The sequence below is a fragment of the Arvicola amphibius genome, chromosome 4, assembly GCF_903992535.2.
Source record: "Arvicola amphibius chromosome 4, mArvAmp1.2, whole genome shotgun sequence".
In the NCBI taxonomy this organism is placed as follows: Eukaryota; Metazoa; Chordata; class Mammalia; order Rodentia; family Cricetidae; genus Arvicola; species Arvicola amphibius.
Genome location: NC_052050.1, coordinates 25815786 through 25881132, shown reverse-complemented (window position 1 = coordinate 25881132; position 65347 = coordinate 25815786). Strand labels below are relative to the sequence as shown.

At 46.5% G+C, this 65347-nt stretch overlaps 2 protein-coding genes across 3 annotated transcripts in view; both read left to right on the top strand.

The window, feature by feature from the left end:
* The first annotated feature begins 4872 nt into the window (after positions 1-4872).
* Znf652 (zinc finger protein 652) lies at positions 4873-14124 on the top strand. Its single transcript, XM_038326400.2, has 5 exons — positions 4873-6020; positions 8744-8891; positions 9197-9312; positions 9760-9904; positions 11600-14124. Exons 1-5 carry the CDS (start codon positions 5127-5129, stop codon positions 12118-12120), a joined length of 1824 nt encoding a protein of 607 aa, XP_038182328.1. The 5' UTR covers positions 4873-5126; the 3' UTR covers positions 12121-14124.
* Positions 14125-65074: 50950 nt separating this feature from the next.
* The window catches only part of Phospho1 (phosphoethanolamine/phosphocholine phosphatase 1), a 7382-nt gene continuing 7109 nt past the window's right edge, over positions 65075-65347 (top strand). Inside the window, exon 1 of one of the 2 annotated variants that reach the window (XM_038327225.1) lies at positions 65075-65276. The gene's annotated coding sequence lies outside the window, so the exon portion shown is untranslated. The remainder of the gene's footprint in view (positions 65277-65347) is intronic. The other variant, XM_038327224.1, reaches the window with a different exon arrangement.

The following is a 65347-nucleotide window of genomic DNA, read 5'->3' as shown; positions in this document are numbered from 1 at the left end:
CTGGGTAGGTAATATATTGGGGTACATAATAAGCTCTTGAACCTGTACCTTGCTTCCTGCCTGACATCTGTAAGCCATGCTAACCTTTCTGTATACAACTTCAAACTTGGTCTCCTTTTATGCTGTTGTTAATTTATTTATTTAATAATTTATTTAAATTTATCTTATGTGCATTGGTGTGAAGGTGTCACATCCTCTGGAACTGGAGATACAGACAGTTGTGGACTGTTATGTGGGTACTGGGAATTGAACCTGGGTCCTCTAGAAGAGCAGCCAGTGATCTTAACCACTGAGCCATCTCTCCAGCCCGTTAATCCATTTCTGACCAATATATGTGCTGTAGAAATAAGAAGAAAAGTTGGTAGGGAGCTAAGTGGGAAAGGCAGAGAAAAATTCAGTTTATATGCTTTGTCTAAATATACACTACAGATAAGAAAGAATAAAATCTGCTTTTTCCTTATCTTGGAGCTTGGGGCCCTGGGAACGCATTGGTAGGTTTTAAGAAATGGGTAGCAACCTGGAAACTGCATGTGAAATTGTCTGTACTCATTTTTTAGGGGTGTAGAGAAGATTCTTAATTTTTAAGAGACTTTTAACAGTGTTAAGAGCTTCTAAGAAGAGATGTGTTCAGGCTTGCTGGGAGCAAAAGACAGGTGGTGTATTAGCAATCCATCTTTCCCTTTGCTGTATTATGGTTAGGACTAACCATTTCTATCTGTTGAAATATTTTTTGTTTTAGACTATTTATACCTGTTGGTCTAAGATTTGATATTTTTTCCCCAAAAAGTGTTACTTTTTGAGATGCCAAAAAATTTTACTAGTAAGAAAATAACAGCCTTTCCTGACACTATTCCACACATCTAAAGTAGGGGTGTGTGTGTGTGTGTGTCTGTGTGTCTGTGTGTGTGTAAGCCATGTGGTATGCACCTGCAATCCTATCATTTAGGAGGCAGAGGCAGAACGGAACCCAAGATTGAGGCCACTCTGGGCTACATAGTGAGAGTGTTTGGGTAGCACATACGAAAACTTGAATCTGTTCCCAGCACCACATAAAACGGCACGGTGGCACCACTGGTAATCCCAGCTCAGGAAATGGGGAGGGGGCAGAAGATCAAGGTGGGATCTGGAGAGATGACTGGGGGTGGGGTGGGGAAGAGCACTGGCTACTCTTCCAGAGGACCCAGGTTCAATTTCCTTCACCCATCTGTAACTCCAGTTCCAGAGGATCCCATGCCCTTTTCTGGCTTCCTCGGGCACCAGCTGTACCCATAGTATAGAGATAGACAGATTAAGACCACCCATGCACATAAAATTAATAGTAATTTAAAACAGAAGTTCAAGGTCATTCTAAGTTACATAGTTTGAAGCCAGCTTGGAGAATATGAGACCCTATCTCAAAAAAGGAAAACAAAGTAATAAAGTGTTTGTGACTTTTAATTTTTGTGAAATAAAAAAATTGTAGGGTCAGGCATGGTGGTATATACTTTTAATCCTAACACTCATGAGGTCGAGGCAGGCAGATCTCTGTTAGTTCCAAACCACTCTGGTCTGTATAGAGAATTTCAGGTCAGCCAAGGCTACATAGTGAGATCCTGCTTTTTTGTTTTGTCTTATTTATGTTTTTTTAAGTAAAGAAAATATTTATATTTATTTTCATTCTTTACATAAGTTTTTCTTTTTTTCTTTTGGTTAGCCATCTTTATTTCATGCACGTTGGTGTTGTGTTTGCATGTATATCTATGTGATCCTCTCAAACTGAAGTCACAGACAGTTGTGGGTGCTGGAAATTGAACCTTGGACCTCTGGAAGAGCAGTCAGTGCTCTTAACCGCTGAGCCATCTCTCCAGCCCCTTGTTAGCCATCTTAAAGACTACTATATTAAAAATTGTATCCTACAGAACTACCCTTGGTCATGGTTAGACTGAGCCCTTCCAGTGCCCCAGCATCAAACTTGATATATAGGTAAAAATGACTTTGACTTTGGGCTTGTCTTCCCGCCCCTTCCTGCTGGGCGCAGAGGTGGGCAGAGTCGGCAGAGTCACACCACATTTTCTTCTGGTTCTTGTGAGGTGTTGAATTTTAATAGAGCCTTGACTTTGTCAGATTTGGATAAAAACTATCTCAGTAATGCACATAAAACTTCTTTCCTTAAAAAATAAATAGTTCCTTTTGTTTAAAACATATTTCTGCCTAGAGATGATGTTTGTGGATAGAACTGAATAATGGAAAATGCTTTGAACACTCATTGGGATTCCGTAGATCTTTCAGTGTAGCTTACTTAGTATTTGATTGCATCTTTGGCCCTAGGGGGTTATTTGGTGAAAGTTAAAATTGCTTAAGCTGGCTGTGTGATGAGTAATACATACTTGGTTTTGTTCTTGTGTGGAAATGTGGAGACTGTTGATGCTTGCAAGTCATTAGGTAGTCACTGGAAGCAACCCTGCTTTGTCCTCTTCCAACCAGCCTGTTACAACTCCTCAAGTACCTAGCAGATGGGAAGCACTTAAGTGTTCAACAAGTATGTGACAAAGTGCTTTGCCTAAATACAAATCCTTATGATTATTTTTCTTCCAACCTTTTTTATTTTTATTTTTTATTTTATTGATTTTTACTGAGCTCTACATTTTTCTCCGCTCCCCTCTCTTCCTCTCCCCTCCCCTCCAACCCTCCCCCATGGTCCCCATGCTCCCAATTACTCAGGCGATCTTGTCTTTTCCTACTTTCTTTGTAGATTAGACTTATGTATGTCTCTCTTAGTGTCCTCATTGTTGTTTAAATTCTCTGGGATTGTGATTTGTGGGCTGATTTTCTTTGCTTTATGTTTAAAAACCACTTATGAGTGAGTACATGTGATACTTGTCTTTCTGTGTCTGGGTTACCTCATTCAAAATGATGTTTTCTAGATCCATCCATTTTCCTGCAAAATTCAAGATGTTGGTTTTTTTTTTTTTGTTTGTTTGTTTTTTTCTTTCTGCTGTGTAGTACTCCATTGTGTAAATGTACCACATTTTTCTTATCCGTTCTTCAGTCGAGGACCATTTAGGTTGTTTCCAGGTTCTAGCTATGACAAACAAAGCTGCTACGAACATAGTTGAGCACATGTCCTTGTGGCACAGTTGAGCATCCTTTGGATATTATACCCAAAAGTAGTATTACTGGGTCTTGAGGAAGATTGTTTCCTAATTTTCTGAGAAATTGCCACACTGACATCCAAAGGGGCTGTACCAGCTTGCATTCCCACCAGCGTATTCCTTATGATTATTTTATAAACCAGAGAATTGGCTTTACAGTTTTGCAGTGTGCTGCTTGGCTCCCATGTTTTGTTTGGTAGACTACTAAGATATAGATTGTTGGCACAGTGTAGGATTGACAGTAACAAAATCAGGTTAGAAATTAACTCTGCTTTTTGTTCCCTTTATGAACATAGTTGTTCATACCTTCTCTTCCTTAATATTATGGTTTTGTTTTATGCAGAACAGGCCAGAGAGGCCGAAGTGACTCCCATTACAATTGTTAAAGTTATATCATTAAGTGTACCGAACAGTTTCTTATTAAGGTTATTTTAAAAAAAAAAAAAAAAAAAAAGACAACATAGCAAGATTTCATTTATTTAAGGCAAGTAGAACCCGTTTTATGAAGAAAAAGCCAGGAATGGTGGCCATACATTTAATCCCAGCACTTGAGCCCAAAGTGGCCTAGTCTGCATAATGAGTTTCAGGACAGCCAGGGCTATGTAGTGAGACTCTTGTCTCAATTAAAATAAGGAAAAAGTAAGCTTTACTTATTTTTAACTAATTAAAAATCAACCCCAAAGTTTTACACTAGGTATGAAGTAGATTAATAACAATATTTTTGACCAGGTGGTGGTGGCACATACCTTTAATCCCAGTACTTGGGAGGCAGAGGAATGCTCTGTGAGTTCGAGGCCAGCCTGGTGTACAAAAGTTTCAGGACAGGCTCCAAGCTACAGAGAAACCCTGTCTCGAAAACAAAACAAACAAACAAAAATAATAATATATCTCAAGTGCCTATCACATGAAGGCGTTCAGCAAACACTGGCTTCCTGCCTTCTGTCAGCTAGACAGAACTGTTCCTTCAGTGTTACTCATTTGACTCAGCTGTTAGGTGCTTGACCACACAGCAATACATGGCATGTTACAAACATTGTATGCCCTTCTGATTTTTTTTTTAATGGATGGTTTTAGTTTTCTTAGAACCACATCGACCTGGTGGTTACTAATTCTCAGAATTTTGATTTCTCCGCAACTGACACATGAAAAATCACCCAGTTGTAGAGAGGATCTAGTGACTCCGTCGACCTGAAGGCAGTTCTAGTTACACTTCGTTTATAATACTGAAGACCAGGACATTTTTCTTCTGTGATCATGCCACTTAGCTGCCTTATTTTCATGGCCCACAGTACTCACGTTGCCTCCATTATTTGTGGGTTCTCACTCTGGTGTGGTGGCTGCTGCTGAAGGAAGCTGCCTGCGTGGGTCTCTTGAGTGCTCCATGGCCTCTTGTGTCCCTAGACTGATATCAGCAGGTCCTGCAGCCTCCAGCATGGCAGACATCGTGCACTGTAGGTATTTATCTCTCTAATACATGTTATATACTGGCACTGTTGTAAGCTCTAAAGGCAGCTTGGTGAATTTAACAGATGTGGCTCTTGGCTGATAGCATTTACATTCTGATTGGAAATAGGAACTCACACAGCCTGTAAAACAATAACCATCCCAAACCATTTGAGGAGTATAACACATCATGGTGTATGGAGTTTGATTTTAAATTTTGTATGTTGTGAGAAACATGTGACCTAAGAAGGAAATGGTGGTATAATTTTTCCCCCGTTTTCTTTCTCTTTGTAGGTAAGATGCTCCAAGTCCCTTGTAGCTCTCTTCGGAAGAAAATCAGGAGAGTTCTCTTCTCTTGCCATAAGAACAGCCCTGTTTGACTGGCACGTTGGTTCTGGGCCGCTGGAAGAATTGCAAGCAGGCTCCAGGAGTTTCTTGCTTTCACTTGAGTGGTTAGTTCTCTGTAGATGGAGAACGATTTCAGTCTTAACTGCCCTGTTTTCAAGGTGTTCTCTATAGTCTGAGCTGCTTTATAAACTGGGCCACTTCCCAATGAGCTACCCAGCCAGTCCTTGCCAGGAGCTGGCCGAGAACTGTGCAGTGCGTGCAGCAGGAATGGCACAGGAAGACAGCCGTCGCGGTCAGGCACCACCCGCCTTCTACCATGGTGCCAGCCAGGAGCTCGACCTGTCCACCAAAGTGTACAAAAGGGAATCTGGAAGCCCTTACTCTGTGCTAGTGGACACCAAGATGAGCAAACCACATCTCCACGAGACCGAGGAGCAGCCATATTTCAGGGAGGCAAGGGCAGTGTCTGATGTGCACACTGTCAAGGAAGACCGGGAGAATTCTGATGACACGGAAGAGGAGGAAGAAGTCTCTTACAAAAGGGAGCAGATCATAGTGGAGGTAAACCTTAATAATCAAACATTAAATGTATCTAAAGGGGAAAAGGGTGTCTCTTCTCAGTCCAAAGAGACTCCTGTTCTTAAGACAAGCAGCGAGGAAGGAGAGGAGGAGAGTGAGGAGGCCACAGATGACAGCAATGATTACGGAGAGAACGAGCGGCAGAAGAAAAAGGAGAAGCGAGTGGAGAAAGTCAGGGTTACACAAAGGCGAACCCGAAGAGCTGCCTCTGTTGCTGCAGCTGCCACTTCCCCTGCACCTCGCACAACTCGAGGCCGTAGGAAGAGTGCAGAGCTACCCAAGCGGAAGAAGCGGGCTGCCAAGGAGCCCAAAGCTCCTGTCCAGAAAGCTAAGTGTGAAGAGAGAGAGACTCTGACCTGTGAGAAGTGCCCCAGGGTCTTTAATACTCGCTGGTACCTGGAGAAGCACATGAACGTTACTCACAGGCGCATGCAGATCTGTGATAAGTGTGGCAAGAAGTTTGTCCTGGAAAGTGAGCTGTCCCTTCACCAGCAAACAGACTGTGAAAAAAACATTCAGGTAGGTCTCATCACCGAGAGGGCAAACTTTCCAGGATAGAACCTGGCTGTTCAGAGTCATCTGGTGTCTGCCCAAGAGAATAAATGCAATAGAGGCTGAAGGGACCGATTTCACCAATTTATCGTTTAGACGCTGCTGCTTGGGTCTTTTCAAAACCAAGGCTTAATCCTGTCTTTCAAAAGCATTACGCTTTCCTGACGCTGGACTAGTGGGAACCCAGGTACACTGGAAGGGGGATCTGTTGTAGATCATTGACTGGGATGCAAAGTCAGCGCCGACTTTGCACTGAGAGTCACTGTTGTAGGACCTGGGCAATAATTCATTCTGGCATCTTCTGTCAAGGTGGGAGATATTGAGTGAAGGTCAGGAGTAGAGAAAGGTTCCTTGCTGTTTAAAAGGATGCCAGAGTCTAGTGCAGCTGATGGGGACAGAAACCCCGACTCAGACCTGTGGAAACGGAAGATCTGCAGTGAGTTCCCTTTCACCCGTGGAGAGATGGCAACACTAAGTGTGTCAAGAGGCAAGCCCATGGGAATATGCAAACTTTAAACAGAGGCTGAGCTGTTTGAAAATGTTGCTTACCTGGCAGTAGGTTATATAATGGTGCTGTACAGTATGGTTGCTGTGACAAACACGGTATTCAAACCAGGCTGGCGTCTGGGAAAGACTGTATATAACAGGTTAAGAGGTGCTGAAGGCATTGCAGCTCTATTGGTTTGTGCTTATGTTTGGTGTATATATATTCATACAAGGTAAGTCTCTTATGTTTCCATGTGTATAATAATCTACATTTTGAAGTTAACTTTTTAAAAGATAAACTGTTTTACTTTTGGGAACTGCTAATATTGGTCACCACCTTTAATTTTCTTTTTGACAATTGTTTTTAATCAATGACTGAGATCAGTGGCTTCCTTTAAAGAGATTTTTTTTTTTAATCTGCTGATTTGACTTGTATATCATGACTTGATTGAGATATTCTGGGTAAATAAAAGAAGACTCCTCAGGGTTCTCCAGCAGTTGTCAGGGCAGGCAGTTGTTGCCGGGTCAATCCAATGGAGCGTAGTACAGTGCTGCCCCCTAGAGGTCAAATGTGAATTTCATATTGGCTCCTTACTGAAAAGGCGGTCCTCATTTCTGTCTCTAGGAGCTGCTTATTTTGTAGGTACTTTTTCTTTTCTTTTCACTTGAATTGCTTAAGTTTACAGAAAATAGCAGTTCTTTTCTATGAGTTCCTGTGCTTTTCCTCATTACGACATGTTCACTTTTGTGCTTACATTGTGTGGGTTCTGATGGATGAAAACCTTTCACATTCCTCGATTGGAGAGATGGCTCAACAGTTAGGAGGCACTGTCTGCTCTTTCAGAGGACCTGAGTTTGTACCCAGCACCCATGTGGCAGCTCATAACCATTTTAAACTCCAGTTCCAGGGGATCCAACACGCTCTTCTTGGGCACCAGGCACTCATGCAGTGTACATGCATACAGCAGGCAAAACACTCATATACATAAATAAAAAAAGAATTTTTTAGAAAGGAAACCCTTCACATTCCTAAAGAATTTTGCACTCTGTTTCTTCATACAGTGCCTCATAATCCTGGCAACCTCATAATAAGGGAAAATTAACCCTTGCAGAAGAGGAGGTCACAGGGTAGCCTGCCCTTTTCCAGGGCAGTGTCCAGCCAGCACCTTGTCTCTGAGCTCTTGGGTTCTTCTCTCCTGCAGTGGCAGTGGTGCTCAAGAGGCTGTGGTGACTGAGTTCCCTGTGCTCATTCCTCAGAGCCTGGCAGTTGTCATGAACTTTGTGATATTGTTTTGTTGATTTAGTCATACTTTCTGCTTGATAGTGCAGGGTGCTAAAGAGCCATAGTCTAAGGAACCAGGCATTGTGGCGGAAGGAGGTCTGGGATTGGGTGAGGGGAGCAGGAGAATCACCAGTGGTTTAGAGGTTGTATTAGCTTCTGTCAGAGGGAAATGGCAACAGAGTAAATTAGATTTAGGGAAAGTTAGTAAACCTTGAGCATTTGTTATAGGACTTTTCAAAATGTGTTCTCTAATGCAGAAGGATTTTGCTGTAGTCTTCAGATCTGTAATGCTTATATATCTTGCCTTTACTATTTGTGCTAATTTCAAACTTATTTCTCTGGTAAACACCTCTTAACTGCATGGCACCCTGGGTAGGAGACAACTGTGTTTGCTGATCTATGCCATAAACGAGCATGAAGGTCTAACAGGTATGCTGGCATATACTTATGCTCCCTGTACCTGAGACATAGAGGCAGAATCATGATTTGAGGCTGGCCTTGGCCAGATAGTAAGTTTGAGGCCACTGTGGGCTATACAGTAAGACACTCTACCTCAAAATAAACAGCAAGTGTGTGTGTGTGTGTGTGTGTGTGTGTGTGTGTGTGTGTAAAAACACCAAACAATTATAAGTGTAACACTGAAGTGGTAATAACAGTTAGTTCTTTGTCATTAGTGGAACTTTCTACTTCTTACCTTAGATTCTGCCATTTTTTGCATTCTCCCAAGGTATATAAGAATAGATCTTGGAAAATAGAACATACAGTTGTTGGTGTTGGAATATGGACTTCATGGAGGAATAGGTTTTGTCAAGATTCTGACCTTGTGCTATGAATTTAAAGTAGATCCATTTCATCTGCCAGGAGGCAGAATGGCCTCCTGAAGTCTTGATAAATGAAGACTCTTTCTGTTTATCCTGCTCAGTGTGTTTCCTGTAACAAGTCCTTCAAGAAACTCTGGTCCCTTCATGAACATATCAAGATTGTCCATGGATATGCAGAAAAAAAATTTGCCTGTGAGATTTGTGAGAAGAAGTTCTATACCATGGCTCATGTGCGGAAACACATGGTCGGTAAGTCTGTCTGCCCTTCTGCTCTCTGCCTGTGGCGGTCTCTGGGGTTCTGTCTGCTCTACATTGGGCAGACTGAGTAGAACCACCATCCTGCAATCAGTTTTAACGTGTTGAGACTAAATACAGTGTGTCTTCAGCATCACCGAGTTGGATAGTGCAGTCTTCCCACCAGATTCTCTCCAGCGTCGCTGTTGACTTTCCCTCTGGAGCACTGCTGCTAACGTGCCGTGCCTGTGACAGCTGTCTCTTCCAGGCTGGGTCTTCTGGTAGAACTGTTTTGAGTTTAAATGCTTTCTGTGTTACAGCACACACAAAAGACATGCCATTTACATGTGAAACCTGTGGAAAGTCTTTCAAGCGCAGCATGTCACTCAAGGTGCACTCCTTGCAGCATTCTGGAGAGAAGCCCTTCCGATGTGAGGTGAGGAACAATCCACACACAGGCCAGATCCAAAGCTAGGGTTGTGTTGATGATGCAGCAGTGAGAATGGAGTGTGGGGTGCAAAGCATAAGGCTGTGTGCACTGAAGCTTCGGATGTGCACCAGGTTTCTGTTGTTCTCACTGCTAGGAAGAGAAATGTCACTTTAGCACACAGCTGAGTTTGTTAGGTTAGCTTGGGAGGAATATGCAGTCACTGACTTTTCTTTCTCAGTGATTCAGAGAAGTAGAGTATGAGCCAGTGATAATTACATGAAAAAAATTTCCCTTGTATTCATAACTCAGCTACGGGAACATAGCAAATCCAGCCAGCTGCCATAAGCAGCTTGTGTTTTGAGTATGAAAATAAACCTATATAAGCCTGTGAGGGTAGGCTGGAGTGATGCCTCTGTGCTTGGCATCCAGCGCCATCCCCTGTGTCCAATGCAGAACTGCGACGAGAGGTTCCAGTATAAGTACCAGCTCCGCTCGCACATGAGCATCCACATTGGGCACAAACAGTTCATGTGCCAGTGGTGCGGCAAGGACTTCAACATGAAGCAGTACTTTGACGAACACATGAAGACACACACTGGTAAGGATCTCTTGGCGAAGGTACAGATAGTCCCTAGTACTTGTTGGTAGTCATTTTCGGATCTGTCTTTAAACCCAAACCATAAATTTGTGTTACTTTCCCGTTTTGTTTTGTCTTAAGGAAAAGTCTTGCTGTGCAGTCCAGGCTGGTCTCAGACTCAAAGCAATCCTCCTGCCTTGGTCTTGTAGGTGCTGAGGTCAGAGGCATGCTCCACCATGTCTGGGACAGACTTGCTTTGTAAATGAAAGTCTCACTTTAAGAAAGCCTGAGATAGACCAGCCTGGTCTACAAGAGCTAGTTCCAGGACAGGCTCCAAAGCTACAGAGAAACCCTGTCTCGAAAAACCAAAAAAAAAAAAAAAAAAAAAAGCCTGAGATATAAAAATTCATCTATAGCCAGACGGTGGTGACACACACTTTAAACCCAGCACTAGGGAAGCAGAGGCAGGTGGATCTTTGTGAGTTTGAAGCCTGCCTGGTCTACAGAGTAAATTCTAGGACAGCCAAAGATACACAAAGAAACCTTGTCTCAAAAATTAATCTATAATACTGAAATTTTTCTTTTATAACTATTTTTAAAAGAGTTATTTATGTGAGTGCCTTTTGAGTTCTTTTGTTTGTTTTTTTGTGACAGACTGTCATACTGAAGCACAGGTTATTCTGGAACCCATGACAATCCTCCTGCCTTTGGCTCCCGTGTACTAGGATTACAGACAGGGGTGTGCCCACCATGTCCAACCATAAATGACCTGTTTGTTTTGTCTTTTTTGAGACAGGGTCTCTCTGTCGACCAGGCTGGCCTTGTCTCAGAGTACTGGGATTAAAGGCATGGGATTACACACCCAGCCCTTTCAGAATTCTTAGGGTTGATTGGATTTGATTTACCAAAATTCAGTATCTTTCAAGAAAACATCCACTAAAATGAATTTAAGTACATTTTAACCCTCTCTGTGTATGTAAGGATATATGCACCATAGCATTGATAAGAATGTTACAATATTCTAGCCGGGCGGTGGTGGCGCACGCCTTTAATCCCAGCACTTGAGAGGCAGAGGCAGGCGGATCTCTGCGAGTTCGAGGCCAGCCTGGTCTACAGAGCTAGTTCCAGGACAGGCTCTAAAACTACAGTGAAACCCTGTCTCGAAAAAACAAACAAACAAAAAACAACAACAACAACAAAAAAAAGAATGTTATGATATTCTTATCAAACCCTATAGGTAAGATAGGGTTTCTCTGTAGCCCTGGCTGTCCTGGATCGCTCTGTAGACCAGGCTGGCCTCAAACTCACAGAGATCCACGTGCCTCCACCAGGGGATAAGAATTTTACAAACCTTTAACTCATGTTGCTGTAAGAAGGAAAGCTACCATATGTAGTGATTGGAGTAGAGCCAGGTTCCCTGAATACGACTTAATACACAGCAGCATGAGCACCTGCTGCAAGGAAAAGGGGGTGGTAGTGAAGTGACCGTGAGCTGGCACAGCGGTAGATAATGGAGAGAGACACGGTGTCCATAGGCCCCACCTGCACCATCCACCACTACCTCCCATTTTCCTCCTCTTCCCTTCCAGCATGGTAGGCTATAAGTTGTATTTGTGCCTGCTATGACCTGTTACGTCTCAGTTTGGGGAACAAAATGCTGTGGGTGAAAGCACGAGCGGCAGGTACATCAGCCCTGTTTGTCTGTGCTCATCCCAGGAGAGAAACCTTTTATCTGTGAAATCTGTGGCAAAAGCTTCACCAGTCGCCCCAACATGAAGAGGCACCGCAGAACTCACACAGGCGAGAAGCCTTACCCCTGTGACGTGTGTGGCCAGCGGTTCCGTTTCTCCAATATGCTGAAGGCCCACAAGGAGAAGTGCTTCCGAGTGACCAGCCCAGTGAACGTACCGCCAGCTGTCCAGATCCCTCTGTCCACGGCGCCAGCTGCTCCCGCTCCAGCTGTGGCCAACACTCCTACGAGCCCAGCCCCTGCAGTCAGTATGAACCCCGTGGGTGGCGCGCTTCCCTCAAGGCCGGTCCCGCATCCTTTCTCGCACCTGCACATCCACACACATCCACACCACGCACATCACCTCCCCATCCCACCTGTGCCTCACCTGCCCCCACCTCCGGCCCTCTTCAAGAGTGAGCCTCTAAACCACAGAGGCCAGAGTGAGGACACCTTCCTGAGGCATCTGACAGAGAAGAACAGCGCGCCCCAGGCCCAGCATCATTAGCGCCAGCCGGAGTGCCATCCCCATGGTGAGTTGGCAGAAGGGGTGCAGCTATGCCTCTCTGGGGTCTCCCTGTCTCCATGGCCTCCTACAGGACTTTGACCATTGTCCTGGTGAGCGATCAGACTGACCCAAAGGAGTGAACAAGAAGACTGCCCTCACAACCAGGGGAACCACTGAACTAAAGCCCAATTTGCTTGCATTTTCTGATGACTTTTATAAATTTCAGATACTCAGACTGTGGGATTTTATAATTTCATATCAGCGGATGAGGTATGCTTGCTTTTATATCCTGGTCTTCTCCTCAAAGAGGGGACAGGCCTGGTTTCCTTTATACTAATCGGGAAGGCTGTGAGATTAATCCAGAGCATTAACTGTATCACTGTGTATTGTAATGAGTTCTTTTCAGCTTTTGGTGCTGACTGCAGTCGAGCTGGCCACAATTCACACAATATCAAGCATTATAGAGAAGACGGGAGTTTTCTTCTTTGTGTAGCTCTTTTAACACACTCTTTATTTTACTACAGAAATTATTTTAGAGTTTTTGTATAGACTTTAGTAGTCTGTTTCTAAAATGAAATGTATTTCAATAAGCTGTGTAATTTTTTCAGTGTAGCTAAACCCATGTTGTAAAATAGATAAATTTTTATAATCATCAAAATGTGATTCTTAAAGATGCATATAATAACTTCTATTTCAAATTTATTCTAACATCCATACAACACAAAGGTGCTTCTGGGACTGGGTGAGGGTCACCAGACCAGGTTACTGCAAGAGCAAGGTTCATAAGTACTCAGGAACTTGACCATCTTTGCTGGGCACTCCGTCCATCAGCTCACTGACACGCTCCATCCCTGGTGTCCCTTTGAGCCCCTCTGTGGATTCAGTGGGGTGGTGCATTGGAATAGGGTCACCAAAAGCTTGTCTGATTTGAAAATCTGAGTAACATTGTGAATACCTTCAGAAGGAAGTGGCAGAGGTTTCCTTTCGGTCACGTCTGTTTCTCACTTCTCTTAGGAACTTTGTCACACTCAGCTGTTAGGGGAAGATAAATTGGAATCTCTAATTTTGAGGTTGCTGTGTTTCCCAGAACCATTAGGAGAAGCTGAATGGTGAACTGAAATCATAAGTGTAATTGCTGATAGAGGCTGAGAAATGCGAATGAGAAGACAAATTGGCTTCTAAGTTTTAAAATGTTTGCAGTGTCTAAAATGTGGGTGTCACTCTGATTGCATCTGCCATTTAAATTGTAGTGAGAGGAAACCCCAGGTACTGCTGCCTCGTCCTCCGCAGTTAGGCGAGGAAGGAGCAACAAAACACCCTGCCTCTGGGCAACTTCCACAGGGCATGGTCACCCTGGAGCGGATTATATAGGAAGCTGAAGAGAAGGACCGACATAGTGGTTCAGTCAGCTGGCAAATGTGGACCACGAAGCTACACGTTTTCTACTTCTTCACCTTAGAGACTGAGTTCCAAGAGTGGCCACTTCCACTTCTCTTCCTCATTTCTCTTTCCTCAGGCTCGTAAATCAGAACTTTAGCTGTTATTTATTTATCTTTGATATGAAATGTGCAGATATGCGTCACGCACTTTTTTTTCTGGCCACTTAACTCTGGATGGGGACAATGGACTCTGGATTGAAGTTAGGTTCCTGCTTCTACGTATCATACTCTACATTTGCTTTTTGGTTTAATATTTCTAGATTTACTAGTTTTACCTTCATCTTCTGTAATGCATGGGAAAAAATGTGTGCCGAGTCAGGAAAGTATCTCAGGACACACTTTTCCTCCAGTTCTAGGCATAAATTTTAACAAATGGTAGTTTTAATATCTGCGTACATTCTTGGAGCCCCCATATACCCAAGCCAAATAGGAAGCCAGTTCCTTCTCCGCTTACTTCCACACTCTCCTTTGCATCCCATGGAAAGTCTGCAGATCTACACTTTCATGTAGACATCAATATTTCATGGTCAACCTATAATATTAAAATATTTTTATCAAAAAAGTATGTTATAGCTTAGTTAATTGGTTTTATCTTATTTTGTGCTAAATACAGTATTGGACAGAGATTCTAAATTATAGACTTGAGGCTGTTGAATCAACCATTTTTATGGATGTACTATGAATACTCATTGAAAAATTCAGGTAGTCAGATCTGATTTTTTTTTATTCAAATGACTATAGCCATAAGAAAGTGTCTGCTACATAGGAAATCCAGTAGTAACTCAATAACCACCAGTCTCCTTAACAGAAGCAGAAAGTAAGGAATTAAGAAAGTGAATTAGCACTGTCACACTGTGTAATACATTCTTACTGAAATGTATTGTGGAACAATCTAGAAATGCCAATTTTTTTTTTCTGGATAAGTATATCTTCCCTGACTTGGGATTTGTAAGAAACCTGTTCTTTAAAAAATGGCTCTCATCAGTGTCATGTATGAATAATGAACATACGCATAGTGAAATTCACACCGAGATGCTTCTGAGCCCAGGGCCACAGGGTTGAGCCTGAAACATGCAGGTGCATTGGGTTTAACGTGCTGAAGACTCAAACTCAGGGTTGAAAATGTGCTTGGGGTCCGCTACTAAGATAAAAGTTGCATCGTGTGTGTGCTCTCCATGTGTGCTGCGGTACCCCAAGGTTCTGCAGAACCTGTTCAGTTCTTGTTATCTGTTCATGGAAAAAGATCGTGGAGGAGTTTGAGTTCTAGGCCCATATCTGTACTTTTGTAAAGACATAGACCTCATTTCAAAATAACAGATATTAAATTGAGGCTTTCTTGTTGCCATTTTATACTATCTTCAAAGGCATGTATTGTCACAAGGATTACTTATCTTCAAATGGTTTTTATTGTTACCAATTTCCTTGTATGTAGACCAGGCTAGCCTCAAACTCACAGCTTGAGGACCGGGTCTAAAGGAGTGAGCTACAACAGCCAGCTCCCTAGAACTTGTTGTTGTTGTTGTTGTTTTGAGAAATGGTCTCACAAAGCTGGCCTTGAACTCCCTATGTGGATTACGTAGCCTCCAACTAATGACTCCCCCCACCTCAGCTGCCCAAGTGCTGGGATTATGGGCGCCTTCGTCACCCCGCCTGGCTTCCACAAGGGCGTTTTTGAGTTGGCATTACATTTTTAGAGGTTGGGTTGTACATCTTTCATTCTTTTCTTGTATATTTATCATTTGGATACACACTTTTTTAGCCTAATGAAAGGCTGCTTCTCTCAAATTGAGTCAGGTAGGCTCATACTGGGTTAGATTTTAAAACTGAATGAAGAGAAGATGAACCACTTAAAGGCATGTAGCTTCATTTTTCTGTATATTTTTTACTTGATTCTTATTTTTAGCAAGTGCAGAAGCCTCCATATAAAACTTTAATAAAGTTCAGAAAACCCTTTGAAAGTCATTTCCATGTACTGTCTTAGTCCTTCAGTACGGGCCTTTCCAGAGTTGCCTCTCGGCTTCTGAGCGTGACCCCACACACACTGCTAAGCAGACGCAAACTCTCTGAAGCTTTGAATTTTTAACTTCTTGAATTTTTTTCAGTTTTTACTATTGTTGAATAGATATTATTTAGTTTCATTTTTATCTCACTGGAAGATTTAAAATTTGAGAATATGAAGTAGAGAACTCCATTGCAGAGTGTGTGTGTGTGTGTGTGTGTGTGTGTGTGTGTGTGAAGTAGAGAACTCCATTGCAGAGTGTGTGTGTGTGTATGAAGTAGAGAACACCATTGCAGAGAGAGAGAGAGAGAGAGAGAGAGAGAGAGAGAGAGAGAGGATTTATTCCCCTCTTGCAGATTTTGGTTAGGAAAATACACTATGGTAGTGAGTTTTTATGGTAAAGAGAGAAAAACTAAAACATCTATCAGAAGAACCCATTTCAATTAAAGCTTCTGTTTAAGCTGCTGTATGGAAATACCACTTTTGTTGCCTTGATGGTCCACGTGATATAGATTTTAATGCTGTTCCAGACTATATGTGGAACACATCATGAAAAGAGGTGTGTTAGATCTAACCATTTTATCAACTTAAAAAAAAAGGATCAGTTGGAATTCTTCAAACTCTAAAGTGAAGTAAAGAATTACCAGTTTTTAAGTTTTTTCTTTACTTAAACTAAGTTAGAAAAATTCCCAAGAATTCTCTCTCTCCATCTTTTTCTTTCTTTTTCAGGAATAAAAGGTCATTGGCCATTAGAAATAATGGCATTGTTACGCAGTAGCAACTCACTAGCTAGTCTGCTTGTCATCCGTAGCATTCATGAGAAGTAACGCTGACCTTCCAACCCTGGAACTACCTCGATAAAGCAACCCAGAGATCCTCGCTACACTCTATGGAAGCCATAAACGTCAATCTGGCCACCTTCACAGTTCTATACTTTTGTACTCGCTAGACTTTTTTATAGACTTACATTCAGACCTTTTCATCTTAGAGGATAGCTTTTTCAAGACTCCAAGGAAAATAAAATTCCTTAAATTCCCAACCTTGAAATTTTAGTTTCAGTAAATTTGTTTAAAGAATCAGATGCCATACTATTAAAAAAAAAAATCACATTAAAATCAGAACTGCTTTGCAGACCTACATGTTCCGCAAACAAGTTCCTCTTTGTTGTTTCCTCGCTGGAGGCTGTGATAAGTGGATCTTACCACTCTGCTCACTCAGTGACATCTTCCTGGAGTTGCCTCTCTTCCTGTCGCACAGGAGCGAGTACTTGCTGTCCGTCTGACCCTCTGCTGTCCCTCACTCTGCTCTCGAGTGCCTTCAACAAGCCCGTGTCCTGGAGCCTTCTCTCCCTGGTCTGGACCCTACCTCTGATTGTTTCATTCTCCATGAGTATTGGAATTCACCTTTATTCCAAAGGGCTTAGCTACAAACTCCCTAGAACCTGGCTGAGGACTGTGAACACATCTGTGTTTTGTTCCTCCATATTGCTGCTGGGTTACCCTTGTAGCGTCTCTGCTTGTCTTACTCCCCACATACGACACCTCTAGTACTAGAGCTGTTCTTGTCCTTTGCCACCTTTCTATTCTTTCACGGCAGGCTGGGTGTTCCTGTAAGTCGAAGGTGATCCAGTGTCTCTCTGGGCCATCTTTTTCTCATCTGAAGTCTTCCTGAATGCCTACCCTTTCAAATTAAAGGAATACTGAATGCTGCTATTGCTGCACATCCTGTCTTTCATAAATGTTTTACAGGTTCCTCCCGTGATCTTATTTTAGTCATAGGAATTTAAAAGTGCTCTCGGGGTTGAACAGAAGTCCTTTATTGATTTTTTTTGATCAGCCCCTCTCATCCAGCCACCTGTCCTCCCTGCAAAACCCAGTTTATTTTCTTTTCTAGTCGTCTTCTTACAAGTCAGTTAAAAAGTGTAATTGGTGTATGAATATATGAATGATGTAATAAAAAGGAAACCGACGTGTGTTCTGTGTGTAGTATGTGCACTTCATTGATAAGAATTCCTTTAGCAACTGGCTGGTCTTGCTCATCCCAGATTCAAGTTTGTGCTGTGTAATGGGTTCATTGTCTCCTCCTAAAGTGGAAACAGATGAGCTCCTTCAGAGAGGAAGTTGGAATTATTTTTTGTAGGTGAGTGAACACTAATGAGCATTTGACCTTGTCTTTGCTTTCTGACTTACAAGCTCTTGCCTCGATCCTTAAAGTTATTGGTACTGAGGCATCCAGGACTGATAGCTGCATGAGGCAGGCATCTCAAAAGGCAGCTGTTGATAAATTTGTAATACTTTTTGTCTGGGAACAGACAGGATGTTAACTGGTGGGGCACTACCAAATTGTGAGAATCAGTTCGATAATATAGAGGTCAAGTCGTTTGACTGTTTCGCTGGCTGTTAGAATGAGAGCAGTGTGCAGACTGTCAGAGGTGATTCTGTACCGTAGAAGTCATTAACTAGCTTCAGCCTTGCTGTTTTCCATCCATGGTCTAGACAGTCACTTCTGGAGTACTGGATGCCTAACAGTACCTGCTTTTAAACCGCTTAGTTTTCTCTCCAGAGTCCCAGGCTTTCGGGTAGTGGAGAGCCATACTTACCTATCACTGGGAGGAGCTACATCCCTTGAAAAGGATGGCCACTTGTTTTGTGTGTTATTAGGATGCCTTTGGCCAGGAATCAGAGGTGTTCCGTTGCTTAACTCCAGGTTACTGTCGTCCTATTTGAGCATCTGCTGAGATGGGGAATGTGACAAATTACTTGAAAATGATTTTCATAGGAAATGGAGATGCTCAAAAGGATCTGGAAGCTGGGTTTTGCTTAACATCAAAAGGAAATCTGATGCTTGTGTTGGCTGGTTTCAGTGGAGTCAAGAGCCTGCCTGTCCGGGTCTGAGAAGGAAGCAGCTTGTTTCTGCATCCCTGGCTCTCCTGGATGAACACAGCCTCTCCAGTCTGCCTTGTAGGTGAACGGGGCCATGTAGCCAGAAGCAGGGTCTCGCTCACACCCTGCATAGGACCTGAGACTGCTTGGCAGCATTGGAAAGTATCTTCCCATGTATGATTGCTCACTTCAGCTAAGTTGAAAAGAAACAGTGTGGTGAAACATGTGTTTACTTCTCAAGTTCTATCGCCAGATACTTCAGAAAATCAAAATCAATTATCTTCCACAAATTTGAATATAAATTTTTTTCATTCCTTGAGCTAATTCTATTCCATCTGCAGTACTTGTTTTGACCATAAGGGAGCGCTAAAGTACTTTCCTCTCAGCTTTTAAAGCTCACTGATTGAATTTGATGAAAACATTTTCACATATCTCTAAGTTCAGTAGTTGCTCAGGTCTCATGATGGGAGCAGAGATTCCTGGGTCTGAGATCTGTGTGGGTCAGGCAGCATAATCATCCAGCCTTTGTTAATATTGGTGACATGAGATTGGAAGCGAGGCTCTTGTCACGAAGGATCCAGTGTTTCCTAACTAAATGCAGAGCTGAAAGGCACCCCCCTTCGCTATTTCCTCCTCCGTGGCCCATTGCAGCCCAGCACCGTCCCATCTGTGACAGCAATGGGGACTGCTCCAAGTAGTAGGTATCGGTTATACCAGGTCTTCCAGTTGAGTGGGGAGGCCTCCCACAGCATGTACCCCTTCAGGCCAGAATTTCCTTGTCTTTGGGCTCCTGGCCCTCATCAGCTCTCTGGGAATTTTGACTGTGCTCATTGCTCATCTTCAGATGAAAAGTTGGGTATCCACTAGGGGTGTAGCCTGTGAACACTTACCCTGTAGGATCAGGAAATGTTTACCCGTGGAAGGGCATCCCTTACTGATTTCTGTCTTCCTGGTCCCTTTTCCCCAGCAAGACCCAAGAACCTGATCAATGCAGAAGCAGAATGGAAGCTGTGACCAGGTTAGATAGCAGGTGGGTGTCCCCATAATGCTGAGGTCACTTGTACTTTCTCTTTTCTTAAAGGAAGTCCAATTTGCTTGCCGAGAATCTTTGGCCTTAGGTTTACAAAGCTTGCTGTTGAATGTTTGTCCAAATGAGTGAGAGAAGAGAGAAGCTACTTGCTTCCGGTCCTGCCTGCAAAGTCAAAAGATTGACTGTATAGGCTGAGGCAGTGTCTCCCTCGTGTCTCTGTAGAGGCGCAGTTGAAGGTCAAGTCAAGGTGGGACTTAGTGAAGGATGTATGTATCTGTCATGCTGTAAAGAAGCTTAGAGGACCTTGGGGGGTTGGCAGGTGGGTAGGGCAGGATCTCGTGGGACGGGAAGCATGGCGGAAGAGGAGGGCTGCTTGGCCCGGGAGCTGTGTGATGGATGGGGTTAGGCGGCCTCTGAGCTGGCCCACAATGCCTGGCGTCCGAGTCATCCTTTTTCCTAGCATCCTGTCCAGTCCCCCGCGGTGATAAGTTTCTTCCTTGTGTTAAGTATACCAATATTTTTTTTAGCAATGAAATGCACTTTTTTATTTCAACTCAATCATGATTTTAAGTATAAAAAATTTATAGATTGTTAAAACTACTTTTTTGTGTATTTTTAACCACTCAATGTAGCATTGTATATTTTATTCTTATTAAGACTCTGGTACAGGGTGTACCATATAATGATTTTTTTTCCCCAACATGCTGGGCCTTTGGATGTGTACGGTAACCAACTTCATGCTAATGTTCAAAGTAAAAGAGAAGAAAAAGTAGCCATATTCCTATGTGTCTTTCTTCATTTCTTCCTTAAGCTCAGATGACATTCTGAGGGTGCCTTGGTTAATGACTGCTCATTTTATATAAAATAATCCTGCAAGCCACACCTGGATTATTGGTTGGTATCTCTGGTTGGTAGCACCTATCACAGCCCCAAATCCTGCCTGAACTTTTATGAATAGCGTATTTCCTGTCACCTGCCCGCTCAGTCCTGGTGATTGCATCCCCAGCTTGTGCCGCTGCTACCTCCTCAGCCCTCGTCTCACTTTGGATTTTGACCCAGGGTCTTATTAAGTTGCCCAGGCTAGCCCTGAACTCACTCCAGAACTCAGGCAGGTCTTCAACGTGCCATCCTCCTGTCTCAGCCTCCTGAATTTCTGGGCTCACAGGTCTGCACCCCCAGGTTCAGCTGAGTGACATGCCTCCCAGGCTGGCGACCACAGTTAACCTGATGTCCCCTCTGCAGTGTTGCTGCCTTGCTGCTCCTCGGCTGCAGTAACACTGCCCTGACCAACTGAGCAGGAATCACAGAACTTCCGAGGGGGTGTTTGGGAAAGGATCAGGATCGGCTATGACCCAGCTAAACACAGGGCAGACAGCTTATCAAGTGTAGTTAGTGAACGGTAGCAATGGGAAATTCAGTACTCGATGCCGCTCCTTTCCTCACCCTCAGCTAGTCACACCACATGTGTCCATTGAGTGCTTGGATCTAGAACCCAGAGAGTCAGCAGTGGGCAAGGGAGGGAGCATGCTTTCCAGTGGAGACAACCTGACAAGTATTTGTGTCAACTGAGTTTGGAACCAAAGCCTATAATTTAGCCACTTGGGAGGCCAAGGCAAGAGGATCACAAAGTCAAAGGTTGCCTGGAAAACTTAGCGAGACCCTGTTTCAAACAGAAAAACAAGAAGAGCTCTAGAGTTGGTGTTGGGTGATTAGAGTATTTACCTGGCATGAGTAAGATCATGGGTCCTATGCTTAGCACTGGGGGAGGGGGCTGAATGAGTACATGTATATATTTAAAATTATGTAATGTGGTTTCAGGTGACGTGGGTCCCTGCAACCTGACGCTTGCCCTCTTGAGATGGGGCTGTGCCAACTGGAAGATAAGCCAGCTTTGTCACAAGCCTTCCCAGCTCACATCCACCCTGTTTGTTCCTTTTCCAGGATTCCAATTAGGGACTCCAGTGTCTCGGAAGGAAACCTTATTGTTCACATTTCCCTCTGTTTGAAACCTCTTAGAATGGAACAGAGCTGAGCAGACCACAGAATTGCCATTTTTATTCTCTACTTTTTTAAAGGTTTTGTGTGTGTGTGTGTGTGTGTGTGTGTGTGAAGATGCCCTAGGAGGCCAGAAAGAGGGTGTCAGTTTCCCAGACTTGGAGTTACTGGTGGTTGTGAGCTACCTGTTGTGGGCACTGAGGGTTCTTAACTGCTGAGTCACCTCTCTAGCCCTCTTGTATCTGACAGATATTAACACAGTTTTGTTTTTTTTTTTTAAGATTTATTATGTATACAGAGTTCTGTTCGTATGCATGCCTGCAAGGCAGAAGAGGCACCAGATCTCACTATAGATGGTTGTGAGCCAGCATGTGGTTGCTGGTAATTGAACTCAGGACCTCTGAAAGAGCAGCCAGTGCTCTTAACCTCTGAGCCATCTCTCCAGCCCCTCATTTTGCTTTTGAGATAAGGTCTCACAGTAACCATGGTTGGCGTGAAGTTTCCTGTAGTGATCTGCTTACCTCTGCTTTTTCAATGCTGGTATTAAAGGGTGTACCACAACACCCAGCTGGTTTTGTTTTTGAGATAGATGTATGTAGTCATGGCTACATACTTCTTGTTATGTGTTTGAGGGTGACGTTGAACTTCTGTTAGTTCTGTTTCCAGCTCCCAAGTCCTAGGATTGTAGATGTGTGCCACTGTGCCCAGCAACACGTTTTTTCTTATTAGTACATGCTATAGCTACCTCTACCCCAGCACATATTACATCAGTGGCTCTTAGACATTGACTGCAACTTTAGTAAGTAATATATCTATAGCTGGCTGGTGATGGCATACACCTTTGATCCCAGCCCCTGGGAGGCAGAGGCAGCTGAATTTTTTAGTTCAAAGCCAGCCTAATCAACAGAGCGAGTTCCAGGACACTGTGCTCTTATTTATATATTTATTTGAGACGGTCCACTATGTGCCTCTGGCTGACCTGGAGCTCACAATACAGTAAAGGCTGGCCTGGAGCTTATACTTCTCCAACCTCAGCCTGCCAAATTCTAGGATGACTACTGTGTGCTACCAGGCCCATCTTTATCTCTATTTATCTGCCTGTTGATGCTTGTGTGTGCCTGCTCATTCATGAGAGCGTGTGTGTGTGTACTTATGTGTGTGTTGGTCTATTTGTGTGTGTGTGTTTGTGTGTTTATGTCAGTAGGCCAGAGGATAGCCACAGCTGTCACCCCCAGGAATGTAATCTGCCTCCTTTGAGAAAGGGTCTCTCACTGAACCTTGAGCCCACCAGTTAGGCTAGACTGGCTGTCCAGCAAGCCCCAGTGGTCTTCCTGTCTCTGCAGCACTGGGACTATAATAAAGTGCCACCAGTGCCTGGCCTTTAGTGTTGATTCTCAGATGAACTCTGGCAAGCCCTTTACAGACTGAACTGTCCTCAGCCCCTAGCCTTATTACTTTTTTTTAAATGTGAATCATGAGCCCCTAAATTAATTTTGAGACTCATTAGTGAGTCCTGTTTGGAGTACAAAACCCTGTCCCACAGCAGCGTATGTGCACAGCTTGGTTCCGTCCCTTCGCAGCAGCAGCCTGAATTTGATTTCACAGACAGTCAGGCTGTTTTAACTGGATTCCCAATGTCTCAGCAGTGTCTTTTTCTGACTGCATCCAAACTACAGGCCCCTTTACACAGACTGGCCATCGTTGGTCCCTGTCTCCTGCATTGCAGAGCTTCACTCCCAGACACTTGCAGTCCCTTCTCACTGGAGACCATACCCTATTACTAGCACCGTAATAGGTGGCTAAGTACTAGCACTTCTTTGCGATTCACACATAGGCCTCCTCTTGGGAAATGGGTGCTGGGCAAGCAAGTGCCCTCAACTTAGCTACCTTCCAGGCCCTTCATAACCCATCCTTTCTAGGTTATTGTGACATTAAAAAAAAGTTTCCTTGTGCTGGGCACGGTGCACACCTTTAATCCTAGCACTTAGGAGGCAAAAGTGGGTGGATCTCTGTGATTTCCAAATCAGTCTGGTCTTCAGAGTGAGTTCCAGGTGAACCAGGGATACACAGTGAGACCCTGTCTCAATAAAACAAAGCAAAAACCTCCTTTGTCCACAACCTTTATAGTGTGTCAGATTTCATCAAATGCCCCATGTACGGAGCCATCGGGCAGCTTCTGCCTTTATTTCCTTGGAACATGACTCCCGATACAGACAACAGACTTGGAAGGTGGTGCAGCAGATGAAGCGTTTGCCCCACAAGCCTGAGGACCAGCGTCGAGATTCTCCCAAACCCACAGGCATGCTGAGTGCAGAGACGGGATCCCTAGAGCAAGCTGACTAGCAAGACTAGCCATACTGGTGAGCTCTGGGTTTGGCTTAGAGGACATGCCTCAGTCAATAAGTGAAGGAGCAGTGGGAGATGGTTCCTGACGTCAGCCTCAGGCCTCCATGCGCGTGTGCACATGTGTGTACACACGGAGAGACGTGAAGAGGGAAGGGGAAGCCCAGGCTATGATCGGGTATGGTGGCGGCGCACACCTCTGCCCCCAGCACTTCCACAGTGGAGGCCGGAGGATAGAAGACACGCAATGCTCCAGGTCAGCTGACCCAACAGCTGATTGCTCAGAGCCCCAGTGAGCAGCGTGACCTCCCAACCCACCTTCAGAATCTGGGACATCAGATGTGAGACGGGCAACAGCAGTGCAGCAGTAGGTAACTTGAGACCAGCCGCAGATTTTGGTCTACACAGCCGTACCCCCTCCTCCGCTGCACCCCCTTTTCCCCTGCACCCCTGTACAAGAAGCGAAATACTCTTGATTGCAATTGTCAGCGCTTAGATTCGTTTCTAGACCTCTGCTTCCTCTATTCTGTCCTGTAGGAAGGAGGAGGGATTTTACCTATACAACCATTTCAAGATTCCCCTCGGGCATGCGCCCCACGTTCTGTTGCCAGCCCCGTTCCTGCACTCTGCAGTCGGGACATGCCAGGTTTTCCAGCCCTCTGGCGGGCCCCAGTTCAGCTATTCTCATCTGCACGACCGACCTGGATTCTTCCCGAGGTCTGCAGAAGGGGATCTTAGAGCAGAGGAAGCAGGAACGCATGTGACCCTTTAATACGGATCATGTTGTGATCTCCAACCATAAAATTGCTTTATTGCTACTTGGTAGCTGTAACTTTGATACTGTTATGAATCACAATGTAAATCTCTGATAGGTGACCCTGTGGGAGCCCTGAGACACAGGCTGAGAACCCCTGAATCATAGTCCGTGGCTGTGAGTCAGCAATCTAGCCACTTGGAGCTTATTGCCATGTCTGCAAGTGCTGGCATTCCTAACCACTGCCATCAGGTCACCATGAGGATTCAATGAAGCTGTGCAGGGGAAAGACTCAGCTCAATGTTTGCCAGGTGTCCCTGGTGTGGTCACACCCTTAAACGACCCCCTCGTTGATTTGGCTGGTATCCAGTGACCTCCTTCTGGTAAGTGTGTTATGACAGAAGTGGATGCCATTGACGAGGTAAAACAGAGAAAAACCCTAAAAATTTAGCTTGGGGGTGGAGGCCTGTGATCCCAGTCCTCAGGAAGTCGGGTCAGGAAGGGCAGAAAGTCCAAGGCATCCTCAGCTACGTAGTAAATCCTGAGCCAATCTGGATTATACGACGCATAATCTCAAAAGCAAAGTCGCTTCTGGACGTGGCCTTGATCTTCAGTCACCAGCTGCGGCGTCATGAGGACACCCAGGCAGCCTGTGCAGGACACCATGGAACTGAAGCTGGCCAGCAGCCAGGTGAGAGATCTTGGACGTAGTTCTGCAAGAGCCTGCCAACAGTCACATAAGCAAGGTCAGAAGATCACTCTCCAGTCACGGCAGAGCCCAGACACTCTGAGCAGGGAGCGAGAGCCACCTGACAATAGAAACTCTGAGGGAATGTGTTTTTAGGCACTGAGATCTGTGGGGGGGGGGGAATATTATTTTATTTAGTTAGTTAGTTAGTTTTGGTTTTTGAGACAAGGTTTCGCTGTAGTTTTAGAGCCTGTCCTGGAACTAGCTCTTGTAGACCAAGCTGGCCTCGAACTCACAGAGATCCTCCTGCCTCTGCCTCCCGAGTGCTGAGATTAAAGGCACGCGCCACCACCGCCCGGCATGGCAATTTTATTTCTTGTTGGGGGCTTGGGTGGCCCTGGAAATTGAGAGCCTCATGCATGCTGGGCAAGCACTCTTTCATTTGAGCACAGCCCCAGTGCCTTGTTCTTCAAGTCTCAACAAGTTACCCAGTAAGCCTTTAACTTCAGATCATACCCTCAGCGTCCCAAGGAGCTGGGATTGCAGGGCTGTGCTACCAGGCTTGCTTCTGGGGATACCAGGCCTGCTTCTGGGGATACTTTGTTATAAAGCAATAAAAGTATAATCGCAAGGCCCAGGGATGTGTGCGTGCACAAAGCCTTGGGTCAGTCCCCACCGTCACATAAATCAGACATGGCGCACATGCCTGCCTGCAGTTCTAGACCTCGGGAAATGAAGGCGAGAGAATCAGAAGCTCAAGCTCATCCTTGGGGCCAGTCTGGGCTACATGAGACCCTATGTCAAAACACACACACACACACGATTGTGAGGGTCAGACAACACAGTGGTACACCACTAGAAACCCAGCACTGAGGTGGAGGCCCATGTCCAAGGACTGGTATACAGATCAGACCTGTTGCTTCAGACGAGATGGAATTCAAAAGTCACACTCTCCTGAACCCCTGTGACATCATCTGCAGACTTCATGGTGACTTATCACAGCCAGGCCTGGTGTCCAACACGACCTCTGACCTGGCCTATTTCCTTCACTAACCAGCTTTTGGCTTTGGGTGCTGGTGTCAGTGCCCAGAACATCCGACAGGTTGAGTGGCTGGAGGAAGGCAGTTCTCACATGGGACTTTCCAGCCAACTCGTAATAAGGTCTCCACCCCAGTGGTAGTTTAAGTACAGTGTGCTAAACAGTGCAGTGTTGATCAGGGAAGTCTGCCTGGTTCCGGTAAGCACAGATGGTTAACTGGAGGAAGAAAAGGCTGTGCGTGTTTTCTTACACGTGGCAGAGGAACAGGAATGAGTGTAAAGTCACAGGACTCTGAGTTGCTTAAAGCCACTACGTTTGAGCTGGTCACAAAGATAAATGCCTTTAATCCTGGTGCTTGGGAGACAGAGACAGGCAGATGTCTGTCTGAGGCCAGCCTGGTCTACAGAGTGAGTTCCAGGCCAGCCAGAGCTATGCGGTGAGACTGTTTCTCAGAAAAGCTGCTGCAACAGAAAACCAGAGCGTGGTTCTGAAGTCGGCACAGTATACACCTACAATTGTGGCTTTGAAGCTGGGCAGCGAGAGGGGGCTGGGCAGAACTTTGAGAAGTTTGATACGAAAACAAACCCTAGATTGCCTTTGGTAAAAATGCCAGGCATGGAGGCACTCAGGAGGCAGAGGATGTTCAAGACCAGCCTTGTCTGGATGAGCAAGTCCAGGCCAGCTAAGGCTACATAGTAAGACCTTCTCTCCAAAAAAAAAAAAAAGAAGAAGAAGAAAGAAAGAAAAAAGAAAAAGAAAGAGAGAGAAAGAAAGGAAGGAAGGAAGGAGGGAGGGAGAGAGGGAGGAAGGAAAGAAAGAGAAAGAAAGAAAGAAAGAAAGAAAGAAAGAAAGAAAGAAAGGAAGGAAAAGAAGAAGGAAAGAAAGAAAGAAAGAAAGAAAGAAAGAAAGAAAGAAAGAAAGAAAGAAAGAAAGAAAGAAAGAGAAGAAGGAAAGAAAGAGAAGAAGGAAAGATATCCTAAGCAGAGAAGACTTCATCGGTTGTTTTCCTTTTGAGACAGTTTCATGGTGCCACCTTGACTGACCAGGTTGGCCTGGAGCTTGCAGCAGTCCTGCCTCTGGCTCCCAAGTTTTGAGTGTGATAGGTCACACCCAGCAGAAAGCTTGAATCTTCAGGAATGGACATCAACAGAAGCAGCTGGACACACTCAGTGAACGTGCAGGAGAGAGGAATGTGCCCTTGGAAACAGGAAGAGCGGCCAGCTTGGTGGAACTGTGTTGGGTCAGTCTATGCAAAACGGAGTTTGCAAGTGCTCATGACAAATTCCAGGGCAAAGCCTGCCTGCTTTTTTGCTGCTCGTGGTAACATGTGAGAAGAAAAAAAAAATACACCAGGAAAGAAATAAAAAGCAAGCCATGGGGGAGGTGAGAATTCCTGAGGCAAGACGGCTCCGTGGGTAAGATGCTTGCCTCGAAAGCCTGAGGACCTGAATTCAATCTCCAGAACCCACGAAACGTCAGAGAACTACATACACACACACACATGCACGCACGCATGCACACACTCTAATAAATTTTTTAAGCAAGCTGGGAGTGCTGAATTGTGCTTGAGATAAATCCCAGCTCTTGGGAAGTAGAGGCAGAAGGGTTAGGATCTTCAAGGCAAACCTGGACTACATGAAACCATGGAGTGGGGTAGACAGCCCAGGGAGGAAAGAACCGCCAAGCCTGATGACCTGAGTACAGTTCATGGCGTCCACATGGGAGAAGGGGACAAGCGACTCCCACAGTTTGTCCTCTAACTGCCGTGCTTGCACCATCGTGGTCAGGCATATGCATGCGCACACGCACACACACATGCGCGCACACACGCACGCACGCGCGCTAAAACATGACTGAAACTGGTTGGGCATGGCGGTTTGCACCTTTAATCCCAACACTTTGGAAGCAGAGGCAGGTTGATCTTTGGAATTTGAAACCAGCCTAGCCTACAAGACCCAGGACAGCCAGGGCTGTATAAAGAGACCCTATCTCTAAATGAGATAAAACAGAGCTGAAGGGGCTGGAGAGATGGCTCAGTAGTTAAGAGCACTGGCTGCTCTTCCAGAGGACCGGGGTTCAGTTCCCAGCAACCACATGGTGGCTCACGGCCATCTATAGCACCAGTCCCAAGACATCACCCTATTCTATGTTCCTGAGACACCAGGAACACGTAGTGCACATACATACATACATACATACATGCAGGCAAAACATTCACATAAAATGAATAAGTGTCAAAATAAATAAAGGACGGTTACAAAATCAAAAAGAGGCTAGGACTTAATGATCTAGAAAATTTCCAGCCTAGCCAGCCTATAAGCAGTGTTTTGCTTTATTTATTTATTTAGGCAGAGTTTTACTATATAGTCCTGGCTGACCTGGAACTTCATATATATAGACAGTCCAGACTGGCCTTGAACTCAGAGATCTACCTGCCTCCCCTTCCCCAAGGGTCGAGATTAAAGTGTGTGCCACCACACCCAGCACAAAAGATTTTTTTCCCCTTTTAGTTTTTCAAGACAGGGTTTCTCAGTAGCTATGGAGTTAGTCCTGGAACTAACTCTTGTAGACCAGGCTGGCCTGAAACTCAGAGATCCACTTGCCTCTGCCTCCCCGAGTGCTGGCATTAAAGGCATGAACCACTACACCTGGCTCCCAAAAGATGATGTATTTTAAAGAGAAAATAAAAAATAGAAGAGAAAAGAAAGATGCTGAACTCTGGGAATGGGGTTGAACATGATAGCTCATGCTTGTAGTCCCAGCTCTTGGGAGGCTGAGGCAGGAGGATGGCAAGCTCAAGGCCACCCAAACAACTTAGAAAACCCTGTGTCTAAAGCTGAACATGGGTCTATGGTGTAAGGATATGCTGGCTTAATGTGCCCGAGGTTTTAGAGTCGATCCTCAGTACTCAGAAAAATTTAATTATAATAAAAGGGAAGGGGAGAGGATAGAGATTTCAAGGTGACCCTTGGCAGCTACCGAGTCTAACACCAGCCTGGACCAGTCCCCTCAGGTCTGGTGATGACCACAGAGCCGCCTGTCTGCACTCTGTGGGAACACGCTCCCTCCCACTCCTCTCCTTCCTTGGCTGGCAGCCTTTGATACTGCTTGGCTTGTGGAAGCCGCCAGTGACCTTCACCTTCATGAGGTGCTCCCTTTCTGTGCCCGTCTATACACAAATTGCCCTAGTCATAACGGATGGAGGGCCCACCCTATTCCGGGATGAGTTCATTGGTTCGTTGGTTTTATTTGTTTTTTTCTCATGGGACCCAGACTGTCTTTGACTATATAGTTTTCCATGTATAGCCTTGGCTATCATGGAACTCAAAAGATCCACCTGCCTCTGCCTCCCGAGTGCCAGGCTTAAAGGTGTGAGCCACCCCTGTCTTTTGTTTCTTTTTAAAGACAGACGATTTGGGGCCATGGTGGCTCGCGCCTTTAATCCGAGCACTTGGAAAGCAGAGGCAAGTGGGTCTCTTCAATCTAAGCCAGCCTGGTCTATGAGCAACCTCCAGGACAGCCAGGGCTACGGAGTGAGACTCTGTCTCAAAATATAAATAAATAATCAAGCTGGCCTCTGCATCTGAGCAAGTGTCTTCTTCACTGTGAAAGAAAGCTCTTGATGCCGGGCGGTGGTGGCGCACACCTTAAATCCCAGCACTCGGGAGGCAGAGGTAGGCGAATCCCTGTGAGTTCGAGGCCAGCCTGGTCTACAAGAGCTAGTTCCGGGACAGGCTCCAAAGCTACAGAGAAACCCTGTCTCGAAAAAACCAAAACAAACAAACAAAAAAAAAGTGAAAGGAAACTCGATGCCCCAACTGCACTATTTTCCCTAAGGCTAAGAACTTGATAAAGACATTTAACACCCCTACCCACCCACCCACTAGGAATTGAGCTCAACCTTTTTAGACATGCTAAGCAAACACTCTGCCAATGAACTATGTTCTGAGCCCTCTGTACCTTTATTTTTAGGCAGAGGGAAAGGGGAGGCAGTTTCAAGACAGGATTTCTCTATGGAACCCCTGACTGTCCTGGAACTCACTCTGTAGCCCAGGCTAGCTTCAAACTCAAAGAACTGCCTGCCTCTGCCTCCTGAATGTTGGGATCAACTTTTTAAAATAATAAACGTATATTTATTACATCTTGTTTGGTGGGAGTGTGTTCTTGCCCCCACGGTGTGTACACTGAAGTCAGAGGAAAACTTTTGGGAGTGTGGTTCTCTACTTCCTCCACGTGGGACCCGGGGATCGAACTCAGGTTGTCAAGCCTGGTGGTAGGTAGGTAGGTAGGTACCTTTAGCACTGAGCTCTCTCAACAGCCCCTCTAATTACTTTTTAGGTTTTGCTAAATTGCCCAGGGTGGTCTTGAATCCCCCTCTCTCACACTCTCAAGTAACTGGTCTATGGGTCTGTGCCTCAAGGTCAGGCTCTGTTGCTTGTTCTTTTGAGACAGGGTATCTCCAGGTAGCTCAGGCTGCCCTAGAACTTGCTGTAGCCTGGAACATCCCTTCCTCCTTTGGGATTCATTAAGTTTGGGCTTCATGGGCCTGCAAACCACACCCAGCTTCTGTCCATTTTGTGAACACATTCATTCATGAGTTTCCTTTCTGTGACTATGAAAGTTCCTGTCAGGCTGGGGATGGAGTTCAGGGACAGAGTGCTTGCCTAGCCTGTCTAAACCAAACTATTCACGGGTGACTGTGCAGACCAGTGGTTCTCAGCCTTCCTAATGTGTGACCCTTTAATATAGCTCCTCATGTTGTGGTGACCCCCCAACCATAACAATATTTCCATTGCTCCTTCGTAACTGTAATGTTGCTGTTGTTATAAATTGTAAATATCAGTGTTTTCCAATGGTCTCAGGCGACCCCAAGGGTTGAGAACCACTGGTGTGGAGAGAGATTATTTGTAGTGATATTTTATCTTATAAAGCTTGCCTGAAGACCAGAATGTAAAACAGCCACACTAGTCAGCCACACAGGCCAGGCAGTGGTGGCACACACCTTCAATCCCAGCAGCCACACTAGTTAGCCATAGAGGCTGGGCAGTGGTGGTGCACACCTTTAATCCCAGCACTAGAGAGGAATATAAAGTAGGATGAGACAGGAACTCTCTCTCTTTCAGTCTGAAGATTTCAAAGAGGTAAGAGCTCTCTAGTGGCTTGGCTGCTTTGCTTTTCTGATCTTCAGGTTGAACCTCAATATCTGTCTCTGGGTTTTTATTATTCACGCTACATTTGGCAGCCAACGTTTGGGGTATGAATTCACGAAAAAGTCATTTGCCTGTGGTTTTTTTTTTTTTTTTTTTTTTTTTTTTTTTTTTTTTTTTTGCCACTGGCACAGGCTGGAGCTGCACCTGACTAGGCGTTGTTTCCTTTTCTCCCCAAGCCTCTGAGCGAGTTTGGGATTTTCCTGTTGTAGCCTCTCTGAAACAGTCCCCAGCTGCCACCCAAACTCCAGAAGCACCTGGGCTCCAAATGCCACAGGATTCATCCTTCCTAGACTGGCTGGTTCTGCCTTCAGGCAGCAACCCCACCACCACCAGCAGCCAGAACCTTACCAGTATGCCACAGCCTTGTGGTAATTCAAAGATTAATTGAAATGGATTAATTTAAGATGTAAGAGTTAGCTAGAAATATGCATAAGACATTGGCCAAACAATGTTGTAGTTGATATAGTTTCTGTGTGATTATTCAAGTCTGGATGGCCAGGAATGAAAGAGTGGCCTCTGCTCACAACAAGTCCCAGAGGAAGCCTTTACAGATTTTTTACAAAGATTGACTTCAGTAGTAAATAGAAGGATACCAAATTCAGAAGTTAGACGAATAATAATTGAATCTCTGACTTTTGAAAATGCCAATTGTCTATGCAAAAGAATAATTAGACCATTAAAGGCAAGGTCAGCACCTTTGGAGGAGTGGATTCAAGATATAATTATATTGACTCTCATGAACATGATCATGCATGAATAGCAGAGGTGATTTCCAGAGCTTTAAGAAAAAAAATCAAAATGTCAATGTTATAATTGTAACAAACAAAGTCACCTTAAAAGGGATTGCAGACAGGCCATTCCTAGAAACAATGTTTTTTTCTGAGAATAATCCATTCAAAATGACCTTCCCTTCTGGATTAAGAGGCAGGTGTGGTAAAGGTAATCCTTTGCCATTGGGAAACTCTGTGAGGGACCTATTGGAGACCCCTGTGCCAAATTCAGTTGAGTCACTTCCTGCCATCACAGAGGAAACTCCTTCCCAGAGCAATTAAAGAACCTAATGCCTTGCTCTGGATATTAGAACAGCTATAGATAGAAGAGAGAACAAAAAATTCAGGAGAAACCATAAAGCAATTTCTGCCAAACTTCTATAAATTAACAAAGACCAAAATAAAAAATACAAATAAATGACATTGTCATTGAAGGTCTGGTAGACACAGGTGTGGATGTAACAATAATTTCATCAGAATCTTGGCATCCAAATTGGCCTCTTCAGGACGCAAATGTTCAGTTTTTAGGGATCAGAACTTTATCTCAGATAAAGCAGCATGTGAGATGGGTCAAATGTATAGGGATGGAAGGACAGAGAGGAATATTAAGACCATATGTGGCTAACATAGCAATGAATTTATGGGGACGTGATTTGTTATAGCAATAGACTACTGAGATTAACATTGCCCAAATCTTAGAAACAAGCCATAAATTAATGTATGTTTCTGGGAAATATTAGAAGGCTTTATAAAGAACAGTCACTGACCATTCAGGTTGTACAAGAACAGGTCACATCAGCTGCTGATATTTCAAAGGCACCAACAGCCCTACCTTTAAAATGGTTGACAGACAAACCTATATGGGTTAAACAATGACCTTTAACAATAGAGAAACTGCAGGCTTTAGAACAGCTGGTATAGGAGCAACTAGATGCTCAGCATATTGAAGAGTCAACCAGCCCTTGGATTTCTCCTGTATTTATTGTTAAAAAGAAATTTGGAAAAATGGAGAATGGTAACAGATCTAAGAGCTGTTAACAAGGTGATCCAGCCAATGAACTCTCCACAGTCTGGCATTCCTTTGCCTTCTCTGTTGCCTAAAGGATGGCCTCTTATAGTTATTGATTTAAAAGATTGTTTCTTCAATATACCTTTACAAGAAAAAGACAGAGAGAAATTTACCTTCACAGTGCCAGTTTATAATCCTCAGCCTGCTAAGAAGGTTTCCCACAGGGAATGTTAAAGAGCCTCACCTTGTGCCACTATCTTGTAAATCAGCCATTGGTAATGATACCTAAGCAATTTCCTGAATCTATAGTTTTTTTGTTTTTTGTTTTTTGTTTTGTTTTTTTTTTTTTTTTTTTTTTGGTGTTTCGAGACAGGGTTTCTCTGCAGCTTTAGAGCCTGTCCTGGAGCTAGCTCTTGTAGACCAGGCTGGTCTCGAACTCACAGAGATCCGCCTGCCTCTGCCTCCCGAGTGCTGGGATTAAAGGCGTGCGCCACCACCGCCCGGCCTGAATCTATAGTTTACCATTACATGGTAGACATTTTACTATCTGATTCCAATATAGATACTTTAGAATATTTGAAGAAGTAAAGAAAGTTTTGCCTTGCTTGGCATTTCAAATTGCTTCTGAAAAATTACAAAGAGGAGATTCTATTAATTATTTAGGTTATAAAATATGTTTACAAAAAATTAGACCCAAAATGTGCAAATTAGGAGAGAGTGATTGCAGACTCTTAATGACTTCCAAAGATTGCTAGGAGACATGTCCCATCTACAGCACACTATTGGGGTAGGTTCTGATGGCATGATTAATTTAAACACAACCTTAGATGGTGACAAGGACTTAAACAGTCCCAGGGAATTACCAGCTGAAACTGAGAGAGAATTGGCTTTGATTAATCAAGATGTGAGAATTAGACAATAAGAGGCTAGAACTAATGGGCCAGGCAGTGTTTAAATGAATACTATTTGTGTTGTTATTTCGGGTGTAAAGCTAGCCAGGCGGCCGGGAGCCAGGCTGGATGAAAAGCAGGCCTGAGCCGGGCAGTGGTGGCGCACGCCTTTAATCCCAGCACTCGGGAGGCAGAGGCAGGCGGATCTCTGTGAGTTTGAGACCAGCCTGGTCTACAAGAGCTAGTTCCAGGACAGGCTCCAAAGCCACAGAGAAACCCTGTCTCGAAAAACCAAAAAAAAAAAAAAAAGCAGGCCTGCCCGCAGCTCCACACTACACGAAGCTACAGAGAAACCCTGTCTCAAAAAAACAAAAAAGAAAGAAAGGAAGAAAGAAAGAGTTTTCCATGTTGCAACAAGCCAAGGAAATTATAAGGAAATATCCTACTTGTTCTTTATACAACCAAACACCACTACCTGCAGGAAGTAACCCAAAAGATACTCAAAAGAAATTAAATCTGGCAGATGGATGTGTTCCATTTTGTAGAATTTGGAAAGCTAAAATATGTACACCACACCATTGATACTCATTCAGATTTTCAATGAGTAACTCCTTTGAGTTTGGTTGGAAAAAGCTGATTCGGTAATCACACATCTGCTAGAAGTTATGACCATATACATGTACAAATAAAGACAGACAATGCTCCAGCTTATGTCTTGTAAAACTCTAGGACCCAACAACTTCACATGCACGTACTGGAATGTTGGGAATTTTCCATCTCCCCGAGTCCTTGTGAATGTTCTCCAAATAGAACTCACTTATTAAATAGGGGAAAGATAACCCTTAGGTGTTGACTCAGTTCCTGGTGTTTTGACTCAGTCCCTGGGAAAGGGGCAAAGTAACCCTCAGATGTTCCCTCTTACCTCACCTGATCTGGCAACTGCTCTCCAGCCAATTATTGGTAATAGCCCTTTGAATAATCCAATCATAATAGTTAAAGAACAACTCCCAGACTCCCCCCCTTGTTTCTGTGGCTTTTTGCTTTAAAAGTAGCCTGTACCAGCCATTTGGGGTCTTTCTGGCTTCTCGAATGCTGAAAGACCCTGTCATGACAGAATTAATAAAATTCTCATGCTTTTACATCAGCTGTGGTGTGAGAGATGGTCTCTTGGGGTGAGTCCTCCTGGTAGTTAGACTTCAGGGTCCAACAGTCTCTAAGAAAATGAAACAGTTTTTTGTATACAATCCTATAGGGCAGGCAGTTATAGAAAGATCAAATCAAGCTCTAAAGAATATGTTAAATAAACAGAAAGGGATAATGAATACCCCCAGAAATAGATTGCATAATGCTTTATTATCTTTGAATTTTCTAATTTCTATTGAGAAAGGAACAACAGCTGCAGAGAGACATTGGACAGTAGAAAAAAACTACAGAATTAAATCAGCTGATATACATTAAAGATGTACTGACCTCAAAATGGAAACCAGGACATGTGTTATGTTGGGGAAGGGGTTTTGCTTTTGTTTCCATGGGAGAAGAAAAACTATGAATACCATCAAAATTGATAAAGATTCAATTTGAACAAGAGACACCTCTTAATTAGATGATAGTTCATCAAACAGCATGGCCGTTTAACCTGAACTAACCTATAAAACTAACAAATGCTTTTCAATTGATCAGATATAACTTGCCAAAAAAGAATCTCCTCAAAATTAGGTTGGGGAAGGGTTTTGTTTCTTTCTTTTCTGGAGAATAAAGGTATCTAGCTAAGGAATCTGAAGACCACAGGACAAATGAGACATCTGAAGAAAAAGGACAAATCATGCAGAAAAAATATCACAAGCAAAAGAGTACATTGGCCTATTGGTATATCACATTTACAACAGGTTAAAATTTCATAAATCTTCCCAAAGTTTTGTTTCTGCTGTTCTCTAAATACATACAATGCAAATGGTCTTTTATATTCCCAGTCCAGTTAAAGATTAAAGTTGGCTTTGGAGTTGGAGTGTGGCTCTCTCCCTCTCTAAACCCAAGCATGCTTGTTAAAGTGAAATCCAAAATCTGCCTCAGTCAGAAGAGCCATTTGATATGGGACAGAAGAAAAAAATTTAAGGATTATTTTATAATTTTATAATCCAATGGTTATATTCACTCTTCAACAGCTTTTCTTAAGGTATAACATTTATAAGATATATATATATTTTAAAAAAACCTTTTTGTCAGGATATTATCAGTCATATAGAGTACTAACTAGTTCTAGAAAAAGGTTTCATCTGCTTCTTGTACATGATTTTGGGCTTGAGTCTCTATCAGTTTTCTGCAGTGAACCATGAGCACACCTAACAGGGACCTTTGAAGTCTCCAAAAGGAGAATTGAGCCCCACAACAATAATTCCTCCAGGACGATGATAAACTACTAAGCTGAAAAACATTGCCTAAAGATCGACTTTGGACTGCAAACTTCTCAGAACAGTTTCAAGGTGGCTAGCTGAGATGATCTAGTTTAACAGACTACTCTAGCCAGGACTTGAGACACCCTGCACTCTCCAATTATACAGAGACTGGACCACAAATGATAAAGCTACCTCTCCCAGGACTTGAAAACTAACCCAAATTTTTCTTTTCTCTAGGATTCCCTAAAGATATCGTCTCACCCAGACAGCAGGAAATAAGTTTAAGAATATGATGCCCACATTCCCGAGAGGTGGGGTGGGTAGTTTTTGGTCGTTCAATGGGTTATGGATATTTGGCATTGTTTAGGGGGGTTGGTTAGTTGTTATTGGTATGGCCAAGAGGAAAGCTGAACAAAAAAGATTAGATTCAGAGTTTTTGTTTTGAAAAGAAAAAAGGGAGGATATAGATATAATAGGATAAAAGGGTAGATTATTGAATCCACTTTTAAAAAGCGACTACTAGTTTTAAATGTTTACATTATATTGGACTTTTGTATATTGTATACAAATTTTGTATATTGATACAAATTTGAGATTAATTTTGTTAGAAATTAATACATACATCTCCCTCTCCCTTTCCGTCTCTCCCCCAAAGAGGCGGCAGCTTCTGTGTCAGTCCCTTTTCTTTCTCCCCACTTTTCCCCTTCCCCCCTCTGTCTCTCTGTGTCTCCGTCTCTCTGTCTCTGTCTCTGTCTCTCTCTCTCTCTCTTTGCCTCTCTCTCTGCTTCTCCCCTTCCCCCTTCCCTTCCATAAACCACTAAATAAATATCCAGCTTCACTCTGAAAAAAAAGAACATACATTTCTACTCTTGTTGACAGTACTGTACCTATACAACTCATTTAACAATGTAATGCAAATTTCTATTCCTTGTAATCTATTATTACCAACTGTTTAGGATAATAAGAAAATGCAGGTTAGTAATTAGTCAGCTATTACAATCGAACTTGTAGTCACATTAGGTATGTTTTCAAGGTCAAACATATATTTTAAATAGACAGATCAACTTCAAACACTTAAGAGATCTATAGAGTATGGCATTTAAGATGTTTTAATAACATTGATTCTTTTTTTTTATGACAATGAGACATGTCTGCTCCTGGCAGCACCAGTCTACTTCAATGGACATCAAAGGAACTCCATGTGGAGTTTACTTTCTTTGTGGCAAAAGTAAGCCACTGGGCAAGAAAATGCCCTTGCCTCGACTGCTGACAGTGTGCTGTCCTATTTGGACAAGCAGGACACAAAAGAAAGTGACTGACAAACGTGGTCGAGACAAGGAGGGACAGTCCTTCAGAAAAGTCTGTGGGGTATACTTGGCCTGTGGGCTGAAGATGGATGCCCCAGTGTTACAGAGGAACTTTGGGTGACTGTCCAGGCAACCAGCTGATTCTGTCACTTCTCACTTTTTTTTGGAAGTCGCTTGCTTGCACCTCCTTCTTACTCAGTTAATAATATTTCCTTCTTGGGTCTCTGAGGAATGTGAAGATTAGATAGTTATGGTTTTCCTTGTTTAACAGACTCGGAAAGCAAGTTATGATAGAAAGTAAATTAAGTACAAGACTTTGGACTCACCAAGATAGGATATATAGAGAGTATTTTCTCTGAATTTGTCAAATGCACATGGACTAGATATTGTTGATATATTTATTGTCCGTATATATTGTATATAGTTATCGTACTTATTGTATATATAGTTTTACTTATATTAGTTATTCGTTTTTGTTTTAGACAAAAAGGGGAAATGTAATAATATTTTATTTGTATTTTAATAAATAAAGTTTGCCTGAAGACCAGAATGCAAAACAGCCACACTAGTCAGCCATACAGGCCAGGCAGTGGTGGTGCACACCTTCAATCCCAGCTCTAGAGAGGAATATAAGGCAGGATGAGACAGGAACTCCTTCTCTTTCAGTCTGAAGACTTCATAGAGGTAAGAGCTCTCTAGTAGCTTGGCTGCTTTGCTTTTCTGATCTTCAGGCTGAATTCCAAAATCTGTGTCTGGGTTTTTGTTATTTGTGCTACAGTTATTATTCTAGGGAATCAGTGACTCTTGTAGCTTTAAAGGTACACTATCCAAAAATGTGTTGCAATATTTTGAGGAATTCATGTGCAATATTTTGAAGATTAGTGCCCATGCAACCTTTGCATGGTGGAACATGTCATTTGGGGTAACTGAAATCTGTATTCCCAGGCCATGGAGCCCTGGCCATTTCAGTCTGGCTCAGAAGAAACTTCTTTTTTTTTTTTTTTTTTTTTTTGAGACAGGGTTTCCCTGTAGTTTCTAGAGCCTGTCCTGGAACTAGCTCTTGTAGACCAGGCTGGCCTCGAACTCAGAGATCTGCCTGCCTCTGCCTCCCGAGTGCTGGGATTAAAGCAGAAGAAACTTCTTTATTCCACTGAAGCAGAGTTGGCATTTTATGTGAACAAAGGTGATTATGGGGCCAACGTGACGGCTCAGTGAGTAAAGGGGATTGTCCTGAAAGTCTGATGGCCTCTGTTCAGTCACCTGAACACTGGGAAAGTTGCTAACTCCACAAAGTTTCCTGGACCTTAACCCGGCACCATGGCCCATGCTCCTTGCCCCCACATCACACACACACACACACACACACACACACGAGTTGAAAAAACAAATTCTTAAGACATGGTCTCTCTATGTAGTCCTGGCCATCCTGGAGCTCACTGCGTAGACTAGGGTGGCCTCGAACTCACAGATCCACCTTTCCCCTCAAGCGTGTTCTGTTGTTCTGCCAGCTGTAGTCAGTCTTCACTCAGATTCACCAGGTAGTTGGCGTTTCCAGTGCTCAGCAAGTAGTCTCCTGGGCTCAAGTCCCCAGCTCTTCCTTTGACCTGGGTTGGGGTCAGAGGAACTTGGATCACAAAGGGATGGAAAAAGCCACCACCTTTGGAAAGGCCCGTGTTCTTTCACTGGCATCGGTGGGTGTGGGTCTGAAGAAATCCAACCCAAATATGTCCCACCTCGGCAACACGCCCTCCTTCTATTCGCTCCCTTTGCTTTGGCGCCCTGAGCAGAAAGATGCGGCCCCTGTGGGCGATCGAGGTAAATAAAGGACTCCTAATTTGTAACTAGCTAATGTCTGAAGTTCTAATTTCGGAGCTCGCCAGAGTGAGCTCTATTTTGTGGTCTGAAATTGTCTGGGCTGTTATTTGTTAAGTCAAGCCACATCGCTCACTCTGGCCTGCCCACATTCCTGCTCTGGAAAAGTCGGCAGCTCCAGGCCTGCGGGCTGGCGTTCTCCCAGCGCCTCTACAGGGTGTTCCTCTTGCCTGGGCCCAGCGTGCACGGGAGAAAAGCCACACTCTGAAATCGGCGGCGCACCCGTCAGCGCTGCGCAGCGGCTGGTCCGATTTTCGCAAGCTCACAACTGAAGAAGGCAGACAAGTGATGGCCACGAGTTGAGTTCAGTTCTTCTCTTTTCTTCTGTTCGGTGATCCTGACCCCCTGTAACGAGCGGCATTGCTCGTTACTCTACTGGCTTCTGGCCCCTTTCCAGGCTTAATTAAGGGACGTGTCCAGCAGAACGACCTGCAGCACTTTCTGCCTCCTCTACTGCCCCAGCCCTGCCCTCAAGAGTCCCTGCCACCCAGGTGTCTCCCACATGCTCGGTGGTGCCTGGGAGTGAGCCTCAGCTCCTGTGTTCTAGACTGAGGAGGAGGGCTGACCCCAGGGGCCATCTGTCTACTATCCTTACTTTTATTTTTATTTCTGTGGCTGGGGTTTGAGCCTAGCGCCTTGCTCACACTAGGAAAGGGTTACATCCGTAGTCCTCATTTACTATTCATTTTGAAAATACTGCCACTGAGTTGCCCAGGCTGGCATTGAACGTCTGACCCTACTGCCTCAGCTTCCCGAGTAGGCTGGTTTACAGGCTTGTGCCACCAGGTCAGGATACCAATATATATATATATTTGGTTTTTCGAGACAGGGTTTCTCTGTGGCTTTGGAACCTGTCCTGGAACTAGCTCTTGTAGACCAGGCTGGCCTCGAACTCACAGAGATCCGCCTGCCTCTGCCTCCCGAGTGCTGGGATTAAAGGCGTGCGCCACCGCCGCCCGGCTATTTTTTTTTTTTTTTTTTAAAGCAGATGCCCTTCAGGACAGAGGCCTGAGTTCAGGGCAGCACCATGGCTACATCCCTCAGGAAGTCACCCCTCGCTTCTCCTTTCCTTTCCATATTGGCGTCTCTCTTGTTCTACTCTCAAAATAATATAAAACATTCTTGTCTGTTCATCTGCAAAAGGGACCGATCCAAAATGGGAGGAAACGGTTCCAAAAGCCTTCTTAGCGGCTAAGTCATCGTCCCGTAATTGCATGCTGAACGCAACACCTTCTCTCCTGAGTTGGGTCTGCCTTGTGCTAAGACACTGGTTTCCTCTGAGCGCCCTGTGCCAGATGGCAGGAACCAGCAAGTCTGGAAAGCGCTTTCTCTGCCCGTGAGTAAGCCTCACACAGTCAGGAAGCAAACGTTCAGATTCGCCAGACTATGCTTCTGGTGCCGCCCAGGCTGTGGAGGAGAACTGGGTGGAAGCTGCCTCTCCTTCCCTCAGCTGGGGCAAATAGAGCAACTGGTTTCCATCAGGCAGTGCCAAGGCCAGAACTCTTATTGTCCGACCAGCACCTTTGAAGTCTCTCTGCCTGGCTCCGTTTCCTCCAAGTGTTAGGGACCGACCATGTCTTCTTAGGGTTTCTATTGCTGGGATGAAACACCATGACCAAAAAGCAAGCTGGGGAAGAAAGGGTTAATTCAGCTTCCACATAGCTATTCATCACTGAAGGAAGCCTGGACAGGAATTCAAACAGGACAGGAGCCTGAGTGGGGGCAAGAGCTGATGCAGAGGTCATGGAAGGGTGCTGCTTACTGACTTGTTCCTCATGGTTTGCCCAGCCTGCTTTCTTAGAAAGCCTAGGACCACCAGCCCGGGAGTGGCCCCACCCTCAATGGGCTGTGCCAATTCACATCAATCACTAATGAAGAAAATGCCTTACAGGCTTGAGTACAGCCCGATCTTATGGAGGAGGAGGAGGTGTTTCATTAGCTAAGGTTCCCTCCTCTCAGATGTCTCTAGCTTGTGTCCGATTGACGTAAAACCAGGTAGCCAATGTACTAAACCATGTACTAAAGAATGGCTGTCTGGAAGTCAGAGCTTTCATCCAAACCCCAGCCCATCATTCTGGGTCAACAATTCATCTTCGCACACCCAGCTCAAGTGCCGGATGACTTCCCAAGCAGACACGGTCCCTCCTCTGCCAGCCACACTCTACATATAACTGTCATAGCCTTGTGCAAATTGACTAAGACCGGGTCTCATGTAGACCAGGCTGGCCTCGAACTCCTGACCTTCCTGGCTCTGCATCCTGAGACTGGGATTACATATATGTTCCACCATGGCCTGTTGAATTATCACAATCCTAATTCCACCTACTATAACTAGTAGCAGGCTTGTTTGTTCCCTGGTCCTGTGTATGCCTCAGAGGAAGAAAATTGTCTCCATGGTCACCTCAGTCTAGCCATACCGGGGCGATGGTAGGTATGTAAATGAGTGTTTAAGGAGGCTCTCCAAATGGGATAGACAAGTTATCTGGTTTTGGTTTCTTAAAATGAGGTCTCACAATAAGGCCTACAACTTAATCTGTAGACCGGGCTAACCCAAAACTTGTAGCAACCCACCTGCCTCAGATTCCCAAATGAACTATGTTCTCTTGAAGATCTTGCCTCAGGATGCGGAAGAGGGAGGATTGGGTATCTTGTCCTGGGCTAGCCTGAGCTGCAAGAGTATGCACCTGTCTCAAAGAAAATGACAGCACTGAAAAAGACTCTGTGATGACCCCAGTCACACGTTGCGACCAGGCAGTCAAGCCTGAGAGGTGCTCAGGAAAGACCTAGGGTTCCTAAGCCCTCAAATGAAGCTTGCTTGACCCAAGTGCCCCGACCTAGTAGCTCTTGTTTGTCAGGACTCAAAGAAATCACATCTGGGCATCATGTATAGAGGTACGTGGCTGTCAGGAAGGAATTCAGACATTGAATGAACCTCTCTTCCCTCTGTGGGCATAGACCAGACACTTCAAGGCACTTTGTGACCTGTCCCACTGTGCCCTGGTGTGGCAAATTCTCTGCTGGCTGAGAAGATACAGGCAGGGGCCGAAGATGTGGCTCAGATGCTAAAGTGCTTGTCTTGTACACACTAAGCCCTCAACTTTTTTACTTTTACTTTTTTTTTTCCTTTTTGAGACAAGGTCTCACTATGTAGCCCTGACTATCATCTCTGCCTCCTGAGGGATGGGTCAAAGGTGTATACCGCCACCACCCCCCATCTTAAATTCCCAATTTTCAAAATAAGGTGGGGGGAGCTGAGCCTGGTGGCACACGCCTTTAATCCCAGCATTCAGGAGACAGGGACAGGTAGATCTCTGAGTTCAAAACCAGCCTGATCAACAGAGCCAGTTCCAGGACAGCTAAGGCTACACACAGAAACCCTGTTTCAAAAAAAAGGGGGGGAGTTAATATCTATTTTATACCTGTGTGTATGCCTGTATATCATGTTCATGCCTAGTGCCCTTGGAGTCCAGAAGTGGGTAGCAGATACCCTGGAACTGGGGTTGCAGATGTTTGGGAACCACTATGTAGGTGCTGGGAACTGAACCTGCGTCCTCTGTAAGATCTGTAAGAACAAGAAGCACTATTAACCACAGAGCCCTCTCTCCAGCTGTTTGTCCTCCATTTATTCCTCAGTACTGTAAAAATCTGAATGTAGTGGTGATGCCTATACCCAAGCGTGGAAGTAGAAGAATTGAGTTTAAGGTCATCCTCGGCTACTTAGAGTTTGAGGCCAGCATGGCCTATGTGAGACTCTAAGCCCCACCCCATACCCCAAAATAGATCATGCAAAGAATAAGTGTGACCAATAGTTCAGTCAGTCCCACATGTTGGAGGAGGACCCAAGTCCTCGTCTGGTACCTCAGCTGCTCTCTGGGTCACCCTGAGTACCCTAGGATTTGTAATTAGCTACAGTGGGAGCAAGTGGTCCTTCCCTTTTGGTACCATTTGGGGCAGAGCAGGGATCTAGGAAGAGCTACTTTTGATGTGGGCCACTGAATCAGAGGCTCCTTGTTGGTGTGGTTTGAAACACTGCCACGGTGTGTTTGGATAATGGCTGAATTAGCCCTCCATAAAGACTGGAAATGAAGCCATGTCTAAATATAACTGGAGGACGCGTGCAGTGGAGACAGGAGCAAGATGGCAATCCCAGGCTAGCAGGGTGGACTTACTTTGCCAAAGAAAACAGAGCGGCCCCACCCTGCTTTGCAAAAGCCGTCTGTGTTGAAGAATGGCTCTGGGGAGGACCTTGTCGCAGACAGTGTCTGTGTCTTCAGCCTACACCACATACAACAGACATGCACTCAGTGAGAGAAATAACAAATCAGCCTATGGGCCAGAGTAAGAGCCATCGGAGCGTAAATAAGGAAGTTCACCAGGTGGGAGATGTGGCTCAGTGGTGGAGAGCAGGTACTGCTCTTGCAGAGGACCTGGGTTCAGTTCCCAGCACCCACAGCAGGACCCCCATAGTCACCCAGTGCCCTTGGGCTCCCCAGGCATTGGAGCATACCCATAACTTCTTTTTAATCTTAAAACAAGAAAGAAGGAATGAAAGGAAGTCACCTGCGTGTGCAAGCGACACAGTAGGGGGAAATCTCACTCATCACTCCCATTGTCTTCCGGCTCTGGGCATTTCTAATTTAATTGGGTTCGTTAATGTGGTGTTTATGTGCATGGGAGTGGCATGCATGATGCCTCATTCATGCGGAGATCGGAGGACAACTTCCAGGAGTCGCTTCTCCCCTTCTGTCACATGGGAGCACCTTGACATGCTAAGCCTCCTCACCAGACCCGTTAGGCATTTTTTTAAGGTAGAGGAAAAGCACAGGCTGTAGTTAAGTTGGGAGGTAGGACTCTTGTAAACTTGTAAGTGATAGAGAGATGTTTGGGCTTTGGCCTGTAAAGAGGTTAATGATCAGACTGAACAAAGCCTTGGGTTCATACCCCAGCATTCCACAAATTGGGCATGATGTCGCTTTTAATTCTAGTGTTCAAAAGTCATCTTTGACTACATAGGGAGTTTGAAGTCAGCCTGGGCTATGGGAGAACCTGCCTCAAAAAAAAAAAAAAAAAAAAAAAAAAAAAAAAAAAAGCAAGACCACAGTCAGTCACCTGCCTCATAAATGTAGCACAGATGAATGACCTTTAAGACCGAGTCCTTTTAGAGACACTAAGTCTGCATTAGGGAACACCACAGGAGCCTCCCAAGCGGGGACAGTACAGCAATTCTGAGGACAGGAAGAAGGGCCCTAGAGGAGTGGGGTCATGTCAGGTTCCTAGGCATTCCTGCCTCCAGATGCCACAGACGGTGCCGTTGTGTGTCTGGAGCTGCCTGGCTGCAAATGCCAAGCAAGGTGCCCAGGAAGATGGGTTTTATTAGAAACCTTTCATTTTTCAGACATTTTTTTTTTTAATTTGGTCTTGGCAAAAGTCTGGATGTCCTTAGCCTTGGGGCAATTCTGACTTAATATGAGGTGGGCTGTGGAGAGCTGGAGAAAGGAGACAGCCCTGCCAGACAAAAGCGAGGACTCCGGTCCAGCATGCCGTTAACTACAATAGGGACTCTCTGGGCCTCAGTTTCCCCATCAGCAAGACACAAAGAATTGGTTGCGCCCTGGGCTCTGTGTACACAGGATGACAGAGCCCATCATTCCACGACCCATCCTCGAGACAGGAGAATGACAGGCCAGCCTCCACGAACCCTCTGGAAACGCCCCAGTTCGGTGGGTAGGGACTTAGTTGCCACAGCCCTTTCACCCGCTGGGGTTCCGGATTCCCATCATTGCCAACTCTCAGTTGACCGTGTGTCGGGAGTCCAACAGCAAGTTCTCACATTCATACGCAGACCTCTGCGGTAGAGGACCCAGAGACTCAGGGGTCCTGGTCCCCGCCCCGGCCGGTCCCAAGCGGCAGGCGTCCTGGCAGTCGCGGTGGACCCCTGAGAGCGCCGGGCAGGGACGTGGCGCCTTCCGAGGCGTGGCCGGGGCTGGGCGGAGGCGCTGTCCGAGGAACGAGGGTCCCTGCCATAGAGCTAGGGTCCTTCTGGGACAAGCCGAGCTCGGCTGTCGCCGGCTCACAGAGACCGCAGCGGGAACGCCCTGGGCGCCGGGGCGCTTGCAGCGAGGCCGGGGCCATGGCAACCCCAGCGCGCACCGCCCGGCCCCCGCGACACCCCCGCGTCTGCCGCTGTCTCAGTGGAGTCCCAAATCGAGGCGGCTGATTGTTCAGCGCCGAGACTGGCTGGCTCTGCTCAATTTCCAGCCGCCTCCGTGGTCCTGGGGGAGGAGAGGAGGAATCTGTGCTTTATTCTTTGGGTGCTCCTAAACTGAGCTGACCTGCAAAGGTAGCAGGGGCAGCCCATTTCACAGACGGCAAAGCCGAGGGCTCGCAACAGCGGGGCCCCGGGAGGCCCTCTATCCTCAGACGGGTAGATTCCAATCCCTCCACCTGGCTGCAGCCTCTGGGGAGGGGAGGCCAGGCTTCAAGGGTCTCTGACCCCTGTTGAAGTAGACTGAAGAGGCAGGGGAGCCCCTTCAGGGTTCCCGTCCTGCCTTAAGAAAGACTCCACCGCCCCTGCCGTGGCTTCTCCCCACCTCCTCAGAGCTAAGGGTTTCTCAGCATCCCTGGGCACGTGGTGGTGGGCGCCCATACCTTATAGTTAAGACCTGAATCTCAGTTTCCCGCTTTCACTTCTCCAGAATTGGTAGCTAGGCACCAAATCTTCTGTTTTCTCCTTAATAAGGTCAGTTAAGAACCATTTGAGTCAGCCCCCTCTCTCTTTTGGGGCCCCTTTTGTTTTTGGCGCTCACACATCCCCAGCGAGTGTTGTATCTGAGCTTTAGCCTAGTGTCCTTTCCCCATTTTAGGCCTCAATTTCCCTCTCTACTTAGGGGCTAAATTAACCCCTCTGATGCCTCCCAACGCTGTTATTCTGAGATACCTTCACAAAGTTCCTCTACAGGACTAAGCAAGGGTTTTCTTTTCCTTTCGCATGTCACAATTGGGCTCGCCTCCCCAGCACTGCGCACCCAGTGTACTCAATAAAAGATTTGGGGGGCTCAGCAAGTAAAGGCCATGGACACCAAACCTAGCTGAGCTCAAGTCACAGGACCCAACCCACAGGTTGTCCTCTGACCTCCACACATGACATAATATGTCCACTGTGTGCATGAAGACACAAGAAAAGATTTGGGGGCTGGGAAAGGGCTCGGTCTGTAAAGAGCTTGTGTCCCAAACCAATGTAAAAAAGACAAGCATGGAGAGAGAGAGAGAGAGAGAGAGAGAGAGAGAGAGAGAGAGAGAGAGAGAGAGGGGAGAGGGGGGATATACATATGTGCTTTTTTTCTTTAAAAAGTTTTTTTAATTTTCTTGTGTGTGTGTTCACGTGCCTGAGTGTGGGTATGTGCACCGTGCCCTGCGTGCAAGAGCTTGAGAGACCAGAGGACATGTTAGATTCTCTGAGCTGGAATTACAGGCAGTTGTAAGCCACCATGAGGCTGTTAGCAATGAAATCAATCTTTTTTTTTTTTTCTTTTTTTAGACAGGGTTTCACTATATAGCCCTTGCTGGCCTGAAATTTGCTAAACTAACCCACAGCTCACAGAGATCTGCCACCCTCTGCCTCCAGAGTCCTGGGATTAAAGGCCTGCACCACTATGCCCAGCTAATACGTGTGATCCCTGTCCTGGTGAGGTGGAGACAGGTGGATCTCTGGGACAAGCAGGTTTAGCAGGCTGCCTAGCCTTCTACCTCCCAAGTGCTGGGATTAAATGTGTGTGTCACTACTGCCCAGCTACCTGGCTATGTTTTTTTAAATAATTTATTTTTTATGTGCACTGGTGTTTTGTCGGTATGCATGTCTGTGTGATGGTGCTGGGTCTCCTGGAACTGGAGTTACAGACAGTTGAGGGCTGCCATGTAGGTGCTAGGAATTGAACCCAGTCCCCTGGAAAGAACAGTCAGTGCCCTTAACTGTTGAGCCATCTCTCCAGCCCCAGCCTAGCATTCTTAGTGAGTTCCGGCCAGGGGGAGAGCCTGTATCAAAACGACAAATAAGGGTCTGGATAGATGGCTCAGAGGTTAAGGGTACCTGCTGGCCTTGCAGAGGACCTGGGTTTGGTTCCCAGCTCCCACGAGACAGCTCACAACCACGTCTTACTCCAGTTCCAGGGGATTCGAAGCGATCTTCTGACCTCGTAGTAACATACATACTTGCAAGCAAAACACTCATATGCATAAAATAAAATAAACAATCTAAAAAACGATAGATAAATAAATACTACAAACAGTGGACACCTGAGGACCCCCACCAGAGATTGTCCTTTGGTCTACATGTGCAGTGTGCCCATGTCCCTACTCCCACGTGTGAACCTACACACACATACATGAGCACACACACAAAGATTTTGTGGATGCTGGAGACCGAACCTAGGGTTTTTTTTCCATGCAAGGCAAGTACTTTACACCCGAGCTGTCTCCCCAGTGCTTTTTGTATTTTTTTATTTTAATATTTTATTTTATATGCATGAACTTGTTGTTTGCCTTTTGACTTTTGAGACAGGATCTCACTCACTATGTTTCTCTCTCTGACTGTCCTAGAATTCATTCTATAGACCAGGCTGGTTTCGAACTCACAGAGATGGGATTAAAGTCCTGGAATTAAAGGAGTGTGCCACCACACCCAACATGTATGGACTTTGTTTGCATGTGTGTCTGTGTACATCTGGGTCTGTGGAGACCAGAAGAGGGTATCAGATCCCCTAGAACTACAGTTACAGAAGATTGTGAGCTGCTATGTGGGTGCTGGGACTAGAACCCAGGTCCTCTGGAAGAGTAATGTGTGTGTGTGTGTGTGTGTGTGTGTGTGTGTGTGCAAGCGCGCGCACGTACGTTGTTTTTTCTAGAACCAGTTTCTCTGGTTAGCCCTGACTATCCCAGAACTAGCTCTGTAGATCAGGTTGGCCTCAAACTCAGAGATTTGCCTGCCTCTGCTGGGATTCAAATTGCTTTTGTTCTGTTTTGGATTTTCACATTTTTTTTTAAAGATTTGTTTATTTATTATGTAGGCACTATTCTGCCTGTATGTACACCTGCCGGCCAGAAGAGGGCGCCAGATCTCATTACAGATGCTTGTGAGCCCACATGTGGGTGCTGGGAATTGAACTCTGGACCTCTGGGAGGACAACCTATGTGCTTTCACATTTTCGGGGGGGGGGGGGACAGAGTCTCACCACTACATTTCCCAGACCAACCTCAGACTTCCTGTCCTTTTGCCTTGGTTTTCTGAACAGCTATCGTTACAAGCCTGCACCACAAAGCCCAACTTCATAAAAGGCAATTAATGAAGGATAAAGGGACCTTGGGACATCACTTCTCTGTCAACAATGACCAAAAAATAAGATTAAAAAGAGAAAAAAAAAGTGAGTCTTGGCGGCGCACACCTTTAATCCCAGCATTTGGGAAGCAGAGGCAGGTGGATCTCTGTGAGTGAGTTTGAGGCCAGCCTGGTCTACAAAGTTAGTCCCCAGGCTAGCCAGGGCTACAAAGTGAGATCATATTCCACTCCCCACTCCCCCTGCCCAGAAAAAGACCAGGTTTATCAACCACATGAAAAACCCTGTGAGTCACAGGGGTGGGGCCTTCTGTGAGTAACTTGTGGGGGGGGGGGAGGGGATGGATAGTAGAATCCTGTTTCCTGAAGCTTGTGGGCAGCAGACTCTCTCAGTTCCTCCTTCATTGCCTCTTGCCACAGCCATTTGAAATCCTGGTTCTTTCTTCTTCCTAATTTGTTAGGAACAATGATCAGAAACAATGGCTTGGGTCTGATAGGTAGCACAATGTAAGAGGGGACAACTGGATGACAGCCCCGGCTTCTTCTCCTTGAGTAGCGGGGTGTCTCTGCATGGCTCAGGGCGTGTCTTAGGAGCAGGCTCACCGGCTCTTCTGTATTTCAACTTCTCTCTGTGTGCAGAGGTTAAAAATAAATAAGTAAATAAAGCACTCATCTGGGAGCCGAGCATTTGGACAGGGACAAAGCTGTACATGTTTCAAATAAGGTCAGTGCCAGAGTGCACACCTATAATCCCTGCACTCTAGCGTTTGGGGCAGGAGGATTGCTATGAGTTTGAGGTCAGCCTGAGTTACATAGTAAGTTTCAGGTCAGACTAGGCTAGATAGTAAGACCAACCAATTTAACAAAATTTTAACAACTGAGACAGAGGTGCTGGGCACAGAGATGCCTTAATTTAATCCAGCACTTAGGAGGCAGAGGATGCTGGATCTCTGTGTTTGAGGCCAACCTGGTCTACAGAGCAAGCTCCAGGACAGCCAGAGCTACACAAAGAGACTCTGAATCAAGAAATAAAAGTGAAATGTGAAATAAAATTAAAACTGAGGCCTGGAATGGAGCTTCACTGGCAGAGCGTTTGCTAGCTTGTGTGAGGCTCTGGGTTCAATCTGTATAAACCAGACATAATGGTGTATACCCACAAATCCCAGAACTTGGGTGGTGGAGGTCGGAGGATCAGGAGTTCTCTATTACATATCTAATCTGAGGCCAATCAGGACTACTTGATACCTTATTTAAATAAGCAAGAAGCTGTGCCTGCTAGCCGGGTGGTGGTGGTGCACACCTTTAATCCCAGCACTCAGGAGGCAGAGGCAGGCGGATCTCTGTGAGTTTGAGGCCAGCCTGGTCTACAAGTGCTAGTTCCAGGAAAGGCTCTAAGGCTATAGAGAAACCTTGTCTTAAAGAAAAACAACAAAAGGAGGAGGAGGAGGAGCAGCAGCAGCAGCAGCAGCAGCAGCAGCAGCAGCAGCAGCTGTGCCTGCTAAATGGCACGCACCAGTGTGCACATGGAAGTCGGAGGACAATTTTCGGGAGTTAGTTCTCTCCTTCTACCGTACAAGTCCCTGGAATTGAACTTGGGTCACTGGGCTGGGTGACAAGTGCCCTTACCTGCTGAGCCATCCAGTCAGTCCAAAACTATCTATTTAAAGTGTCAAATGTATTATTGACATAAATTTACACTTTTAAGGGTTTGCTTCTTTTCTGTGTTTATGCCTGTGCACGTTTGTGCATATTGCCTGAGGAGGCCAGAGGAGGGCGCCAGATCCCCTGGAGCTGGAATCACAGGCAGGTGCTAACGGCCCAGTGTGGGTGCTGGGAGCCAAATCAGGGTCCTATAGAAGAAGGGCAGGGTTCTTAACTGTTCATCTAGCTCCCCAGCCCTAAATTCCTATCTTGAATATTGGCAAAAATTGAGATACAAGAGAGGAAACCCTGACGGTAGAAAGGATAATCAAAGTTAACCCCTCACTTCAGCCTCTTGGTTGTTGCTGTTGTTTTTTTTTTTTTTTTAAGTTTAAAGATTACATTTATGAGGGGCTGGAGAGATGGCTCAGGGGTTGAGAGCACTGGCTGCTCTTCCAGAGGTCCTGGGTTCAATTCCCAGAACCCACATGGTGGCTCACGACATCTACAACAGGATCTGAAGCCTTTTTCCAGCACGCAGGTGCACATGCAGAGCACTCATTCATAACATTAAATAAAGTTTTTAAAAATTACATTTATGAACGGTGGTGGCACACGCTTTCAATCCCAGCTCTCGGGAGGCAGAGACAGGCAGATTTCTGTGAGTTCCAGGCCAGTCTGGTCTACAGAGAGAGTTCCAGGACAGGCTCCAAAGTTACAGAGAAACCCTGTCTTGGGGGGAGGGGGAAAGGTGCTTATTGAGCTGAAGAGAATTTTTTTTTTTTTTTTTGGTTTTTCGAGACAGGGTTGAGAAATTTTTTTTAAATTGCATTTATGCTGGGTGGTGGTGGCACATGCCTTTAATCCCAGCACTTGGGAGGTAGAGGCAGGTGGATCTCTGAGTTTAAGGCCAGCCTGATCTATGGAGTGAGTTCCAGGACAGCCAGGGCTACAAAGAGAGACCCTGTCTCAAAAAAAATTACATCATTTCGTGTGTGTGTGTGTGTGTGTGTGTGTGTGTGAGAGAGAGAGAGAGAGAGAGAGAGAGAGAGAGAGAGAGAGCATGTGTGTGTGCGCACATATGCCACAGCATGCTTGTGTAGGTCATTTGACAACTTCTGGAAGTCTGTTCTCTCTCATCCTGTGGGTCCTAGGGATTGCAGGTTTGGTAACAAGTACCTTTATCTCTTGGGCCATCTCTCTGGCCCTGTTTTTAGAGATTTCCTTCTTTTTTCCCTTTTTTTTCTCTTCAGTTTTTGTTTTGATTTGATTTTGAGTCAGGGTTTCTCTGTGTAGCTCTGACTGTCCTGGAACTCACTCTGTAGAGCAGGCTAACCTTAAACTCACAGAGATCCACCTGGCTCTGGTTCCCAAGTACTGGGATTAAAGGTTTATACCACCACTGCCCTGCTAGAGACTTTTTGTTTTGCTTTGCTTTTGTTTTTTGAGACAGGGTTTCTCTGTAGCTATGGAGCCTGTCCTGGAACTTGCTCTGTACACCAGGCCGGCCTTGAACTCACAGAGATCAACCTGCCTCTGCCTCCCAAGTGCTGGGATTAAAGGCGTGCACCATCACTGCCTAGCTAGAGATTTCTTAAGCAATATTTTAAAGATTTGGTTCACAGAACTCCAGAGTCAAAAACAGCCATATCACAAACACTAGAGCGGAGACTTCTCTGAAGAATTAGAGAAATCCCTGGAGGTCCCTATTTCTACTTGAGGAGACTGAAGCCAACATAATCATTTGTGTTCTAGAATGTCAGGGACCATTGTCCTAAAGGATAGCAGAGGTCATTGCCCTAAGGATGTTTACGGAGAACCCGCCCCTTATTCCAACTATCTTGAAAAATGTTAATGGATCACATGTTTCGGCTTACACCAGGTGCTGACTGATGACCTTCTGTTACCCCAGCAAAGTTCCTACTCCTATCCCCACCCCATGTCAAGTTCCTCTTTCTTTTTTTTTTTTTAAGATTTATTTATTATGTATACAACATTCTGCCTCCACGTATGCCCGCACGCCAGAAGAGGTCACCAGATCTCAATACAGATGGTTGTGAGCCACCATGTGGTTGCTGGGAATTGAACTCAGGACCTCTAGAAGAACAGACAGTACTCTTAACCACTGAGCCATCTCTCCAGCCCCTCATGTTCCTCTTTCAAGGGCTATATAAGCTGTAACCTTCACCCCAATAAACGAGACCTTGACAATAGAATCTTGCTTGATCTCGTTCCTCTCTTCAGCCCATGTCTTCCAGGTAGCGCCCCTTCAGGGGACCCTGAATAGCTGACCCACCAAGCGGGGTTACACTAGAACACAAGTTGCTGACAGGATTTCACCCAGTGTTGCACAGATCCCGCGTGTGTGAATGCGTTCCTGTGTGTCCTTATAATAAAACCTTTCTCCAAATAGATTTGACGTGGTAACACACAACACATGTGTAAAATAAAGCAGAGAAGAGTCTATTCTGTTGCAGTGAGCAGGGTGAATAAGGGTCCTCACTGCACCTCCCTTCCCCCACTCTTCACCGGGAAGAAGTGCCTGCAAGTCTCCCTGCAGGCGAGAAGAGGGCACCAGGAAAGAGGCTCGGGGAGATGAGCAGAGTGGGCAGGGACGGTGTGACCCAGCCTCTCTAGCATGAAGGCCACAGGGCCTCAGACTGGAGTCTAAGCCCTTACCCCAGTGAGGTTTGAGGCGCAAACTGGAAGAGTTCACAATGATCTCACGCCAAAACTTTCCATCTGTCACCCATCAAATCTGTTTCCCTCTAAGTGAAAACTCTCTCCTTCCAGTGGTCCCATGGCTGCCCACACTCTGCGGCGGGGTCCCTGTGGCTCTTGGAACACCTAAGAAGGTTCCTGCCTTAGTCCTGGCAGTTTCTTTGGCAGGAAGCCACTTCCTTACAGGTGGCCTCCCACTTCTCCCCTAACTGAGCTCAGCATCCAGTCCGTGTGGGCTCTTCTACTTCCCAATAGATAGTATCTCTCCCAGTGACCGGGGTTGTTCCACGTTTCCCAGGGTGTCTGTGCTCACACGGTATCTACGCACTTTGCTACTGCTGGTCCCTCCCTTTGGACCCGAGCTCCCTGGCGTCTGGAGCAGAACCCGGCACAGCTGGTTCACGTGGTGCTTGCGATGAAAGAACCCGAGTGACCTCCCTTAACAGCCCTCCAAAGACTTCCCGAGCACTCTCTATCCAGCGACTTGGTCTCCGGAAGGCAGCGATTCTGGTGTATTTTACTGGCCTCGGGCAGTTACAACAGCACAACAAAATCTCAACAGGATGGTGTCAGGTGCCAGGTGGAAACAGCTCCTCACCTCACCTGAAAGGGCGCTGAAAGGGAACCTGGGGGAAGGGAGGTCCTGCTGCAGAAAAGGGAGTACTGCTCCTGGGGAGCAGGTAGAGGGTGTGGTCCCTGTCCTCTGCTGACACCAACCACTGTAGATACCAAGCTGAGGATTAGAGAGAACCCAGCCGCTGTCGCTGTCGATACCCAGTGTCTGTAAAGCTTCGAGCCTGGTGTTCCCTCCCACTTCCAGGCTCTGTGCCCTTAACCTGCCCTTGGCTCCCCAGATGAATCAGCAAGTTCCAGCCCCTAGGGTTTCTTGTAGCACATCCCTAGGGGAAGTGGAGCGACTCATCTATGACATTAAGAAATACGTGTGGGAGGCCAGGAGGCGCTAAAGCCACCAGCAGCCTGGATAAAGGGGCACCCGGGGCCCAGTCTGCAGATGGGAGGCCTCCAGCCTAGGAAACAACCAAAGCAGGGAATGTGGGGCTCCCCAGATGGGCTCCCCAGCCTCAGCTGAAAGCCGGCAGCTTGGCTACAAGCAACTGTAGAAAGTCAGTTTGAAAGCAGAAAAACCTCGAAGAGAATGAAAATGGGTGTGTACCCTGCTTTGAAAGGACCCCTTGGATGAAAACCAAATATCTCCCAGAAACAATGGAAGGAGGCTTAAGATGCTTTAGTGGTTAAAGGTGCTTGCTGCCAAACCGAGACAACCTGAGTTCAGTCCCTGGGACTCACATAGTAGGAGTGAACCAACTCCTGCACAGATACTGTGCACCATAGTCCATTTGCACACACACACACACACACACACACACACACACACACACACACACATGAAATATATAAACATAATAAAAATGTTTAAAAGGATTTTAAACAAAGGCAAAAATTCCTCATTTCGAAGAAGATGCTGCTTGGGGATGTAGGTGAGCTCCCCTGGTAAGCTTGGCATCACTGCCCCTTTTAATATTCAACTTCCCTGGACAGAGAGAGGGGTCTACAGTTAAGAGCACTGACTGCTCTCCCAGAGGACCTGGGTTTGATTCCCAGCACCAATATAGCAGCTCACAACCATCTGTAACTCTAGTTCTGGGGGACCTGATGTCCTCTTCTGATCGCCACAGGCATCAGGGGCACGTGTGGTATGCAGTACAGACATACAAGCAGACGACACAAACGACGTGTAAACTACTTAGCTTCCACGTAAATCGCATTGTGGAGATCTCTGGTGCATACACCACTTCCAAAGACTCCAGCTCTTTGGCTAAGGGTGTGGCTCGGTTGGCACAGGACTTACCCAGCAGGCACGAAGTCTTTTGGGTCAAGCCCCAGTACTGCATCAACCAGGTGTAGTGGTTGACACCAGTAATCCAGCACTCTGAGGTACAGGCAGAAGGACTGAGAGTTCAAGGTTATCCTTGGCTATGTCATAAATGTGAAGCTAGCCTGAGCTACATGAGACCCTGTCTCAAACAAACAAGTTCACATGTGCATGATATCATACTCCCAGAGGATCCTATGCAGACCCACAATTTCCCCGGTCTACAGTGGGGAAACAAGCTTGGACTGGATAGGACACGAGGCTTAGATTCCTGTTCAGACTTGGAGCCCTCCAGAACTTGCTGTGTTCTGGTGTGGCCACAGCTCTGGAGGGCCAACAGCTTAGTCATTGTTCTAATGCTGTGAAGAGACACCGTGACCACAGGAACTGTTACAAAAGAAAGCATTTAATTGGGGGCTTGCTTGCAGGTTCAGAGGGTTAGCCCATTATCATCGTGGCGGGAAGCGTGGCTACTCACACAGCAGTGGAGCAGTGGAACTACATCCTGACCCACCCACAGGCAGCGGGCAGGAAGACTCTGGGGCTGGCGCAGGCTTATGAAACCTCAAAGCCCACCCCCAGTGGCACACTTCCTTCGCCAAGGCCACACCTCCTAATCCTTCTAATCCTCTCAAACTGTTCTCCCTGGTGACCAAGCATTCCACTAGATGAGCCCATGGGGTCCGTTCTCATTCTGTCCACCACAGCCCGTCCACGTGAGGGCATGACCATGACCCTCTGGGATAGCTGAAAAACAGACTGGCAATGGCAAACGGCTGTCACACCTGGGTTCAGGTCTGCGTTACCAGCCCTAGGTCACCTGATTCATTTTGTGACTTCTAGAGCCTCGGTTTCCAGGTTTGTAAATGAGGATAAGAATGCTCACATCAGTCAGGATAATACTTCAGTTCACCATGCGGGTGAACGGAAGCAATGCGTGCTACTGCTTGGAACGACCTGACACTCGGCTGCTATTAGTCTGCCTGTCATTCCTGTTATTTTTAGAGGATCTCACACTCATATGAAGTATCCCCAGGGACATTTAAGGCAAAATCGCCTCCTCTCCAGGGGTAAGCAAGATGTTATCCGGCGCTCATCCTCAACTGTCCATCTCCTGCCTCTCATCCCCCTCTTAGAAGCTCACACCAGGCAGGTCTCGCTCCCTGCGATGGGCTGGCTGGACAGAGTGGACAGCACACTTCAGACACCCCACAAGTCCGTCATGTGGTCGCTGGACTAAGCCTCCAGCAGTGCCTGGAGCCCAGACAAGCTAGGCAAGCTGCCAGGGCTTCCTTGGTAGGAGGCCCCGCCACTCCCTGCGGGGCCCCTCTATTCTGGGAGCTGTAATTTACACACGCTTCCCCACCCTATTTGCTATCTGTGGCAGCAGTCACAGCTCCCAAGGGCTCTGCCCATCCCCAGCTAACTGGCCTTTCATAAACAGCTCCTAAGCTACCCTGTTATCTTGGACGCTAGGGTTCTGGGAGGAGGCCGGCCACCCTGGGACGATCCCAGGGAGTGGACAGCAGTGACAGGGAGCCCTTACCCACAAGACACAGGGATAGTATCCTCAAAGTCTACCCTGAAGTCTGCCGGGCTGGGTGGGGTGCAGAGCAACGGATAGCCTGTTATTACCTACCCCCCCCCCCTAGCACACACACACACACACACGCCCTAGGAATGGGGTCATTCATCCTGGCCATATTCTAGATGCGACTTACTCAGCCATGGAGGCATGAAAAGTGTGTGTGTGTGTGTGTGTGTGTGTGTGTGTGTGTGTTCTCTGCCACCTCACAACCTTTCTCAAGCTCTCCCTCTCCTCAGCCCTCCTCCCACTTATTCTTTGGGTCACAGCTTAGAAGCTACTTCTCACAGAAGCCTTCCCAGGCATCACAGTGCATACACCCATCCATCCAGACCTGGGATGGGCAACCCTTCTAGGTTCTCCAGAGGCACAGTGGCCTTGTCTGGGCCCTGGTTGTCTTCCCGAGCAACTAAGAGCCTCACACAATGGTTCTTCCTTTGTGTTTAGTTTGTTTCCCTAGCACTTGCCTTGAAAGAATATATATAAATGAATAAATGAATGGTTCCTCTGGCCACTCTGGGATGTGTGGGTCTCTTGGGAGGTCCTTAGGGATGGGAGGTTGGGGTGGTACTTGGTCACTTTGTACCCTCCATTTTCTAGGAAAGCCTGGGCTTCAGTGTTTATATTCCGTCCTGTTTCTTTCATGACATAAGGTCTCATTTCGCTCAGGCTAGCCTCGAATTTGCTTTGCCATGAAAAGCATGGTGACCTTAAACTTCAGATCCCCCTGCATCTGCTTGAGTGCTGGGGTTACAGGTGTGTACCACTATCCACAGTTTATGTGGCTGGTGCTGATCGTTGATCCCAGGGCCCTAAACCTATGACTTACCAACTGGACTACATCCCTAGTGTCCACCTCCGGCCTCCTCCATCCTCAGTGTTGTTCTGTCCCTTTGCCCTTGAAGTGTTAACTGCAGGTTCGTCACACGCTCTGTCCATCTACACCTGCCAAACAGAGCTACCCTGGCCGTGGACTTGTTCAAGGGAACCCTGGGGTTTCTGGGGAGATGCTATGGAGAGGTAGGCATCCTCAGGGTGAGGCAGTCACCAGGTTATGGTTGGGCTGTTGTGCATGTTGTCCCTGTAGATTATTGGAGGGCTCTGACCTTGTAGATTTCCTAGCCCACACCACATTTGCTTCATGTCCTACTGCAGCTTACCCTGAATGGGTTCCAGACCTGCTGGGAAGACAGGGTCCTGCAGCAGCTTGCATCTCTGGAGATCGTGAGACCCGCTCCTAGGGACAAAGTCAAGGAGCCAAGGAGTAAACCCTCAGCCTTTTAGGGGGACCTCACAAGAGCAACGAGACCTCCACACCCCACCTACTCCCACTTCTGGAAGTGACCAGAGCTAAGCCCAGCAGGGACAATAAACTTGGTGGCAAAATATATAAGGTCAGAAGAGTCATGTGACTCAGCCATGTCTGCACCTCGGGACCCAAGCACTTGCTGTTTCTAACACCAGCATGTTCTTCTCCTAACCCCTCCATTCTTCCCTCCTCCCCTCCTTCCTTTTCCCCCTTACTTTCCCCCTTTTTCCTTGTTCTTTCCATCTGACAGGGTCTTTTATGTGGCCCCAAAACAGCTAGGCTTAGGGATCCCCAGCCTCAGCTCCTGAGAGGCCAGGACTCCAGGTGTGTGTCACAACGCTGGCATCCCCCCTGATTTCAGTTATCAGCCACTCTATCCTTTCCGGTATTTATTAATATATTTATATATCAGTGTGCACGTGTAGTGTGTTATATGTTGTGGGAGTGCAGGCACTCTGCTATGGTGCCACACGCAGAGGTCAGAGGATAACTCTCAGGGGTCAGTCCTCTCCTTCCTCTATGGGTTCCAGGAACTGAATTTACAAAGGCAGGCTGTGGTAGTTTAAATGTAATTGGCCCCCATAAGCTCAGAGGGAGTGGCACTGTTAGGAGGTGGTGTGGCCTTGTTGGAGAAAGTGTGTCACTGTGGGGGTGGGCTTTGAGGCCTCCTATGCTCAAGCTATGCCCAGTGTCTCAGACCACTTCCTGTTGCCTGCATGATCGAGGTGTAGCTGCTTCTCCGCTCTCAGCTCCAACTCCAGCACCATGTCAGTATACATGCCGCCATGTCCGTCCATGATGATGATGGACTGAACCTCTGAACTCTAAGTGAGCCACCCAATTAAATGCTTTCCTTTACAAGAGTTGCTGTGGTCATGGTGTCTCTTCACAGCAACAGGAACACTGAGACATGGGACTACTATGGAGCAAGCTCTGGATGAGCTATCTGGCTGGCTCCAGATGTTTGTTTAAATGTTTCCTTTTAAGTCAGGCCTTCCTCGATCAGCCCACTTAATTGTCACACACATACCCATGTGAGTGTATGTGTGCATGTGCACACGTGTGTTTGAGTGAGACAGGCCTCACATACATAGCCCAGGCTAGCCTTTACCTGTAATCTTATTTCATCTGCCTGATGAGTGTCAGGATCACAGGCATGCACCACCACACCCCTATTAATCACCCCATTTAAATGGACTCTCCATTCCTCCTTCCTTCCCTACTTCTCTACCAGGGTCTTTTCCACGGTGCTTGCTGCTGCCTGGCACACCAGGCTGACCTTGGGGGTGAGCATTCATTCATTGCGTGCGGTCTACCTCCTTTCCTGCTAAGAACTCTATGTCAGTTTGGTTAAGATGGAACTCTGATGTAGTTTTCTACTATTGTGTGACAAATTGGCCCCAGTCTTAGCAGCTCACACCAGCAAGTATTTATCTCCTAAGATTGTGTGTGCAGGAGCCCCTTAGGATTGTGGTCCTCTTGGGTAGAGTCATGGGATGTGGGATTCCCCTCTGTATGCTGTGAATACCATTGGTTAATAAAGGAACTGCTTTGGGCCTATAGCAGAGCTATAGGGGAACAGAGCTAGGCCGGGAAAACTAAACTGAATGCTGGGAGGAAGGAGGCGGAGTCAGAGAGAAGCTATGGAGCTGCCAGGAACCAACAAGGGCCTGCTGCTACAGTCATGTCCATGCTCATTCATGAGGGAGCCGCAGACCATGGCTCTCTCTGGCCAGGGCTTGGTTCCTTCTCCTGGGGCTTCTCTCAGGGCTGCTTCAACCCAGCAGCTGCTTGCCCTAGAGCCAGAGCCTTGTAACTCAGCCTTGGAGGTGATGGCCCTTCACTTCATGGTGGAATGGACATCAGGAGGGGAGCATGTCAGGGCCCCTTGGAGACTGGCACCATTGTCGCCGACATATCCCTGCATGTCCAGGGTTCCCAGGAAACAGCTGTAGAGAGAGAATGAAAAATAGGTGCTGTCACTGTAACTCATGGTCTGTAACCCCAGGATTCAGAAGGCCAAGGCAGGAGAATGAGGGGTCAAAGTCTGGGCGGCACAGAGAATTTGACGTCAGCTGGGGCTACTTAAGACTTTGTCTAATAGATAAATAAATTAAATTTAAAAGAGTATAGACAGGCATTTTAGCATCATCATGTGTAGTTTACTCTTTAGTTTTCTTGGGGTCTTAGGAGCCTTGACCATTAACTTATCCCAGAAGGACCTTAAACCACCCAGCTTTCTCCCAGCCACCCCCACCCCCAGCCAGCAAACTGTGATTGTGGGCACATTCCTAAACACACTGGTCTATTGTGCAGATGAAAATACATACAGATGTAAACAAGTCCACAGTGCAGGCTCCACCCACCTCCAGACGGAGCCATGATGCACAGTTGTGTGTATTCATTCCCTGGGGACGCCCCATGCAGCTCCCTGATAGCATGTGTTTGCAAGGCTCTGACATGGAGTGACATTTAATTGGGGTTTGTTTACTGTTTCAGAGGGTGAGCCCATCTATGACTATTGTGGTGGAAAGCCTGGCAGCAGGCAGGCAGGCATGATGCTGGACCAGTGGTTGAGAGCTTATATCTCGATCCACAAATACATGGCAGACAAAGAAGGGGGAGGGGGAGAGAGAGAGAGAGAGAGAGAGAGAGAGAGAGAGAGAGAGAGAGAGAGAGAGAGAGAGAGAGACTGACTGGGTCTGGCATGGGGTTTTGAAACCTTTAAGTCCACCCCCACTTTCTCCAACAAGGCCACACCTCCTAATACTTACCAAACAGTTTCACCAACTGTGACCAAGCATTCAAACAAATGAGCCTATGGGAGCATTCACATTAAAACCACCACACCCTATGAACTTCACCTAGCTTGGAGAAAGAAGCAGGCAAGGCTTTTTTCCCCCCCAAGACTGTATCTCTGTGAAACAGTCCTGGCTGTCCTGGAACCTACTCTGTAGACCAGGCTGTCCTTGAACTCACAGAGTTCTACCTCTGCCTCCCGAGTGCTGGAATTAAAGGTGTGCGCCACCACCATCAGGCTCCACCACACGTTCTTAACCACTGAACAATCTCCTCAGCCCTTGTATGATTTCTTTTTTCCTTTGAAACATGGTCTCCTATGGCCAAGGCTATTATTGAACTCCTGATCTTCCTGCTTCCAGCTCCAGCATAATAGGAATAATTATATCACCACCACCACACCTGGCTTCAGCACTAAGGTTTTTGTTGTTTTGGTTTGAGACCAGCCTGGTCTATAGAGAGTTCCAAGACAGCCAGGGCTATATAGAAAAACTCTGCCTCAAAAAAAAAAAAAAAAAAAAAAAAAAAAAAAGCGAACAAACAACAAAACTAGTAGGCCCAGTGTGCTTAGAAAAGGAAGTGTTTTATTCAAGAACATGAGCCTCCTGCCAGACTTTAGTGCTGTTGTTCCAACATGAGGCCTAGGTGAGTCTCAACTGAACAGTGAGTCGAAATCTGGCTTAGCCTACAAGAGACCCTGGACTCTACACACACAGAGGGGGAGAGGGAGGGAGAGAGAGACAGAGAGAAGAGAAAGACAAAAAGAATGTAAGGCTGGGTTCCAGGCCAGCCAGGGATACCTAGTAAGACCCTGTCTCAGAAAAACAACAAAAAGAAAAAGAACACATTGAGCCTCTCTTCATCTCCCTATCTCTAGGGCCGGTATGTTTTTCTTGTGCCAGAAGAGAGCACTTCCTTCTAAGAATGCAGTTGGAGAGATGTCTCAGCAGTTAAGAGCACTGGGTGCTCCTCCAGAGGACCAGAGTTCAATTCCCGGCACCCACATGTAGCTTACAACTGTCTATAACTCCAGTATGGGGCGATACATGTAGACAAAACACCAATGCGCATAAAATAAAAATAAATCAAAAAATGAGAGCAGGGCATGTGGCTCGGTTGGAAGAGGGGTTGGTTACTTAACATACACAAAGCCCTGGATTCCACCCCCACTACTACATAGCCCGGTGTGGCAGGCCACAGAGCCATGCTAACACTCAAGTGGGGGAGGCGGGGAGAGGAGGTCATACTCAGCTACATAGTATGTTTAAGGCTAGCCTAAGCTCCATGAAATCCTGTCCACAGTGTGTGTGTGTGGAGGCGGGGGTGGGGGGGGGTGACTTGGCTCCCAGCTGGCCTTGGCAAGGACTGGGAATTCCAGGCCACCTCGACTACACAGTGAGAATCACCTGAATGAAAACATAAATGTGTAATAAAACCTTCAGGTTTCAATCTTGTCTTTGGCCACTTCCCAGCTCTGTGACTTGGGGCAAGTGACATATTTTGTCATGTGTAAATTGGGAGCAGCTAGTGGCACAGAGGGACTGCTGTGGGAAGGAAGAGCAGATAATTTCAGAATGAGCCACATTGTCCCGACTTGACTATGGGGGCTAGGAAGGGAGGCTTTCGGTCCTGGTCACAACTGCTTTACTGTTGAAATGCCTGAATGAGACACACTTGGTCACACCTCCCACCTAAGCCCACCATCACCTGCCCCCAGGTCCCTGAGGGGTCCCATCCATCTTTTTCCTCATTCACCGGCATTGCAGAATTACAGCTGAGCACATAGTGCCCTCAGGCAAGGCACTTTCTTAATGTCCCCAGGCTTCTGCCTCTGTAAAACTGGAAACTCTAACAACCAACACCCAGCCGACCAACACCCAGCAGGTTCCTGGAAAGATTAGTGGTTTTCTTCTCCCAGGTGGGTCCTATAAACTGAACTGTCCCTTCCTCCCTGTTACCTTCGCCCCTTCCACGAGGTTACCTGAAGAACAGGTTGTGACCTTGGAGTCCTGGCTTCTTGGCTCTACCACTGGAACCTTGGGCCAGTGACTCAACTTCGGCGTGAGGACCTGGTGGAGACTCTAGCCACCTGAGTCAAGGGTCACCAGAGACTTGAGCAAGCTCTGTCAACTCAGATGACTCTCCACTCCACAAGTTCGCTGCCAGGTCAGTGACCCAAGTCCCACAGTGAAACTGATACAGAGCGAGAACTTAAAAGAGAGGAAGGGTGACTGACACCAGGAGAGAAGAGGCTACGGCTAAGGCAGCTTGGGACCCTAGCACTATCATCTCTCAACAGCGTGGCCCTGAGCAAGCTCAGTTACTCCATCATGCCTTGATTTCCTCATAGGCCCGACTGGCACCATCTTGGATTGGATTGTGGCTCAACACGTTCAGATCTTTCCAGCACCTACCTACTGATCTGTGAGTACACGCGGGACTGGTATAGTACCACATGCCTTTAAATCCCAACACTCAGGAAGTGGAGGCAGGAGATCAGGCGTTGAAGGTCACTCTGGACTCTATAGCAAGTTTCAGACTAGCCTGGGCTCCAAGAAAATGTCAAAGGGTAGGGGCACTGCCGTGCAGAGAACCAACCAGTCTTGGGCAGAGTGTGGGGCTGAAACTGCTTCTGCAAGAGGAAGGATTGCAAGGTGTAGTGACTCAGGCCTTTAATCCAGCAAAGAAGTGGAGGCAGGAGGATTGGGAGTTCGGGGCCAGGCCTAGAATAAGTAGGTGAGGTCAGCACAAGATATGAGAGATCCTGACTCAAAATAAAAAAAAGCCCAAAACCAGGTGGAGTGGCATATGCCTTTAAACCCTTGGAAGGCAGAGGCAGGTGGATCTCTGTGAGTTCAAGACCAGCCTGGTCTACAGATTAGTTCCAGGATAGCCAAAGCTACAGAGAAACCCTGTCTCAAATCCAGCCAACAACAACAACAACAAAAAACCCACAAGAACTGGCAAGGTAAGGTGGAAGGAATACAGTGGTACCTGCTAGTTGTCCAATGACCTCAGCAAGCATCAGGGATAGAGAAGGTGAAGGGGTGCTTGGCGGTTTAGGGAGCAGGGACAATGGAGAAGTCATCATCAGGGTTTGAAGGTCGGGAGTGGTAGATCAGGTTGGCAACTTTTCTGCCTAGCTGCTGTTGTACCGGTGGAAGCACGGAGTGCTAGTATTCAGGTATCCAACCTGTCCTGCACAGAGTTCACCGAAATTTGTTGACTGGCTTTGCTGCAGGAGCAGGGGGAATTAGGAAGGTCTGGGTGCACCTACTTCTCACCCACAGAGCCTGTTTTATGGCTCAAGTGAGGTGTTTGAATTCTTGGGCAAATAGTTTCTCGTGGGTTCACGTAGGACGGGCTCGGGAAATCCAGGTTTCACCTCTTCTCTCTGGATCGTCCTCACCTGAGGGCTGGGAAGGATGGGAAAGCTCCCCAGAGGGCAATAGCAGGATGGGGACGGGAACGCACTCTCGTGACTTAGGAGTAAGCGGGGGTTTTTATCTGCACCGCTATGCAGTGTTGGGTCTCCAACTCCGTATTTACGCGGGGCTGGGTGGCAGAACCCCTCCGCCAGCAAGCACGAGTACCCGGTAATCTGGGGACAGGGTACCGAGGACTCGGCGGGATGCCGTGGCTCCTCCGGGAAGGACAGAGGACACCGAGTTCGGCGCACGTGGACCGCGTGCTGCTTGCTCTGCGGTTCCGGCCACCAAGCACGTCCCGCAGAGCTCCGCGACAGGGCGGACCGGCGGCCGGTGGAGGGAGGGACTGCGTGCAGATTCCCCACCCCGAGCCCGGCAGGAGGCGGGCAGTGTGACAGCGACTCACGCACGTGCCACGCGCACGCAGAGGGTGCCCCGCACCCACGCTCCTCGGACGGGACGCGCCACGCTCCACCGGTCCAGCCCGCCCAGTCCCACCGACGCCCGTGCGGCCTCGGGGGAAAGCCGGGAGGCGTGGCCTGCGGGGAGCCCGCCCCTTTGATGTGCGCCGGCGCCGCGGTGATTGGCTGGGCGCTTGTGACGTGCGGGGACTGCGGTGGGCCCGGGTGCTGCGGCTGCCGCAGCGCCCGCCGCGGCTCGAGCTCCGGCTCCCCGGCATTTAAAGGGGACGCGGCGGCGGCCCCGGGGATGGGGGGCAGGTGGAAGGGACGGAACAGAAGCAGATCATCCACGGTCCCTCGGGACAGGAGGGACGCGTGAGCCGGAGCTCAGAAATCCGGGGGTGGATAAGACCGCGTCCCCCCAATTCCCGTAAGCACCCCTTGCTTCATCTTGCCCCCAAATCCCTTAACTAGCCCCCTTCCCACTACTTTCACTCCGAA

Bases quoted from the DNA above. Each gene is read 5' to 3' on its own strand.
- Znf652 (XM_038326400.2), top strand. From the start codon at position 5,127: ATGAGCTACCCAGCCAGTCCTTGCCAGGAGCTGGCCGAGAACTGTGCA. The intron at 6,021-8,743 runs GTAGGTCTCATC...TATCCTGCTCAG, and splicing joins ACTGTGAAAAAAACATTCAG to TGTGTTTCCTGTAACAAGTC. The intron at 9,313-9,759 runs GTGAGGAACAAT...TGTCCAATGCAG, and splicing joins AGAAGCCCTTCCGATGTGAG to AACTGCGACGAGAGGTTCCA.